The following is a 72089-nucleotide window of genomic DNA, read 5'->3' as shown; positions in this document are numbered from 1 at the left end:
TGTGACCCAATGATTGCAACACACCAGGCAACCCTGTCCTTCACTACCCGCTGGAATTTTCTTAAATTCATGTCTGTTGAGTCAGTCATGCTATATAACCATCTCATCCTCAGCCACTCCCTTTTCCTTTAGCCTGCAATCTTTCCCAGAATCAGGGTCTTTTCCAATGAGTGGATTCTTTGCATCAAAAGGCTAAAGATTTGGAGCTTCAGCTTTAGCATCAGTGCTTCCAAAGTGTATTCAGGGTTGATTTCCTTTAAGATTGACTGGTTTGACCACCATGCAGTCCAAAGGATTTTCAAGAGTCTTCTCCATCACCCCAGTTTGAAAGCATCAATTTTTCAACACTCTTCCTTCTTTATAGTCCAACTCTCATACAAACACTTTTTGTAATCTAGTCCTTTCTTCTTTCTATGATGACTAAAGCAGGGATGACCATCTTGATACAGCAGAAAAAAATCTGAGAAACTCTTCCACTGAATCCCAGTTTCTCTACTTTTGTTAAAAAAAAAAAAAAGTCCTTCTCCAAAACTCTACTCAAGTGTTGCTTATTTTGACAAGATTTTTCTGACTTACTCAGGAAATATAAACTATCTTCCCTTTGTTCCACCAATGTGTTTGTGTGTGTGTATGTGTGTGTGTGTGTGTGTGTGTGTGTGTGTTTGTGCTCACTTGTGTCAGATTCTTTGCAACCCCATGGACTGTAGCCCACCAGGCTCCCCTGCTCATGGAATTTCTATAAAGAATAGTAGAGTGGGGTGCTACTTCCTAATACAGGAGATCTTCCCAATCCAGGGTTCATACCCATGCTTCTTGCATCCCCTGCATTGGCAGGTTGATTCTTTACCATTGAGCCACCTGGGAAGCCCTTGACCCAGCCTATGAATACTTTATGATATGGGTCACTGTGGACTGTATGTTGTTATGTTGTATTACTTTTTAATCTGGTCCCTTTCTGCCTCTTACCATTTGAACTACCTCTATGAAACCAATGCTTAATTAAATGTCTGATACATGATTAATTTGCTCCCAAAAGTTAATAAATGTATAGACCAATAGAAAGATGAAAAGAAAGAATGAAGTGGAGATAAAAGGTGCAAACCCTATTTTAACAGTGAATTTTTTAAGTAGAGTAGCTCAACAAGCTTGTAAATGAAGTCAATGTCAGTACAACTACAGTTAAACTTTTATCTACCCCAAAATGATTCTGTTTATCACAAACTTCTTTATTTTGGGTGGGAAGTATTGTCAGAAATTTATAGACTCCATGATGGTTTTAATGCAATTCTGGACAACACAGCAGCATTTAATGAATATATATATATATATATATATATATATATATATATATATATATATATATTCATCTTGTGATCAAATATATTTTGCTAAGAAAAAAGAAAAATAAAAATTCAAAATAGGAACAACTGTGTGCTATTATTTATATAAAGATAAACAAAATATATATCTGTATGTGCACATGTGTTAATTTGTATATTAGTAGAATAGCTCTGCAGTAGAATGGCTACCAGAAGAATAGCTCTGAACAGTGGTTATCTTTGATAAGAATACTATGTGGCCTAGGTGACATGTGTAATTTATACAAATTTCACAGTTTACTTTTTTTCTAATTTGTTAGTTTTATTCCATGCAAATATTTCCAGAATTAAACATTGAGGTTAATTCCAGAAAGACATCTATCTCTATTTCACTGACTATGCTAAAGCCTTTGACTATGTGGATCATAACAAACTGTGAAAACTCTCAAAGAGATGGGAATAGAAGATCAGCTTACCTGTCTCCTGAGAAACCTGTATGCAGGTCAAGAAGCAACAGTTAGAACCTTGTATGGAACAACTGACTGGTTCAGAATTGACAAAGGAATACAGCACGGCTGAATGTTGTCATCCTGCTTATTTAACTTGTACACAGAGCACATCATGTGAAATGCCAGGCTAGATGAGTTATAAGATGGAATTAAGATTACCAGGAGAAATATCAACAGCCTCATATATGAGGGTAATACCCCTCTAATGACAGAAAACAAAGAGGAACTAAAGAGCCTCTTGATGAGGGTGATAGAGGAGAGTGAAAAATATAGGCTGGAAACTCAATATTAAAAAAAAAAAAAAAGAACTAAGATTATGGCATCCTGTCCTATCACTTCATGTCAATTAGAAGGGGCAAATGTGGCAGTAGTGACAGGTTTCCTCTTCTTCAGTTCCAAAATTACTGCAGCCATGAAATTAGAAGACAATTTCTTCTTGGCATGAAAGTTGTGACAAACATAGACATTGTGTTAAAAATCAAAGATACCACTTTGTTGACAAAATTCTATATAGTCAAGGCTGTGGTCCTTCCAGTATTCATATACTGGTGTGAGAGCTAGACAATAAAGAAGGCAGAGTGCTGAAGAGTTGATGCTTTCGAACTGCAGTGCTGGAGAAGACTCAAATATTCCTTGGACAGCAAGGAGATCAAATCAATCAATCTTTTTATTTTATTTTATTTTTTAACTTTACAATATTGTATTGGTTTTGCCATATATCAACATGAATCCACCACAGGTATACACGTGGTCCCCATCCTGAACCCTCCTCCCTCCTCCCTCCCCATACCATCCCTCTGAGTCGTCCCAGTGCACCAGCCCCAAGGGAATCAACCCTGAACACTCTTTGGGAAGGACTGATGCTGAAGCTTAGGCTCCATACTTCGGCTACCTGATGTAAACAGCTGACTCATTGGAAAAGACCCTGATGCTGAGAATGATTGAAGGCAGAAGATGAAGAGGGAAACAGAGGATTAGATGTTGGATGGCATTACTGATTCACTGGGCATGAACCTGGACAAACTCCAGGAGATGGTAAGGGACAGAGAAGCATGGTGTGCTGTGGTTCATGTGATCACAAAGGGTTGGAAAAAACTTGGTGACTGTACAACAAACATTGAGTAAGGAAATATGATCAGCCAAATTATGTTGAACATAGAAAATTAAAAAAAAAGCATCAAATGATGGATAAATTTTTGCATGTTTTTGAGCTGAATCACCCAAAATTTGCATCCACCATGAAGAATTTTAGATACATTCATATTTCATTTTTAACAGGACCACTAGGCTGTCTAAACAAAACAAATAGGCCTGTTTTGCTGATTTTTCCTTTGTGAACCAACTAAATTTACTCATTTGAGAAAATGTTCTATCATCACATATGCAGAGTTCATGGTTTCATCTTTACCAATGATAAAGCAAAATCATTGGTTCATAATTTGTACAGACACACAAACATAAATGATCTTTTTTCTTCATAACGTTCATTACTCAAGCCATTGCTTTTCTCAAGTTCTTCATCCACTTGGTGAAATTAAACCAAAGCAAGATAGTGGGAAATGTCAAAAAGAAGCAAGATTACCCTGACAAAAGAAATAAAATGTTTTTTGCTAACTCTTCTATCAGTGGCAGATTGTTCCCAGCAGAGGCATATTTCAGAAATCAAAAGTTAACTTTTGAGATGATTTATAAAGCAGAGATAGGTCATAGCTATCCAAAGTAAATCCATTGAGAAATATTGACAAAGCAACCATTCCCTACCCTTTCATCACATCCTACTGCTTAAATGGGAACCTATTCTTCTCAAGAGGACACTATCAGACTGAACTGCTGGTCTTTTGAATGGAGTTATAGCTTTGCTGGTGTGAACTCATTCTCTACAATGGTTTGCTATCAGCTATGAATCTCCATTCACTTCGGGGAAGCTGTAGTTCTCGAAGCACTTAGACGCTGCACCCGAATGGCTTCTATTGACAACAAATCTTTAGCAATAGGAGTCAAAGAAAGAAAGAAAACTCTCCTAGTCATAATACCTGCAGCTTAAACCAAATATAACATTGCAGTCAGTATAGTAGGTTGAATGGTTGGGTTCCTTAACACTCCTTTCCAGATAGAAAAAACTTAATGACACTTCTTGAGTGAAACTTTCTTTTGCTTCTCACATTTCTCCTTAGCCACAGGCTTCCCCTACAAATCTAGCTCTAAACTGATCTGTTATGTCTCAGAGCGGCTCCAAATACCAGATACAGCATGATTTCTTTTTCTTTTTTTAAGTAGGGTATAATTGCTTTACAATGTTGTATTAGTTTTTATTTTATGACAAAGTGAATCAGCTATATACAGTCATATATCCCTTCCTTCTTAAACCTCCCTCCCATTTCCCCCCACCCTATCCCATCCCTCTAGGTCATCACAGACCACTGAGACAAGCTCCTTATGCTATAATGCTGCTTTCCAATAGTTATCTATTTTATAAATGGTAGTGTATGTATGTCATTGTTACACTCAGTTTGGTGCACCTTCCGCACCCACCCCACATGCCCATAAGTCTGATCTTTACATCTGTGTCTCTATTCTTGCCCTGCAAGAAGGTGCATCAGTACCATTTTTCTAGATTCCTAACTGTTAGCTAAGCCTGAACTCTAATTACACAGATGAAACCTTAAACATGGCCACCTTAATAATGCCCTCTTGAAACTAAGCAGAACCCTGTGTCTCCCTTCTCCCCAAATAAAAAACTTCCTCCATGTCCCTTGCCTTTTTTGTAGAAAAGCTGACATCGCCCAAGCCTCCCTGAGTCACAAAAGAGAGAATTCAAGCAGTCAATGATTAGGACAATTGAGTCGCAGATTCAATGTCTGATGTACATTCTAGAGTTATTTTACAGATACTATAATTGCCACCAGAAGAAAAAAACTAACTGCATGATGACCAGACTACAGCCATGGCATAAACTGCTCCATCCTGATCAATACTGAATGTATGGCTACGGCAATTTGAAGAACTGGCCATAAGAGAATGGAATTAGCACTATTGCTCATAGTAATCTATATCTTTGTGGGCATGAAAATAAATGTAGTTTGCGTTCTCTGTATAGATAAGCAGGCATCTAAAATTGTCAGTGAAGAGATGCTACAGACCCAGGTTGGCATCTTCCACTCCCAAAATAAAATGCCCTAATGTTAGCATTGGGGAAACAGTGGAAACAGTGTCAGTCTTTATTTTTGGGGGGCTCCAAAATCACTGCAGATGGTGACTACAGCCATGAAATTAAAAGACTCTTACTCCTTGGAAGGCAAGATATGACCAACCTAGATAGCATATTGAAAAGCAGAGACATTACTTTGCCAACAAAGTTCCATCTAGTCAAGGCTATGGTTTTTCCTGTGGTCATGTATGGATGTGAGAGTTGGACTGTGAAGAAGGCCGAGGGCCGAAGAATTGGTGCTTTTGAACTGTGGTGTTGGAGAAGACTCTTGAGAGTCCCTTGGACTGCAAGGAGATCCAACCAGTCCATTCTAAGGGAGATCAGTCCTGGGTGTTGTTTGGAAATACTGATGCTAATGCTGAAACTCTGATACTTTGGCCACCTCGTGCAAAGAGTTGACTCATTAGAAAAGACTCTGATGCTGGGAAGGATTGGAGGCAGGAGGAGAAGGGGAAAACAGAGGATGAGATGGCTGGATGGCATCACCGACTCGATGGACGTGAGTTTGGGTGAACTCTGGGAGTTGGTGATGGGCAGGGAGGCCTGGTGTGCTGCAATTCATGGAGTCACAAAGAGTCAGACACGACTGAACAACTGAAATGAACTGAATGTTAGCAAGAAGAATTTACAGAAGATGGGTCTTTCACTCATTATCTCATAGAAATAGAATGATGTTCTTGTAAGTGGGGGCTTGTAAGCAGCTTTTTGCAGGAGAGAGCTCTTATGGAATGAGTTTTCTGCAAGATGCCTTGTTTGTCCTGTCACTTTAACAAAAGAATATTGTAACTAACCTTAAACCAGACACCCTCCCACCCCACGTTCTACTCATCACTGGCCCAAGCACACTTTTTAGATTTTTTGGTCACACAATATCTTGCTGTTGTTTCTTTACAACAATACCAGTTGTTTCTTTCTGTAGATCTAAGATGTAAAAATAAATAATAGGCAATTAACAGATCCCTGGCTTCTTCAATAGTCTTACAAACAAATCATGTGAATGAGATAGCATTTAAAGAAAGATCACAAGGAGTAGACAAGCCTGCACAGGATGGGAGATGGCAGTGACTCTACCCCTTCTCTCAATGATTAACTTGAAATTACATTCCCTTTCCTTTTAAAACCTTCCATGGCCAAGTAGATTCTTCAGAGTTGGTTTTGAGACATCAGTCCACCTTCTCCCCAGATTGCTGGTTTTCTGATTAAAAGCAATTTTTTTTCCCCACTTCTACCAACACTTCCTTCTCAAATATTGATTTTCAAGTGATGAGCAGGCAGATCTGAATTTGGTAACATTTTCATGAAAACTGGTAACACAGTGAATGTATAGGAATCCCTCCAAAACTACTCCCAGAAAAGACCCTGAAAACCCAGGAGTGTGTTGCAAAGTAGACACTGCAAAATAACTTCAAAAAATATTTAGTTAAGATGAGTTATTTTAGAATATTCAGAAGACTATCCTGTTTCTTTATGAAATAAAAGCTGTATGTAAAATGCTATCTTATAGTATCTAGGAACACCTACCCAGTTTGAAATATTTTTACATTCACTTCCTCCTTTAGTCTTCACAGCAACATCAGTGATAAGTTAGATTTTTTCAAATGCAACTCTGAGGCAGAGTTTAATAGAGAGGAGTTAATAGGATAAACATGAATACATCTCAGCACGACAAAAGAGAAGTCTGGTTGCATAGCAGACTCAAACAACCACTGAGACCAGCCCCAAGACAGGACTGAGGCTATGCTATCCCTTGAGAATTGTCTTATATGGCCTGAAATGGCCAAACCTTTATATCACTGTTTGCATCAGTTGCTCATATTAGCTGTCCGCAGAAGATTCTGGCCTTAGGGGAGGTGGCACCTGAGGCAATCCTTGAAGAGACTGATGGCTGAAGGCTGCCTGTACTTAACACTACCATCAACCAGGGTAACAAGTCTTTCTTTGAAGGAGAATCTGGGCACCATTTCTCTGTGTTCATTATAACATCTTTTTTAAAATAGGGGAGACATTAAAAGAAATTAATGTGTATGCGATCTCTTTCCAAATGATAGACCCAGAAACCACAAGAGAACTTGTGGATTCCAAGTCTACAGCTCTTACCAATACTCCAAGCTTCCTCTTCAGAACTTAAAAAAAAAAAATAAAAAGGAAACCTCTTTAATAGTTTCCTATTTAGACAATGCTTGTAACCTCCTCCTTAAAAACCACCTTACCTTCTTTCTATCTCAGTGTTTTTCAGAATGTTTATCATATTGACTTATTTTCCTTTGTCTCAGAATAATCATCTGTGCTTCTTTTTGAAAAATCCATTACCTGAACATTTTTTACATCTTACCTATTTCTTAATAACCTGAAAACTTGCCACATCAATTATTCTTTATAACTGATATTCAATTTTCCCCTCACTTCTTATATTTCTCATCACATCTAACATGCATTCAAGGTTTCCTTTTTCTGAAAGAGAACTTTCTCTATGATATTCCTTAATCCACTGCCTCTGCTTGAACCCACTTGATGGTAGTTTCTAGAGTGTTTGAAATCTAGCTTTATCCCCATTGTCTATACTCAAACTGTTTCTCACAGTGCACTGCTGACACAGAAATTTGCCAGTGAAATTCTTTTTTACCTTTTGTCTTCTTTCTGAAAAAATCAGTCATTCCTCCTCCCCCACTTTTTTTTTTCTCACATCTTTGCATCTTTCATTGCCCTTTTAACCTTTTCTTAAAACCTCTGGCCTCCTCTCTAAACACTGAAATTTCCCACATTTCTATCTCCTACTTCTTAGTGGTTTTGGTCCAGTGGTAAGTTCATTTTCAATATATGATTACATATTATAGTTTATGACAGGAATTTACAACCTTATTGTTGCACAAATGGACATAATTTTCAAACAATGGTCAAGTAATCTCCCTATGTTTGAAATGGCAATATACTATAATTGTTTAATGTTTTACATTTATTGAGTTCTTTCCTAACATCTTATTTTCCCTTTATCATCCTAATTATTCTTAAACACTGCAGAATCTCAAATTATTTACTTTATTCACATATTTTAATTTAGTGTATATGTAATGATCTTATTAGGTCCTTGAAAATTCATCTGTAACCACCTATGTATAGAATATTGAAGGCATTAAAAATGTTTTTTTGATGATTTAGATAAACTAAACAACATTGATTAAAGGGCCCAAGGAAATGTTCCTTGACAGACATGAAACTAAGCCTTCAACAATTATTTCTGGAGTGTGTATTATGTGGCAGGTGATGAGCTAGTTGTAGAAGACACAGAAAAACAAGGAGATTTCTATACCGCAGGAATATATGAATAGTGCTAAGATATACATAGGTGTTGTATTATAGTCAAGTTCTATGATACAGCACTAAATAAACATATATGTGGAATTGTGTAGCCACCAAAACTTTGAATTAGTCTAAGGTTCACAGCATATTATATCACTTTTTATTTTCCCATTGTTTAATTTTGATTTTATGCCCTCAGTTTTATGTAAGATGCTTCTCTATATATATAAAACATATAACACATCTAAACACATACACACTCAACATATATATACACATGCCCATTTAAGATATATGCTATTCAGAAAAATAATAGGATGGTGTTCCCACATTATTGTGCAGTACAAATCAGCCAGGTTGAATAAATGATTGATTATAAGCACAGAGAATTATTGTAGTAAATTGTTCTGGCAGCATTCTATGTATGCTACTGAATATTTAAAAATAGTATCAAAACTGGTTTATTAAAGGAGTAAAATGAATGAATGAATGCTGTTGAATACTTTTATAAATGAAAGGACTCATCAAACAAATTCTCAGAACTGTGTTGAGAAGCATAAAATTAACAGTTATAGCAATATTTTATACATATTGTTGCTCTAAAACAAATAGAATGTCAATTATTTCTCCAGTAAAAATGGAATTATTCAGGATCAGCAAAGAATTGCATTTGTGGTCTGCAACCATTGCATTGAGCCACTTGCAAGGCCCCAGTAGGAAGAGGAGAACTATTTTATAGGGCATAGGGAGATGGGAATTCCATAGTAAACAGAGCCTGTGGCTTTCCACTGACTGAGTCTTGAGAGCCTCTCTTTGGCAGAGTTCTTGCTAGGAAGAAAAAAAAAAGACTTCCCATTGGGATCTGCTATCATCTTAAGGCATGAAAGCTCCTCTTTTGGGACTCTAAAATTTAATTGATATTTATGTCTGTTAATATTTAACCCCCACCACACACAACACACAACAATAGTTATTTTCATGATTATTTCTGGCTCAGTTTGTTACATGTGTAAGGGTGAAATGTGTGTTTATTTTGTCAGTGAAAAATGTTGCCTGCCATATCAGTAAATGGAAAGTGAAGTCAAGTGGGCCTTAGAAAGCATCATTATGAACAAAGCTAGTGGAGGTGATGGAATCTCAGTTGAGCTATTTCCAATCTTAAAAGATGATGCTGTGAAAGTGCTGCACTCAATATGCCAGCAAATTTGGAAAACTCAGCAGTGGCCACAGGACTGGAAAAGGTCAGTTTTCATTCCAATCCCAAAGAAAGGCAATGCCAAAGAATGCTCAAACTACCACACAATTGCATCCATCTAACGGCACCCCACTCCAGTACTCTTGCCTGGAAAATCCCATGGACGGAGGAGCCTGGTAGGCTGCAGTCCATGGGGTCGCTAGGAGTCAGACACGACTGAGCGACTTCACTTTCACTTTCATGCCTTGGAGAAGGAAATGGCAACCCACTCCAGTGTTCTTGCCTGGAGAATCCCAGGGACGGGGGAGCCTGGTGGGCTGCCGTCTCTGGGGTCACACAGAGTCAGACATGACTGAAGCGACTTAGCAGCAGCAGCAACATGCTAGTGTGGAGAAGGAAATGACAACCCACTCCAGTGTTCTTGCCTGGAGAATCCCAGGGATGGCAGAGCCTGGTGGGCTGCTGTCTATGGGGTCACAGAGAGTCGGACACGACTGAAGCAACTTAGCAGCAGCAGCAGCAACATACTAGTAAAGTTATGCTCAAAATTCTCCAAGCCAGGCTTCAACAGTACATGAACGATGAAATTCCAGATATTCAAGTTGGATTTAGAAAAGGCAGAGGAAGCAGACATCAAATTGCCAACATCTGTTGGATCATTGAAAACAAGAAAGTTCCAGAGAAACATATATTTCTGCTTTACTGACTATGCCAAAACCTTTGACTATGTGGATCACAACAAACTGTGGAAAATTCTTATAGAGATGGGAATACCAGACCACCTGATCTGCCTCCTGAGAAATCTATATGCAGGTCAAGAAGGAACAGTTAGAACTGGACATGGAAAAACAGACTGGTTCCAAATCTGGAAAGGAGTATGTCAAGGCTGTATAATGTCACCATGCTTATTTAACATATATAGAGAGTACATCATGAGAAACACTGGGCTGGATGAAGCACAAGCTGGAATCAAGATTGCCAGGAGAAATACCAATAACCTCCAATATGCAGATGACACCACCCTTATGACAGAAAGTGAAGAACTAAAGAGCCTCTTGATGAAATTGAAAGAGGAGAGTGAAGAAGTTGGCCTAAAGCTCAACATTCAGAAAACAAAGATCATGGCATCCGGTCCCATCACTTCATGACAAACAGATGGGGAAACAGTGGAAACAATGACAGACTTCATTTCTGGGGCTCCAAAATCACTGCAGATGGTGACTGAAGCCATGAAATTAAAAGACACTTGCTCCTTGGAAGAAAAATTATGACCAGCCTAGACAGCATATTAAAAAGCATAAACATTACTTTACAAATAAAGGTCTGTGTAGTCAAAGCTATGGTGTTTGCAGTAATCATGTATGAATGTGAGAGTTGGACTATAAAGAAAGCTGAGTGCCAAGGAATTGATGCTTTTGAACTGTGGTGTTGGAGAAGACTCTTGAGAGTCCCCTGGACAGCAAGGAGGTCCAACCAGTCCATCCTAAAGGAGATCAGTCTGAGTGTCCATTGGATGGACTGATGTTGAAGCTGAAACTGCAAATCTTTGGCCACCTGATGTGAAGAACTGACTCATTTGAAAAGACCCTGATGCTCTGAAAGATTGAAGGTGGGAGGAGAAGGGGATAATAGAGGATGAGATGGTTGGATGACATCACGGACTCAGTGGACATGAGTCTGAGTAAACTTCCGGAGTTGGTGATGGACAGGCAGCCCTGGCATACTGCTATCCATGGGCTCACAAAGAGTCGGACATGACTGACTGACTGAACTGAACTTATATCAATAAATAAAGAATATTTCAGCCATCAAACCATCACATGATAGCTGCCCCCTACAGTAAGCCTCAGGGAAACTTAGGATGGAAATATAATGTGTACTATCAAGCAGTCAACTACTGCAACCACTTCCCAGCAGTGCACCCTCAGGAGCTCAAGATGAGAAAGCACAGGATACTGGCCCCACATAACTGAAATCACATAAAAGTAGTAATTTCAATGAGCCCAGATTCTTGCATTTTCCCATACATAAAAAAGCACTAACATCTTTAACTTGAGATATCTGACCTTCTTTAATTAATAGTAATCTTTTGAAGTTCCAACCACTGGGCCTTTGTAGCAAAAGTTTCTCCTCTACCTCTCTGAGCAGTCTGTCTCTTAGATCTATCTAAGATGCTGTACCTCAGATTCAGTTCTGTCCATGAAATCATGCTTCGTTCTCATTTATTATTTTTTTTCAGTCAACAATTCCCTCTGATGGTAAAAAGAAAATAATAATAACCTGTTCCAAACACAATATCTCAACTAGAGATGGAGTTATACTGTAGAGAACTAGCTCCACCAGAAGCTCAGATGGCCATAAACAAATGATGGAAGCCTCTCTAGCACAAAGGTATTCAGAAACACGGGGAAGACAGAAGAAGACAGCAAACATGGGGAAGACAGAAGAAGAAGAGTAAGACGGGGAGATTGCCAGCCTCCCCCCAAATACATTAAAAATGCATCAAAATATGGACCAGTTCCTACAAAGCAACCTCTAGGTGATAGGAGAAGATTCCAGGCCTCCAGGGGGATAGGCTAAGCTCCCTGAAATGGGAACACAGGCACAAGTCACCCTCAACAAGAAATCAACACAAACCACCAAACCAACATTTCCCTCCAAGGGCAAAAATCAAAAGGAAGAAGTAATGCAACCCTAAAGCCTGGGGAAAGGAGACCTCAAGTGGAGCAAGTTAGGAGGAAAAAGAAAATGAAAAGACAGAGAAATACATTACAAATGAAAGATCAAGGTAGAAACTCACAAGATCAAATAAACAAAGAGAAAATAAGTAATCTCCCTGAAAGTGAATTCAGAATAAGGATAGCAAAGATGCTCCAAAGACTTGAAAATAGAATGGAGAAAATGCAAGAAGCTTTTAACACAGTTAATACAATCAGCAAGACATAGAAGAAATGAAGAATAAGCAAACAGAGATGAATAACACAATTACTGAAATTAAAAATACACTAGAAGGAACCAGCAGCAAAATAACTGAGGCAGAGGAATGGATAAGTGAGCTAGAGGACAGAATGGTGGAAATAACTGCTGAAGAGCAGAATAAAAAGAAAGGAATGAAAAGAATTGAGGAAAGCCTCAAAGACATTTGGGAAAGCCTCAAAGACCTTTGGGACAATATTAAAAGCACCAACATTTGAGTTATAGGGGTCCCAGAGGAAGAAGAATAAAGGAAAGACACTGAGAAAATTTTTGAATAAATTATTGTTGAAAACTTCCCCAACATGGGAAAGGAGATAGTCGATCAAGTCCAAGAAGCACAGAGAGTCCCATACAGGTTAAACCCAAGGAGAAACACATCGAGACACGTATTAGTCAAGGTAATAGAGATTAAGCAAAAAGAAATAATATTAAAAGAAGCAAGGGAAAAGCAACAAGTAACCCACAAGGGAAAACCCACACCACTAACAGCAGATGTTTCAGCAGAAACTCTACAGGCCAGAAGGAGATGGCAGGATATATTTAAAGTATTGAAAGAGAAAAACCTACAGCCACAACTGCTATAGCTGGCAAAGATCTCATTAAAAATTGATGGAGAAATCAAAACCTTTGAGAGAGTCATTTCCTAGGCAAGTTGATAAGAAGTTTAGGGGTCTCCAAGGAGAGAGGGGTCTGGAATTCTCAAGAAGGAAGAAAGGACAAAAGTTTTTTCCTCTACATTCCTCAGGATTATATAACAATAATGTATCCTGCCTGAGGACAGTCTCTGGATTAAACCTTCTGACTAACCCTGTTATCTTAAAATATAAATTATGGGAAAAAGTCTGGTGAGGTCTTTACAACCTCCAGAAATTCTTTTGATTCATTGGAGAGTATATAACTCCACTGCTAACACTAGCAAGGGGGTACTATTTCTGCCCCCTTTTGATGCCTATGTCAGAAGATTTCTCTATCTCCTTTATACTTTAATAAAATTTTATTACACTAAAGCTCTGAGCGATCAAGCCTCTTCTCTGGCCCTGGATTGAATTCTTCCTCCAGAGGCCAAGAATCCCAGTGTCTTTTTGTGGTTCAGCAACAAACTTTCACCTTTACAGACAAGCAGAAGTTAAGAGAATTCTGCACCACCAAACCAGCCTTGCAACAAATATTAAAGACTTACATAGCCAGTAAACATAAGAGAAAGGAAATACAAAAACAAACCCAAAACAAACAAGAAAATGCCAATGGAAATATAAGTATCAATAATCACCTTAAATGTAAGTGGATTAAATGCACCAACCAAAAGATACAGACTAACTGAATGGATACAAAAAAAAAAAAAAAAACAACCATATATATGCTGCCTACAGGAGGCCCATCTCAGACCTAGACACATACAGACTGAAAGTAAAAGGATGGAAAAAGATATTCCATGTGAATGGAAACCAAAATAAAGCCTGAGTGGCAATACTTATTTCAGAGAAAATAGACTTTAAAATAAAGAATATCATAAGACACAAAGAAGGACACTATATAATGATCAAGGGATCAATCCAAGAAGAAGACATAATAATTGCAAGTGTCTATGTACCCAATATCACCCCACTCCAGTACTCTTGCCTGGAAAATCCCATGGATGGAGGAGCCTGGTGGGCTGCAGTCCATGGGGTCGCTAAGAATCGGACACGACTGAGCAACGTCACATTCACTTTTCACTTGCATGCATTGGAGACGGAAATGGCAACCCACTCCAGTGTTCTTGCCTGGAGAATCCCAGGGACGGGGGAGCCTGGTGGGTTGCCGTCTATGGGGTCACACAGAGTCAGACACAACTGAAGCGACTTAGCAGCAGCAGCAGCATGTACCCAATATAGGAGCACCTCAATACATAAGGCAAACATTAACAGGCATAAGAGGAGAAATTGACAGCAACACAAAAATAGTAGGGAACTTTAAAAACCCGCTTTCGCCAATGGTGAAGTGAAGTGAAGTGAGTCACTCAGTCATGTCCGACTCTTTGCGACCTCATTGGCTATTCAGTCCATGGAATTCTCCAGGCCAAAATACTGGAGCAGGTAGCCTTTCCCTTCTCCAGGAGATCTTCTCAACCCAGGGATCGAACCCAGGTGTCTTACATTGTAGGCAGATTCTTTACCAGCTGAACCACAAGGGAAGCCCAAGAGTACTGGAGTGGGTAGCCAATGGACATATCATCAAAACAGAATTAATAAGGAAACAAACCTTAAATGAAACATCAGACCAAATGGACCTAATTGATATCTTCAGCACTTTTATTTCAAGTGGAGAAGAATACACTTTCTTCTCAAGTGCACATGGAACATTCTCAAGGATAGATCATAACTTGGGCCACAAAATAAGCCTCAGTAAAGTTAAGAAAATTGAAATTGTATCAAGTATCTTCTCTGACCTCAATGCTATGAGACTAGATATCAACTACAGGAGAAAAAAAAAAAAAAAACAGAAAACACAAGCTCATGGAGATTAAACAATACATTACTAATAACAAAGAGGTTTTTGAAGAAATAAGAAAAGAAATAAAAAGATTTCTAGAAACAAATGGCAATGAAAACATGACAACTCAAAAACTATGGGGCTCAGCAAAAGCAGTTCTAAGAGGGAGATTTATAGTGATATAGTCATATCTCAAGAAGCAAGAAAAGCATCAAATAGATAGCCTAACTCTACATGTAAAGCAGCTGGAAAAAGAGGAATAAAAACCCCCAAAGTCAGTAGAAGGAAGGAGATCATAGAAATCAGAGCAGAAACAATTGAAAAAGAAATGAAGGGAACAATAGCAAAGATTAGCAAAGCTAAAACCTGGTTCTTTGAGAAGATAAACAAAATTGACAAACCACTAGCCAGACTCATCAAAAAAAGGGAGAACAATCAGATCAATAAAATTAGAAATGAAAACAGAGAGCTTACAGCAGACAACACAGAAATTCAAAGGATCATAAGAGAATATTATGAGCAACTATATGCTAATAAAAAGGGCAACCTAGAAGAAATGGACAGATACTTAGAAAAGATCAGCCTCCCAGGACTGAACCAGGAAGAAATAGAAACTGTGAATGACCCAATTACAAACACTGAAATTGAATCCATGGTCAAAAGTCTCCCCAAAAACAAAAGTCCAGGGCCAGAGGGATTCAAAGGGGAATTCTATAAAACATTTAGAGAAGAGCTAATGCCTACTTTTCTGAAGCTCTTCCAAAAAATTGCAGAGGAAGGTATACTTCCAAACTCATTCTACAAGGCCACCATCACCGTGATACCAAAACCAGCAAAATACAGCATGAAAAAAGAAAACTACAGGCCAATCTCAGTGATGAACATAGAAGCAAAAATCCTCAACAAAATTCTAGCAAACAGAATCCAACAACACATTAAAAAGCTCAAACACCATAATCAAGTCAGGTTTATTTCAGGGATGCAAGGGAAGATGCAGGGATCTTCAATATATGCAAAACAATCAACGTGATATACCTTATCAACAAATTGAAAGATAGAAATCATATGATCATCTCAAAAGATGCAGAAAAAGCCTTCAACAAAATCCAACATCCATTTATGATAAAAACGCTTCAAAAATTGGGCATAGAGGGAACCTATATCAACATAGTAAAGGCCATATATGAAAAGCCCACAGTAAATTTTATTCTCAATGGTGAAAAGCTAAAAAATTTCCCTCTAAGGACAGTAACAAGAAAAGAGTGTCCACTCTCACCACTATTATTCAACATAGTTTCGGAAGTCCTAGCTACAGCAATCAGAGAAGAAAATGAAATAAAAAGAATCCATATCAGAAAAGAAGAAGTAAAGCTCTCACTGTTTGCAGATGACATGATACTGTACATAGAAAACCCAAAAGAAACTATCAGAAAATTACTAGTGCTAATCAGCTAATTCAGCAAAGTTGCAGGATATAAGGTCAATGCACAGAAATCACTAGCACTCCTATACACTAACTATGAAAAATCAGAAAGAGAAATTAAGGAGTCAATATCATTCACCACTGCAAAATAAATAAATAAATAAAATATTTAGGAATAAACCTACCTAAGGAAACAAAAGACCTGTATATGGAAAAATATAAGACACTGATGAAAGAGATAAAAGACGACATAAACAGATGGAGAGATATTCCATGTTCCTGGGTCAGAAGAATCAACACTGTGAATACGACTATACTACCAAATGCAATCTACAGATTCAATGTGATCCCTATCAAATTACCAATGGATTTTTTCACAGAACTAGAACAACAAATGTCACAATTTATATGAAAACACAAAAGACCCCGAGTAGCCAAAGCAGTCTTGAGAAAAAAGAATGGAGCTGAAGGAATCAACCTTCCTGACTTCAGACTACACTACAAAGCTAGAGTCATCAAAACAGTATGGTACTGGCCCAAAAACAGACATATAGACCAATGGAACAAGATAAGAGACCCAGAGATAAACCCATGCACCTATGGTTACCTTATTTTTGACAAAGGAGGCAAAAATACACAATGGGGCAAATAGAGCCTCTTCAATAAGTGGTGCTGGGAAAACTGGACAGTTATGTACAAACTAATGAAATCAGATCACTACCTAATGCCATACAGAAAGATAAACTCAAAATGGATTAAAGACTAAATGTAAGACCAGAAACTATTAAACTCTTAGAAGAGAACATAGAACATTCAATGATGTAAATCAAAACAAAATCTTCTATGATCCATCTCCTAGAGTTGTGGAAATAAAAACAAAAATAAACAAGTGGGACCTAATTAAACTTAAAAGCTTTTGCACAGCAAAGGAAACTACAAACAACAGGAAAAGACAACCCTCAGAATGGGAGAAAAGTATAGCAAGGGAAACAACTGATAAAGAATTAATTTCCTAAATATACAAGCAGCTTATACAACTTAACACCAGAAAAGAAAACAACCCAACCAAAAAGTGGGAAAGGGACCTGAAGAGACATTTCTCCAGAGAAGACATACAGATGGCTAACAAGCATATGAAAAGATGCTCAACATCACTCATTATCAGAGAAATGCAAATCAAAACTACAATGAGATACCACCTCACACCAATCAGAATGGCCATCATCAAAGGTGTACAAACAATAAATGTTGGAGAGGGTGTGGAGAAAAGGGAATACTCTTGCATTGCTGGTGGGAATGTAAACTGATACATCCACTATGGAAGATAGTATGGAGACTCCTTAAAAATCTAGGAATAAAATCATCATATGACCCAGCAATCCCACTCTTAGGCATATGCCTTGAGGAAATCAAAACTAAAAAAGGCACATGTACCCCAGTGTTCACTGCAGCACTATTTACAATAGCTAGAACATGGAAGCAACCTAGATGTCCATCAACAGATGAATATATAAAGAAGCTGTGATATATATATACAATGAAACGCTGCTGCTGCTGCTGCTGCTGCTAAGTCGCTTCAGTTGTGTCCGACTCTTAGCGACCCCATGGACTGCAGCCCACCAGGCTCCTCCATCCATGGGATTGTCCAGGCAAGAGTACTGGAGTGGGGTGCCATTGCCTTCTCTGAATGAAATACTGCTGCTGCTAAGTCGCTTCAGTCGCATCCAACTCTGAGCGACCCCAGAGACGGCAGCCCACCAGGCTCCCCCGTCCCTGGGATTCTCCAGACAAGAACACTGGAGTGGGTTGACATTTCTTTCTCCAATGCATGAAAGAGAAAAGTGAAAGTGAAGTCGCTCTGTCGTGCCCGACTCTTAGCAACCCCAAGGACTGCAGCCTTCCAGGCTCCTCCATCCATGGGATTTTCCAGGCAAGAGTACTGGAATGGGGTGCCATTGTCTTCTCCGGAATGAAATACTACTCAGCCATAAAAATAAATGCATTTGAATCTGTTCTAATGAGGTGGATGAAACTAGAGCCCATTATACAGAATGAAATAAGTCAGAAAGAGAAATATAAGTATCATCAGTTCAGTCGCTCAGTCGTGTCCAACTCTATACTGACACATATATAGGGAATCTGAGAGAGAGCACTGATGAATATATTTTCAGGGTAGCAATGGAGAAACAGACATAGAGAATAGACCTATGGACAAGATGGAAAGAGAAGAGGGAGATGGGCAAATGCATGGAGAGAGTAACGTAGAAATTTACAATATCATGTGTAAAACAGATAGTCATTGGTAATTTGCTGTATGAGTCAGGGAACTCAAACAGGGGCTCTGTGGCAGGCTGAAGGGTGGGGTGGGGAGGGAGATGGGAGGGAGGTCTGGGAGGGAAGAGACATGGGTGTACCTATGGCTGATTCTTGCTGATGTATGACAGAAAACCACAAAATTCTGTAAAACAACTATCCTTCAAAAAAAAAAATTAAAAAGACCAGAAACATGTATTTATGAACTGTTCTTAGGTGGTAGCACTGTGCTAGAACTGACATGCATGATAATAAATTGTATAAGTAACAAAAGCAATAGTATAGAAGAGGTGAACACTGCTTTTAATAAACTTACAATCCATTTGGAAATAGAAGACTAACAACAAACAAGCAAGTAGCCTTAATTTGCCTTTAGTTTTCTGAGTGTTCACTGCAGCACTTCTCATTTTTTTTAACCAGATTACCAGTGATAGCACAGAATGATTGCACATAATCTTCCGCATGGTACATAGCTGTGTGTCTTAGGGGTAGACAGAGAGAAAGAAAGAAAAAGAATATGAGAGAGAAAGGGAACAGAAAAATTAAAAATACTTTCCTTATTTTTTGAGCACCATGGTTAAAAGAGTACATGGAAACTCAGGTTGAAAAGAATGGATGTTAGCTTTTATATCCTGTTCACATTTCTAATTTTGTAACTCCTCCACCAACCACCAGAAGTTATGAAACCACTAGGTGGCGATTTGGGGAGCTTCAGGGATCTCTGATTCTTCATGTCTAAGTGCAGAAAAAAATTCAACTAGAGGCAAAACGATATATAAAGAGATTTATTAGAATAGGACACTTGTGTAGCTTAGAAGCAGATGGATGAGAGGGTGCCATGCCTAGAGAACCTAATGGGCTGCTGCTGCTGCTGCTGCTGCTGCTAAGTCGCTTCAGTCGTGTCCGACTCTCTGCGACCCATAGACGGCAGCCCAGCAGGCTCCCCCGTCCCTGGGATTCTCCAGGCAAGAATACTGGAGTGGGATGCTATTTCCTTCTCCAATGCATGAAAGTGAAAAGTGAAAGTGAAGTCGCTCAGTCGTGTCCAACTCTTAGCGACCCCATGGACTGCAGCCTACCAGGCTCCTCCGTCCATGGGATTTTCCAGGCAAGAGTACTGGGCTACAGTTTTGCAATCAAAGGAAAAGTAGGAAGAGAGAAAAAGACCACTTTCTTCCTCATTCTTGAGTAGACATCAGGCTTCCCTCCTCAGTTCTTCCTCCACCTGGGGGAGTGGAGTTTTTTTGTCTCTACACCATAAAGCTGGGTTTGTCATGGCATATGCACATGAGCATAAAAGACAGCAATATATACCAAAAAATCATAAATCATCTCAGGTCACCTTTTCCTTAAATTTTTGTCTTTAGTGCATGCAGAGAAGTGTGTCCTAGGAAGTATTAATTTACTGAGCTCACTGGGCAGAATGTGAATCTCATGCCATGACTGTTTTAGTATTTTGGGGCTTGTCTCATGCTTCTACTGCATGTTTCATAGCTAAGCAAACCTGCTTGGGTGTCCCTGGTGAATCAGACAGTAAAGAATTTGCCTGCAATGCAGGGGACCCAGGTTTGATCCTGGGTCAGGAAAATCCCCTAGGGAAGAGAATGACTACCCATTCCAGTATTTTTGCCTGGAGAATTCCATGGAAAGAAGAGTCTGGCAGGCTACAGTCCATGGGGTCTCAAAGAGTCAGACACAACTGAGTGACTAATTATCATGTTATAAGCCTGCTTGGTTTTGTGGTTAAAGAAACCTGCTTTATTTAGTGATCATTAACTTACAGAGGCCTCCTATATGTTTTTCTTTGCTTACAACCCTATTGGAATTACCTATTTACTTACCTACTTTGTTCCTTTATTCTGTCCATATGTTATATATGAATCTATTAAATAATTCCCTGCTTACTGACTTTCAGGTTTAGTGAAGAAATAAGAATAAACACTGAGAAAAAGTAGGGTGTGAAGGTAAGTTTTACATTTTGCAGCCATGTTGGGATGGGAGGAAATACCTCAAAGATGAGTTTGAAAGTAGATGTTAGAAATAAAATAAAATAAATTAAATTAAAATTTTATCTTTATACCTGGAAATGCAGGTTGAGAAGTACACCAAAGGCAGCTTGTTGGAGAATATTAATCACAAAAGCCACCTCAACTTAAGTGCTAGCATCTGTAATTTGAGAGAGAATCAATAAAGAAAAGAGAAACAAAAAGGAAAAATAGAGATTAGTGGAGTCTTTGTTCTGATTATACTAAATTTTGGGTCTTCAGTAATGATTCTTTATAACACCTTAAGCACAGTCACCTCCACAAAACTCTCATTAAGTTTTCCTGGATCAAATGCAGATCTTGAAGTGAATTTTTCAAAATACAAGTCTGTAGTTGTCAAGTTGGCTTAGAATTACTTGAGAGCTTTTAAAAATACAAATATTTGGGCCCTTTCCAGAGGCTTAATTCACTAGCTGTGGAAAAGGACCAGAGAATTTGTATTTCTAGCATATTTTCATGTGATGCTAATGTTACTGATCAGAGGACAACTGCTACAAAGTAAGTGTTGTTGCTATGAAATCAGCATAAAACCACTCCCAGGTCCAACTGAAAGATGCATTTCCAAAGAAGATTCCATGTATCCAGCTGCACAGACTTTTCTGCATTTTAGAAAATTAATTCACAGTATGTAAATCTCTGAGGTAGAATATTTTAGAAGTTAAACATTATTCAATCATTTAATCCTGGACAATTGTCTCCACAAGAAAAAAATTGATTCCATGCCACTGAGAACAGGCATGTGTGTGCAGGGCAGGTGTGTGTGCCTGGATGGAGGGAATTTGTAACATTTTCTGTTTTCACTCAATTTGATGCTTCAAGCAGGTAAGATATCTAGCATTTTCTTAATTCCTACACATGAGCAGAGTCTTCCATACCTTCTAGTGGCTGTTGCAGATCATTTTTTTTTAATCTTTCAGATTTTATGTCATACATTTGACTGTAGAGTCTACTACAGATAAGATATTAAAGGAGTCTCCCTGCTGATAATACCTGTCAATAATATCAGGCAATATGCAACTACCTGTCTTTGCTCATGCCCCAGGCCAAAATTAGAAAGTAATGAGGCCAAGATGGAGATCTCCCTTGAAGAAATCAACCTCCAACTTCCAACAGTATAAGACTGAATTCCATTTATGTAACAGAAACATTCCCAAAATAGAGGGGCAAAGGTCATAAAGAATATGGATGCTTGCTTTGAGCTGCATTTTTCTCTACAGCAAAAAAAAAAAAAAAAAAAAAGAAGTGCTATATTGTCTGTTAACATTTTACCATTATTTCTCCTTGCTTTTGTCTATCATTTTCTGAATTTCTACACATGAGCAGAGTCTTCCATACATTCTCATGGTTGTTTCAGGTCATTTTTTAATCTTTCAGATTTTATGTCATACATCTGATGGTAGAGTCTATTGCAGATAAGATATTAAGGGATTCTCCTTATTGATATCACATGTCAATGAAAGACAGCTATACACCCATAAAATAGTATATATATTTGATTTTAGTAATGTTTAAAGCTCATTGTAGTCCTGGTGACATGAATAATAAAATATTTCATACTTTTTGAAATAAATAATCAATAATAAAGTATTCATTTGTTTTTAAGATTTTCAGTGACAAATAAATCATATATAACTTGGACTCTTTCTACTTTGCAACTGTGTTTCCAATTTAAAAAGTTTCTGTCTATCAACTCAGCTTAATGACTGATATGTACTTGTGGATAAATAAACTAGAGATAAAACTTGGGAATGTATCCACTCAGCTTTCTTCACAGTCCAACTCTCACATCCATACATGACCACTGGAAAAACCATAGCCTTGACTAGATGGACCTTTATTGGCAAAGTAGAAGCTCTATACAGTCAGCAAAAACAAGACCAGGAGCTGACTGTGGCTCAGATCATGAAATCCTTATTGCCAAATTCAGACTTAAACTGAAGAAAGTGGGGAAAACCACTAGACCATTCAGGTATGACCTAAATCAAATCCCTTATGATTATACAGTGGAAGTGAGAAATAGATTTAAGGGACTAGACCTGATAGATAGAGTGCCTGATGAACTATGGACAGAGGTTTGTGACATTGTACAGGAGACAGGGATCAAGACCATTCCCATGGAAAAGAAAATGCAAAAAAGCAAAATGGCTGTCTGAGGAGGCCTTACAAATAGCTGTGAAAAGAAGAGAAGTGAAAAGCAAAGGAGAAAAGGAAAGATATAAGCAACTGAATGCAGAGTTCCAAAGAATAGCAAGGAGAGATAAGAAAGCCTTCCTCAGCGACCAATGCAAAATAGAGGAAAACAGAATGGGAAAGACTAGAGATCTCTTCAAGAAAATTAGAGATACCAAGGGAACATTTCATGCAAAAATGGGCTCGATAAAGGACATCTATTTTAGATACTATTAAATCTAGGATCCTGGATCTTTCCTGGTGGTCCAGTGGTTAAGACTCCAGTTTTCAATGCAGAGAGGACAGATTCAATCCCTGGTCAGGGAACTAGATCCCACATGTTACATGGTGTGGCCAAAAAAAAAAAAAGGGGTGGGGAACAAATCTAGCCTAGTGGATAGAGTACAATAGTACATATTTTGATATTTCAAATTATAGACTATTTAAGTCTCAAAATTAAGAACTAGATCATAAACTTTCTTATCTTAGGGTCTCAATTTCTTAGGTTGTATTATTCTTGTATGATCATAATGCCTGGAATAAAAATTTGGCTTGACAGTGACATTACCTGAAGCCAGTCAATCATTAAAATTTATACAAATTACAAAGTCCCAAGTCTGGTTTATTCTAGCCAGCACAAATTTCATGGGCACTGACTGCCCTGGAGAAGAATAACTGAGACAAGATTCTAGCCTCAAGTTTGTCACTAATGAGCTGTAGTTCCTGGGCAATGTGATTAACTGCAGCTTCATTTGGTCTCAGTGTCTGCAACACAAAACTGCTTTTCAACAATAGATGGGAAGTTCCAACACAACTATAGCATTTTATAGCACCTATAATAATTTTGTAATATTCACTTGGTGTGGCTTCGTTTACTTTTAGGATCAGCTTGCTTTTAAGAAAAGTCTTGAATGTGATTCTATTTTATTGGAATAAATCAGAGCTGTTACATACTGATTCTATTTTAAAATTGAAAGTACCACTGATATTCAATCAAGGATACTTGGTTGTAAACAAAAACGATATTCCTACATGGCAATTAGTTCATAGAGCTCCTTCCATAATGATAACTTAGAGTAGTGATGAATCATTTTCAAATAAATACTGCCTCTATTTAGAGTATATATAACCGGCTTTCACAAAAGCTGTACACTTGAAAATACTGACTTACATTTACTGTGACAGTTGGATTTGGATTAATTGTCACATTTTACCAGATTTGCATTGGAAATAGCTACAGAAATTCCTAAAACATCATTGTACATCTAGGACCAATACAAAAAGTAAGCTATCATTCAGGCACTCCGCAATTAGTGCTTGACACTCTGGATTAGACACCAGAGAAACACTGTCACTCAACCAAGGATTAACTTTCTTCTTTGGGGTGACCTTTTCCTTTAAGACAAGTTCCTTGATGGTTCCTGACATTTGGACAAATATTTTTTAAAAAATAAGATAAAATATAAAAAGGTCAAAAGTTTTCTAAAATCATGTTGTGTAAAATGTTTAAATCTTGCTAAATGACAGCTGAAGGAGCTCTAGGTTCTGTGAAATTAAACAGTCCTTTGCATTAATGCAACATTAAGCTGGTTCCAGTTTAAAAGTCAGGAATGCAAAGAGATATTGTTCCCATAGCAGCAACCATTCTTTTCCCTCTCTGTAGATGATTTGTGATATTAGTAACCTGCCAGCTAAAAATAAGTTTAAGTATCCAAAGGATTGTGAAAGGAAAACTGATACTGTTGTGAAAATCTAAGCTCTAAGCATCACCTATGTGAAGCAGGGAATCATTTTAGTTCAATTAAACTAAAGAAGATGAATAAATTCTAGAGATCTACCATACCACGTGTACCTATAGTTAGTGATATTCTATTGTAGCCCTGAAAACTTTGTTAAGAGGGTAGATCTCATGCTGTGTTCTTACTACAGCTGTTTTCCTTAAAGAAATACAAAAAGATCCATTTGTGTCTGTCCCTCAATATTTACCAATCACATGTACAATGGGAGGAAATATTTTTTTCTCCTGTGTTTATACTGTGGAACATTCTCTATAAAACTAGTGTAATTCTTAGTTTGAAATTAAAAGAATTCTTAGCCATGAAATTAAAAGATGCTTACGCCTTGGAAGAAAAGTTATGACCAATCTAGACAGCATATTAAAAAGCAGAGACATTACTTTGCCAGCAAAGGTCCATCTAGTCAAAGCTATGGTTTTTCCAGTAGTCCTGAATGGATGTGAGAGTTGGACTATAAAGAAAGCTGAGTGCTGAAGAATTGCTTTTGAACTGTGGTGTTAGAGAAAACTCTTGAGGGTCCCTTGGACTGCAAGGCAATCCAACCAGTCCATCCTAAAGGAAATCAGTCCTGAATATTCACTGGAAGGACTGATGCTGAAGCTGAAACTTCAATACTTTGGCCATCTGATGCGAAGAACTGACTCATTTGAAAAGACCCTGATACTGGGAAAGATTGAGAGTGGGAGGAGAGGGGGATGAGAGAGGATGAGATGGTTGGATGGCATCACTGACTCAATGGATGTGAATTTGAGTAAACTCCAGGAGTTGGTGATAGACAGAGAGGCCTGGGATGCTGCAGTCCATGGGATCACAAAGAGTCAGACATGACTGAAGGACTGAACCAAACTCATCTTCAGTACAAAATCACAGGAAAAAAAAAAAAAAGGATTTATTTATCAATTAGTCTATAAAGTAGACAATATATCTGATTTATATTATTTTTCATCTGGAAAGCCAATTCATTCAGTAAAATCAAATGGATTTTCTAACAAACATTGTATTCGTTTGTCTGCTCATTTCCTGGATGCTTAAAGATTGGATGCTTAAAGGATGAAATGATAAATGAAAGGATGAACGGTCCAAAGGAAAAGATAGGAAAACCATAAACTATGCACCATATAACTTGCATAGGCCAGTGGTTCCTGCTTTGGTCCACCAACGCAAAGCATCATGGATATAAGGGAGGCATCTGAACCTGAAGTATGGGATTCTGGAAAAGAATCAGTAATGGCATGAAACTTAGGGATTACAGATGAGGAAACTGAGGCTCAGAGATGAGATCCAGCTGATACAAAGGCAAGATTGGCAGTAGGAAACTGATCTGTTGAATTTCAGGCCATAGATGAGAGAGAAAATTATTTGGGTTTGGGGAGAATGGAATTAAAAGAAGTAATGTTTGGATGATACAACAAAACACTGAGTTGGGTTGGAGGGAAAATATGATTGGCCTATTTATTTTTAAGGTCTTTTTTTTTCCTTTTTTCATGAAAGTGATTGATATGCAGTGTATTAAGAGACAGAATGTATAAAGGGTGGATTAAAATGGGGTAAGTGAAGTATTAATTGCTCAATTATATCCAGATCTTTGTGACCCATGGCCTGTTTCCCACTGGGCTCTTCTGTCTATGGAATTCTCCAGGTAGGAATACTGGAGTGAGTTGCTCTTCCCTTCTCCAGGGGGTCTTGCCCACTTCGGGATCGAACCCAGGTCTCCCACACTGTAGGCAGTTTCTTTACCTTCTGAGCCACAGGGGAAGTCCCAAATGCAATAAAGCTCAACAGTAAAGAATCCACCTGCAGTACAGGAGACACTAGTGTGATCTCTGGTTTAGGAAGATCCCCTGGAGAATTGAATGGCAACCCACTCCAGTATTCTTGACCTTTGAATTTCACTTACAGAGGAACCTGGTGGACTACAGTTCATGGGGTCTCAAAAGAGAAGGAAAGGACTTGGCAACTAAACAGCAAAACAGTTCATTAGGCATAAAGGAAAGCAAGAAATAAGAAGAGCAATTCTACTATCATAAGCAGGATAGATCTAAAAGACATAATGGCTCTGGATATGAAATATTTTATTCACAGTTATGTGAATTAATTAATTTATTAATGAATGAATTAATTCATTTTTAGTGTATCATTCCATTTCTTATTTGCTTCTGAGTTAAAGGAAATGGAAGGTAGACAAAATCATCAGGAAGAGATGAGAAAAAAGATTTTTTATTATGACTCTTGATTCCATTTCTGAGGCTAATTTAATTCTTCATTCATCAGAGCTCAGTAATATGGCTTTTTATTAGCCATTCCTTATATGCATCCATTCATGTATTTTTAAACAATCAGGAGGGGCTTCCAAGCTTTCTCAGACAAGTTTAGAAAGGTTCAAAATAAATGACTCTCTATGGGAGTAATTTTGGTATTGGAGGAACAGTTTCTTAGAATTACCTGCTGAGATTATTTTTTTTAATTTATTTAGCATTTCTTCCACAGCAAATCCTGAAAGCCTCCTCCTGATTAACCCCTCCCTTTGTCAGTGGCTCTCACTTCCTTCCCAGATGATCTACTGTTGCCTGTGGAAGTAGATAAGGCCTTTATATCAGAGAAGAAAAAAAATGTACTTGAAACCTAGCTTAATTACACAAAATTGAAGCTTTTTTTCCTGAATTCAACATTAAAACAAAGAAGCAAAACCCAACAAAATTATAAAACTTCTAAATAATTGGTTTGATTTCATTTTTTCATTGAATACTTTTCCATATCAATGAATTTGTAAGACTAGCTTTAAAAGTTTTAAAATGAATGAAAAAGAGATAGTTTTTATTAACTGATGCACAAACCATCTCATTCTGGTTTGTATGAAAACAAAGAACAGCACAATAATGATTTGTTATTCTTCACAATTTGTTCTCAGGATAACACAAGTGAGTCAAGCAGGACAAATTTAGGAAATGATAGAAAATGGAGAAAAAATGAGCCCAACGGTGAATGCATAACTAATTTGGATGGAGTTTCTAAGTTCCAGCTGCTTTTTCCATGACATAATGTGGGTCTGAGTGACTGAACTGAACTGAACTGAATGTGGGTCTACCATTATTAAAAATGAGCCAGCAATACTCATCTAAAATCTTACATTTAAAAGTATTGGGAATTAGATACAGCTTTAAAATCACTAATGCTATTGTACAAAGTATACCTGGGGCCCATGTAAGGACTGTAAGCTACCAGTTCTTATTTGTTAAGAAAATATTGGCCTGGCCAAAGAGTCCTATTTTCTAGAACATTTTATGGAAAACCCTGAAAAAACTTTTTGCTTTATTTTTGCTTCATCTTGGCTCTTGCAAGTTTCTACCTAATTTGAATTAGGTACATGACAATAGGTAGATATTCCTGCTATTGCTGGTAAGTCGGTTCAGTCATGTCTGAGTCTGTGCGACCCCAGAGATGGCAGCCTACCAGGCTCCTCCATCCATGGGATTTACCAGGCAAGAGTACTGGAGTGGGTTGCCATTGCCTTCTCCAGGTATGTACAGATCCCTGAATTATACCATTCCAAACTGACTGAAAGAGAAAAAGGTAGAGTTACTCTGGTCTAAAGCAATAAGTCCTGAGTTTTAGGTTTTCTTTGTTATCAAACCAACCATTTTCAAAATAAATTTTGAGGACTTGATAATGTCAAGAACATTAAAACAAAACAAAAACTAATTAAAATGTCAAATACAATTACCATGATGAAATAAAAGGTTTTAAATACCTTTCATTAAAAAAAGAGCAGTTCTTTGAATTTAAAAGTGGGGATTCTTAACAGTGATCACAACAAAAATTTCCTATCATTTCCTCATTTCTTTTTCTTATATTTTTGCCATAGGCTAATGACAATTTAGACACCATAGCTATTTAGAAATATCCACTTTTAAGTGTCCAAAGATCTTGCTCCAGATTGACAATTTTTCTCAATGAAAGACAGTTTTGCCTTTCCCCCTTTCAGTGAAATTTGAGAAGTGTGGAGGAAAAAGGATACTAGGGCCATCTACTTCTAACATGGTAGATGTCAGAGCTTGTGCTAATTTCCCTGCATTGCAGAGAACAATACTCCCGCTTAACCAAAGAATCATCAGACCCAAAAGGACAACAGGCTGAGGTTGAAAATTTGCTTATGCAGAATTGGTCCTTCACTGACAGCCAAGGTTAAAGTCAGTACAGATTTCAGGAGCAGTTAGCTGCTGGCATTTGTTCCCTTCCCTGTTTCCCCCCAGGTCACTAATCTCCAGTCACTCCACTACATCACCTTTCTTATCTGCTACAGCATTCTCATACTTTCACTGGGCTTATGATAAAATTATCCACTGATATTTAAAAACACACCAAAACCAAGAAAACATTGCAACTGTAAGTTTAGGAATAAAATGATGAAGGTATCTTTTAAATATCATATGTGCACACAAATTATCTTAAAATTATAAATCTAAAATATAGAATAATTGAAACAATTATTGAATAAATGGAATAATAATGAAAAATAATTGAATATTTTTACAGTATTGAAGTGAAATTCACATAACAAAAGCTAACCATCTTAAAAAGTGAACAATTCAGTAGTGTATAGTAAATTAACAATATAAGGCCATCACTACCTTTATCTAGTTCCAAAACATCTATGACCTCCAAAGCAGAACCTGTATCCAAATAAGTAGTCATTCACCATGCCCTCTTCTCCCTCCACCAGCCTCAAGTAAACAACCTGCATTCTTCCTCTATTGTGGATATGTCATTCAAATGGAATCATAATATATGACCTTCTGCCTATGGCTTATTTCAATTACCATGTCTTTTAGGTTTATTCACATTGTCACGTATATCAGTATATCATTATTTTGTATAGCTGAATAATATTATATTTTATGGTTATAAGCAGGGCTCCCCTAGTGGCTCTGATGGTAAAGAGTCTGCCTACAATGCAGGAGACCTGGGTTCAGTCCCTGGGTTGGGAAGATCCTGTGGAGAAGATAATGGCTACCCATTCCAATATCCTTGCCTGGAGAATTCCATGGACAGAGGAGCCTGGCAGGATACAGTCCATGGGGTCACAAAGAGTTGGCAACTAACACTTTATGATTATAACACATAATATCCATTCATCCATTGATAAAAAATTGGGCTACTCACACTTTTTGGCAATTGTGAATCATGTTTTGATAAACATGCATATACATGTATTTTTTTGAGAATTTGTTTTTGATTCTTTTTCTTATGTGGAATTATTCAGCCATATGAAACATTTATATTTAACTTTCTGAGAAACAGATTGTTTTCTACTGGGACAAAACCATTCATTCCCACTAGTAATTTTTGAGGGTTTCAATTTTCCACATTATTGCTAACACTTTTAATTCTCTGTTATTTTGACTGTACCCATCCTGGTGGGTATTCCACATTATGTTTTGATTTGTATTTTTCAAATGACTAATGACGTTGAACAGCTTTTCATGTGTTTGCTGACAATTTGTACATCTTCTTTGGAAAAACATATATTCAAGTTCTTTGTTCATAGTTTTATTTTTATCCTTGATTTGTAAGTTTTCTTTATACAGTCTGGATATTATACACTTATCAGATACATAAATTGCAAATATTGTGTGCCTTTATGTAGGTTGTCTATTCACTTTCTTTTTAACATTCTTTTATAAATATATGTATTTTTAATATGAAGAAGCCCAGTTCATCTATTTTTCCTTTTGTTGCTTATGCTTTTGGTATCATATCTAAGATCCGTCACCAAACCCAAAGCCATAATCATTTATGCCATGTGTCTTTATGAGATTTTCATGGTTTCAGATCTTATGTTTTGGTCTTTATCTATCTTTGTTAAATTTTGTATACAGGACTAGTAGGGATCCAACTGTATCCTTTTGTGTATGGATATGTTTCCAGCAGTTGAAAATACTATTCTTTTCTCATTAGATAGATGACATCTTTGTCAACATTAAATTGTCCAGAGATATATAGGTCTGTTTCTGGGCTTTTGATTCTATTCCATAGGTCTATACATCTATTTTATGCCAGTACCACACCATTTTGGTTTTTACAGATTTCTAGTAAATTTTGAAATCAGGAAGTGTGAGGTGATTTTATATGCACTTTTATATGCACAGTATTTGTTTAAAAATTAAAGTTGTGTAAAAAGAAAAAGAAATGAAAACCTAATCTCTGTCTTTTTGGGAAAACTATAAAAAATAAATTAAAATATAAACACAAGATAATATATAGCTGAATACCAAAGTTTGCTGTTCATATTTTAAAAATTATAGTCAGATAATAGAAAGGTATAGTAAGCCAAAATTATGGGTAAGGTGGGAACTGAAATCCACCTTCAAGGAAAGCTTAGAATTTATATGAAAAAGAGGATATGGATTAAAATGCTTGTAAATGCTTACATTTCACTTTCTCCATACCTTTTCTAGCTTATTATGATCTGCTATTACTTTGGCTTTTATGTACTAGGAGTCTGACAAATATGAAACTAAGATCAGGAAAACAAGTTTCCTTTTGAACTATGCAGATGATCAAGCAGTGCTAAATTTTAGATGCTAAAGATCAATGAATATTGTCAATATCAGGGGTATAATTAAGAATGCTTTCCCATCATGCCCTGATTCTTTCTTCAAGATCCCCCATTCTTCTCTGGCTTTGCTGACCAACTCAGTGTCTCCCAGTTTTTTGTTTGCATTTTTTTTTCTGTAATTCTTCCTTTTCTTGCTTTGTAGGACTTTGTTTTGTGCAAACTCTCTGACTCTAAACTTGGTGAGAGAGCAGGCATTGACACATGAAAGATAAAATAGTCAGTGAATTTTTTTTTTTAATCATTAAGAGTAATGATTTGTTTTTCTTATTTTTTTAGTTTTTTTAATATAAATTTATTTATTTTAATTGGAGGTTAATTGCAATATTGTATTGGTTTTGCCATACATCAACATGAATCCACCGCAGGTATGAAATGAATTGCCAGTCCAGGTTCGATGCAGTGAATTTGTTTTTAAAAAAGGTGAGCAGCAGTGGGAGTATGAATTGATATAGTCACTATGGAAGACAATATCTAGATTCCTTAAAAAACTAGGAATAAAACCACCATATGACCCAGTAATACTATTTCTAAGCATAGACTCTGAAGAAACCAAAACTGAAAAAGACACATGTACCCTAGTATTGATTGCAGCACTATTTACAATAGCTAGGAAATGGAAGCAATCTAGATGTCCACCTACACATGAATGGATAAAAGAAGTAGTGGTACATATACACAATGGGATACTACTGAGCCATAAAAAGGAATGCATTCGAGTCATTTTTAATGAGGTGGATGAACCTAGAGCTTTTTATACAGAGTGAAGTAAGTCAGAAAGAGAAAAACAAGTATTACATATTAACATATATATATGGAATCTAGAAGGATGGTATTTGCAAGGCAGCATTGGAGATGCAGATATAGAGAACAGATTTATGGACAAGAGTTGGGGAGAGGAAGGAGAGGATGAGATAAATGGAGAGAGTATCATGGAAGCATATACACTACCATATGTAAAATAGAGAGCCAATGGAAATTTTCTGTATAACTCAGGGACCTCATACTGGGGCTCTGTAACAGCTTAGAGGAGTGGAAAAGGGTGGGAGGTAGGGTCAAGAGGGAGGGGACATATGTACACTTATGGCTAATCTATGATGATGTATGGCAGAAACCAAACCAATATTGTAAAGCAATTATCTTTCAATTAAAAATGAATAAAATTTAAAAAAGTTGAACAGCAAACTGTCTCCCTCAATTTTTTTCTTTTACCTCTCAATACATCATTAAATCGTGACCAGTTTCTTCTGTTATCTTTGACTACAACTAACTTCTTTACTTCCTTCCTACCTCCCTCTGTTTCTTCTTTCTTTTTACCTTCTTCTTCTCTGTCACCATCTCTTTCTCACTCTTCTCCCCAACTCCTTCCTCCCTTCTCTCCTTCCTTCCACCCTCCCTGCCTTCCTTCTGCTGTTCTGCCTTTCTTCTTCACTTTCTCATTATTTTTGGAATGCACTTGCCTTCCTAAGCATCTCTCTACTTCTACCACAACTCTGGAACTTTTTATTTTCTCACATAAGGGTAGCTAAAACATATATTTCAAATAATTCTTTTTCCCTGTGTTTTATAAGAAAGTTATTAGAAAAAGTGGGATAGTGTAACAATTGTGGCATGTTATCTTCAACCAGTCATTTTGTACCAACTTTTGAAGACTCAGTAGAAACATTTTACTCTAGTCTATATCAAAATCCTCATCTTTTCTTCTAAAAAATGACGTAGTAGCCGTTGATGTCAGCCATTGTCTTAACTCTGCAGGATCCCTGAGAAAAGATATGTTTCTTAAAATGATTCTGGGGCTCATAGAATGAAAGAAAGTTTTGAGCTAGATAAGACAGGATCTTTCACACTCAAAGCCAAATCAAAACGAAAAATAACAAAAAAATACAGACATTATCAATCAATGGATTTACAGCTGCCCATGCTTTGGCACGAAGTTTGGAAAATCAGTACCAAACTTGTTAAGCTTTTTTTTTTTTAAGTTCAAATAGTTTGCTACTGATGGATACTACTAGTCTATTTTTCTATCATGAGGGAGAAATATATATGCATCAGTGTGTATAGGGTTAATTATGTGCTATACCTATTAAATTAAAAGTCTCTGATGTGAGCTTTTTCAAAAAAAATCACTAAAGTGACTAGGTTAATAAAAATGTGAGTTCCAAAAGAAATGCTTTTGCCTAAGACTCAGATAATTGAAGGGAGTGTTTGCAGAAGGAATGTATTTAAAAAAAACACACCAAAAACTCCATTCTGGCATTTACTTGAATTCATATGAAATTAATTACCAAGCATAATTTGTCTTCTCTTATTTGACAAATAGCCTTGTGAATATCCAAAGGCATTCTCATAACCATGAGCTGTGTAAAAGCATGTATATTTGGAATGCATTATAAACATCTTGGGCAGCTTCAGTCCTTGGAGGCTAGGGAGGGCTGATGGAACTGAAAGGGAGCACTGATTTATTATAATGCTAAGTAGTTTACCAGAGGTGTCTGTGATCTGGCTCTGGAAATACAGAGCTAATCTAAGGGAGAGACTTCTGAGGATTGTACTCTAGCTGCAAGCATAGACAGAATGTTTGATACTACCTTGTTTTCTATAATTCCTGCATCCGCATATAATTGAATACCATGCTGGGGTTTTGGAGGCACAAATGCAGCCCCTCCAAGTCTGTAGTAACAGGTGAAGTTAGGTGCTTTGCAAGTGCCTTGGCACAACTTAGTAAATTTATCTGTGCCTTAGATGAGTCCCTCTCTGGGTTAGTTTCTCTCCATTGCAGTTTACCCTGTTTTATTTGAACTGTGTGGATTTGAGAAAGCTGCTAAACTATAAATCTTAGGTTGTTTAGTTGTAAACTGAGAAACTTCACAATGACGCTCTTTCTATTTAAAGCTGAAATGCAGGTAAAACCTTGTGTAACTGATCTATGACCTGAGAAATGTGCTAACACTTGTGTTTCAAATAATTTAATCATAATTTAATTTGAAACTTACTGGTGAGAATGGATAGCAAGGTCCTTTGGCATAATTTTCACAGTATAGTGGAGCTGATAGCCTCGAAAAGGTATTCTCTCTCACTGCATGCCATAGAACTTCCTATATTGTTGAGTAGATATTCTATACTGATTTTGTGCAATACAGTGGATACTAGCACCTGTGGCTAATAAGTCCTTGAAAGGTGGTTACTGTGAATGAAAAACTGATTTTTAGTGTTAAATAATGAAAATTGAAATAGCCACATGTGGTCAGTGTTGAATACCACAGATTCTAGGCTTTACCTCTTAAAAATCTTTTATTTTTTTTAATTGGGGTATAATTGCTTTACAATGTTGTATTAGTTTCTGCTGTACAACTAAGTGAATCAGCTATATGTATACATATATCCCCTCCCTCTCAAACCTAAAAATATTGACACTATATGTTATTATACTATACCTGTTGTATAGTATTTACTCAGCCATAGTTTAAAAAAAAAAAAAAAAAGCAACTCTTAATATTTTACTCTATCTTCTTATTGTTGTTTAGCATCTCTATATGCCAGGGATTATGGTAATGACTTTATATAGTATGTTATTTGGACAGCAAGGAGATCAAATCAGTCAATCTTAAGGGAAGTCAACCTTAAATACTTGTTGGAAGGATTGATACTGAAGCTGAATTGGTCATCTGATGTGAACAGTAGGATCATTGAAAAAGTCCCTGATGCTGGGGAAGATTGAGGGCAGAAGGAGAAGAGGGCATCAGAGGATGAGACAGCTGGATGGCACCACCGATGCAATGGATGCAAATTTGGGCAAATTTCGGGAGATGGTAGAGGAAAAAGAGGCCTGGTGTGCTGCTGTCTATTGGGTTGCAGAGTCAGATGCGACTGGGGGACTGAACAACAACAACAATATGTTATTTAAGACATGGCCCATGGTCCTCGGGTAACACACTGACTACTAAAAATGACAGGGATATTTACGAAAGATCCTATGATACTCATGTGTTGCTTGATACAGGAGAGCACAGAGTACTCCTGGAATACAGAAAAAAGAATTTACATCTGACTAAAAGGAAATGCTTCCTCAAAGACATGACATTTGAACTGAGTCCAAGAAATAAGAAAAAAAAAAAAGAAAGAATGGGATACAATCAACAGAAAAATTGTCATCAATGAACATTTAGAATTTCTGGATAAAATAAAACAAGATAGTTTTATGCCTATAAGAGAAAAAGAAATAAGAAAAAGAACTTTCCAGCTTTTAAAAAGGAAAGAGAACTGACAACTAGATTAGTAAATACGTGTACTAATACTGCAGCTGAACTATATTGACTCTGGAGGTTATTGCTCTTTATGGTCTAGAAACTTGGGGTTTGAAATCTCCTCAGGATATCAGACAAGGTCATAGGAGTAGAAACAGAGGTGTCCATAAAACCAGCATCCTAAAGAAAAGGGCTTAACCCTCTATGAAAGGTGTCTGACTTTGCAGAGAGAGTCAATCAAGCACTGTCTCTAAGGCAGTGATTCTCAGATTTGGCTGCATACTAGCATCACCTGCTGGGGAGGAAAAACAAACAAATGCACAACAAAAGAGCAAAAAGCAAGGATGCCAAGGTTATATCATGGGGACTAATTAAATCAGAATAACTGAACATTCATATTTATTTAGAGCTCCATGGGTAACTCCAAAGTGCAGCCAAGTTTGATGCTGCTGTTGGAGGTGATCTTCTCTGAAAATTTAGAACCCCACATGTCACAGAAGTGGAGATTTAAATTTATTCTGTTACCTTGAGCAGAAAATCATAATCAGATATGTTAGCAAGAATAGCCTTCCTAAATTGTTGATATTCCTGGGTGTCCCGGCAAAAGCACACTGAAGGGATTCAACTTGGGATACAAAGAATCCTGTAGACAAAAGCATTTTCTTCCAAAGTTAAACAGAAAACAACAAGCAACAACAAAAACAAACAAACAAACAAAAAAAACCAGGACCCACAAACACATTGCACTTGCATTCTGGTTTTTCCTCACACGACTTGACACAAAATTGTGCTTAACAGATTGGTATAACACATGTTTTCCATTTCACAAGTCTATGGTTGGAATGTATCACCAATCCCAGGGTATAGGAGATGGTGACCAAAATCACCCCCAAGAAAAAGAAATGCAAGAAGGCAAAGTGGTTGTCTGAGGAGGCCTTACAAATAGCTGAGAAAAGAAAGAGACATGAAAGGCAAAAGAAAAAGGGAAAGATATACCCAACTGAAAGAAGATTTCCAGAGAATAACAAGGAGAGATAAGAAAGCCTTCTTAAGTGAACAATGCAAAGAAATAGAGGAAAACAATAGAATGGGAAAGACTAGAGATCTCTTCAAGAAAATTGGAGATACCAAGGGAATATTTCATGCAAAGATGGGCTCAACAAAGGACAGAAGCAGCAAGAACCTAATGAAGTAGATGAGATTAAGAAAAGCTGGCAAGAATACACAGAAGTACTGTACAAGAAAGGTTTAACAACCTGAATAACCACGATGGTTTGGTCACTCACCTAAAACCAGACATCCTGAAATATGAAGTAAAGTGGGCCTTAGGAAGCATTACTATTAACAAAGATAGTATAGGTGATGCAATTCCAGCTGAGCTATTTCAAATCCTAAAAGATGATGCTGCTCAAGTACTGCACTCAATATGGCAGCAAATTTGGAAAAGTCAGCAGTGGACACATGAGTGGAAAATGTCTTTTTTTTCGATTCCAATCTCAAAGAAAGGCAATACCAAGGAAAGTGAAAGTGAAAAAGTGAAAGTGAAAGCGACTCAGTCGAGTCCGACTCTTTGCAACCCCATGGACTATACAGTCCATAGAATTCTCCAGGCCAGAATAGTAGAGTGGGTAGCCTTTCCCTACTCCAGGGAATCTTCCCAAACCAAAGATCGAATGCAGGTCTCCTGCATTGCAGGCAGATTCTTTACCAGCTGAGCCACAAGAATGTTCAAATCACAGTACAATTGTACTCAATTTACATGCTAGTAGACTATGCTCAATGTCCTTCAAGTTAGGCTTCATCAGTACATGAACTGAGAATTTCCAGATGTTCAAACTGGATTTAGAAAAAGCAAAGAAACCAGAGATCAAATTGCCATCATCTTCTGGATCACAGAAAAATCAAAGGAATACTGAAAAAACATCTACTTCTTCATTGACTGTGCTAAAGCCTTTGAATGTGTGGATTACAACAAACTGTGGAAAATTCTTAAAGAGATGGGAATAACAGACTACCTTATTTGTCTCTTGAGAAGCCTGTATGCAGGACAAGAAGCAACAGTTAGAAATGGACATGGAACAACAGACTGTTTCAAAATTGGGAAAGAAGTATGTCAGAGCTGTATATTGTCACCTTGTTTATTTAACTTCTATGCAGAGTACATCATGTGAAATGCCAGGCTGGATGACTCACAAACTGGGATCAAGATTGCTAGGAGAAATATTAGCAACCTCAGATATGCAGATGTTACCACTCTAATGGTAGAAAGTGAAGAAAAACTAAACAGACTCTTGATATAGGTGAAAGGGTAGAATTAAAAGCTAGCTTAATACTCATTCAAAAAACTAAGATCATGGTATCTGGTCCCATTATTTCATGCTGAATAGATAGAGAAAAAGTGGAAACAGTGACAGATCTTGTTTTATTGGGCTCCAAAATCATTGTAGAGGATGACTGCAGTCACGAAATTAAAAGACGCTTGCTCCTATGAAGAAAAGCTTTGACAAACATAGACAGCATATTGAAAAGCAGAGGTATCACTTTGTCAGCAAAGGTCCATATAATAAAAGCTTTGGTTTTTCCAGTAGTCATACATGGATGTGAGAGTTGGGCCCTAAATAAAGCTGAGCACCGAAGAATTGACACTTTCAAATTGTGGTGCTGAAGAAGACTCTTGAGAATCCCTTGAACTGCAAGGACATCACACAAGTCACTCTTAAAGGAAATCAACTCTGAATATTCATTGAAAGGACTGATGCTGAAGCTGAAGCTCCAGTACTTTGACCACATGATGCAAAGAGTCAACTCTGATGCTAGGAAAGTTTGAGGGCAACAGGAGAAGAGGGTGACATAGGATGAGATTGTTGGATGGCATCTGTGACTCAATGGACATGAGTTTGAGCAAACTCTTAGAGACAGTTAAGGACAGGGGAACCTGGTATGCTGCAGTTCATGGGGTGGCAAAGAGTGGGACACAACTTAGCAATTGAACAACAGCAACCAGTGCCCTAAGAGTTGCCCTTTGTTTCTCTGAGTCTCCTTATACCAGGATTTCTGTTATGTTTATTTCTTTAGTACAGTCAAAATTCTGAAGTTGAACTTATCTTAGGATCACATTTAAAATATTCCTTATATTGATGGTAACTTCCCAGTCCACTTTACTTCCTGGGGATAACCAAAGCTGTCTTTATATTCTCTTTTAAAGGTGCTGGTTATACATCCCTAACTCCACCTGATTTCAATGTCACTCTATAACCATACCCACTAATCATGGTTATCCTGACAAAGACAATCAAGAGACAGTTGAGAGATAGTCTAAAGGAAAAAAAAAGAATCACAGCAGAGGGCTTATATGTCTTGCTATCCTGGCTTGTTTGTGGATAACAAACAAGAGAAAACAATGATAATCCTGCTTTCATGGTTTCCAATTTTTTCCTCATATCAACCTTTTACTTCAGTGTTTTCTGCTATTGTCCCTTCAGCATCAGCATCCTTGTCTGCAATTTTCATTTGCTGTCTTCTGTACAAAGTTGATCTTCTCAGGAATGTAGATTTTTCCTCTTTCCTGCAGATGACAGCTACTATTAAGGAGTTTTGCATTCAATTATGAGCAAGGGAAATTAGACTTAGACTTTCCTTATGATCGGAGTAAGTCTAAGGTTCTGGAAGTTTATTTCTATCTCTGTGCATGACTTTTGTAATGAATGCAACTTCCTTGCCGTGACAATTAGGTAAGGAACTGAGTAAATTTCCTTTTTTTTTTTTGCCTAAGTTGATAGAATAAATCCTTGCCATCTTCACATTCCTTTAAGACAGAAGACTGCAATGCATTTGTTTATGTTGTAATTCAAAAATATTTGACCCACCAAGGAAAAAAAGGCAAACTATTTGCTTTTTCCTTATAAAATGGATCTATATCAAGGAATCAAATGCAGAGTATTTTATAGCTTCTTCTTCTGTCTATCTTAGAAATTTTGTTGTCAGTCAATCAAGGAAAAAATATCAATAGATGCTTTTGATTTATAAGCCATGGAGAGGAACACAGAGACTCATATTCAATGAACGTATAGTAATGTTTCAAAGATCAGACCTGTCTTGGATACTTCCCCAGAAATATATATATATATATATTGCTATTGCTAAGTCACTTCAGTTGTGTCCGACTCTGTGCAACCCCATAGACAGCAGCCCACCAGGCTCTCCCATCCCTGGGATTCTCCAGGCAAGAACACTGGAGTGGTTTGCCATTTCCTTCTCCTTCACATATATATATATATGTGTGTGTGTGTGTGTGTGTGTATGCATGCACGTAATTTATCACTTACAAAAACACTGAAAATTATAAATATTTTTATTCAATTAATTCAAATCATAGGAGGCCTCTAATAGGCATCTTTAATACCAGTATATGAAAATTTAACTTTTTTTGACTAAACTACAGTTCAGTTACATGTCAGTCCAAGTCAATTTGCTCTACCCTTGGGTCCAATAATTTGATAGAAATTTATCTTGTTAGGAATAAAAGTCCATTCTAAGATTAGTTGATGGATAACTTTCTATTATTTAGGTAAGCATAGACATGATTAATAGTCATAAAATTATAAAAAGAAAAAACATACCTACATTGATTTATGAAGTATTTCAAACCAATAATGATGTGGAAAATTAAATATATACAAGATGAAAAATAAGATGGCAGAGTTTTTAAATCATGATCTCTCTGAGGAAGTGCCCCTGCAGCAACCGCACACACACTATGCTTCCTTTAGATACAATGACATTTGAAGAGCCACTGGCAATATATGTAGAAGTAAATGACTGAGATACTTCCTCATAAGAAAATCTGAAAGTCTACAACTCATTCTTTAGAACTGTCTTCACCGTTAGCAAATAATTTTTTCTTCCAAGTCTCAATGTCTTCACCTATAAAGTAAAAATGATAATATTTTCTGCTGTGCAGAACTTGTGAAGTTCAACTGTTATGATTCTGTGTGATAATGCATATATATCCAAGTGTAAGATCTGGCATTGAAAGTTGATATATGTATATGTGTATGTGTGTGTGTATATAAACATATGTAAGAGTTGGACATGACTGAGCGACTGAACTGAACTGAACTGATGTAATTATTAAATGATATAGATTACAGTAATATTTAAGTGATTTAAGGTTCTCTAGAGTAGGCTTGCTATGAAATATTGTTTCAAAGTTATATTTCTGATCGATCCATGTTATTGCTTTTTTTGTTGTAGTTTTTGGCTTCTACATTATAATCACTCAACTACTGAAGGATCTTCTAAATATTCTGGAGGCATATTGTGATGGTGCAGTCAAGTTTTTACATAGGAGTTAGAAAATATTAGTAGTACACCTTAAATTCCTTCCTCAAATCCAAGGTCTGGTGTTCCTTGAATGAGCTGTTAAATGATTAAGGACATATGTGGGCCACTTATGGGGCTTTTAGTAGATGGAGACATTGATTTTTTAGTTCATTATCTCCTTTTATTTGAGAATTCTTGTTTCTGGAGCCTTTTGTATTTCATTTATTTTTGAATCTCTGGAATGTGCAACTTGTTAACTTAGCAATGAAAGGCCAGAAACAACATTTGTATATTTGATGTTGTCTGGCCCCCTAAAATATGAAGGATTTTTAAAGTATATCCTATTTATTCTAAAGAAGAGATGATTTATAATTCACATTTTATTCTGCTTACTTCACCTGATTTGTAACAAAGTCATGCTCTATCACCTTTAACATCACCTTTAATATTAGATTAAAAGTGCTTATACTCCCTGTAATGTATCACCTTTAAATGCCTACAAGTATTGGCATAAACTCCAGTAAATATGAGGTCAAAATGTAATAAAGAGGATCATTTAAAACATTCTGTTTAGTGATATGACTAATAGTAGAGAAGAAATATATAGCAGATATTTATTGTTGAGAGAAATCAGGATAATGAATAAAAACAATAAGTGAATGAGATGAATAGAAAGACAGTTTCTCTCAAGGATGAGAAAAGTTCTAGGGAGGAAACTTTCAGTGTCTTAGTTACAATAGTACATGTCATGCCTCAGTCTTGGAGAACCAGTAAGTTAACACTGTAAGCCTCTACTTGCTCAATGGGCTGTACTCTCAATAGTTATCATCTACAAATCTTGTTAAAGCAATTTAAGAGTGAAAACAAAATAGTTGAATCCTAGGAGAGCTGCTATTCAGAAAGAGAAGGAGCTAAAATATTGCAGAAGTCTGCACAGCTAATGAGTACTCTGAGGAGTGGATCTCCACAGGGGAGTTTGTCAGGTCAAGTCATTTACTGTGCATCATTTTAACATTTACACCAGAATAAGAGTAATTATATGCTCTTTCTATGTAAGATCCAGCATAGGGAGATGTCATTGCACCTGAGAACTGCATGTTTCCACAACTATTCTTGTAAAAGCATTATATTAGTGAGCATGACAGAGAAAAACAACTTATAGATGTATAGAATAACTTGCAAAGTGAACACTAGACCCTAAATTAAAAATAAAAGCTGCTTAGAGAGTATGCAGGTTTTAATTTCAGAAAAACAACACAAATAAACCACTTCCCATGTCTATCTCTGTCCTTGACCGTTTCACTCATGTGCTCTCTTTGTGGTAGTGTCACCCATGCCTCTAATAATCTGATGTGCTAAATGGTGTTGGGGGAGGTTTAAACTATTTATTACCAGTACATTCATTGTATTAAATTGAAGCAGGGTAGGTTTACATTGCACACTTGCATTGAGATACCCTATTAGAATTAGAAAAAAAAAAAATTGGAAGTTTGTGAGCTCATCAGAAATTGTCCCAAACTTTGAATAAGATCCTGGAAAAAAAATGCATTGGATCAGCAACATAAATCTTTGCAGTGACATAAATGTTTGCAACATAAATGGTTGCTATGAGCTTGAATACTTCTCTCTCAGCCAGGAAGAGTTCTTTAGCATTCTTTGAAGTACTTCCATTCTTCAAACTTCTCCTTTGGACTGAGTGCCCTTCTTTGTCATAATTCCTCTATTACCTTTCTATCATTTTCACCAAAATGTATCATTATCTTTTGCTACACTTACATGATTATAAGACCTATCTATACCACTGCCTATGCAGAATATGAGTGCCCTATCCCTGGACTTATTACACTGGTATTGTTTTTTATTCTATTTATCTCTTACAAGACTACAAGCACCTTAAATTTTAAATCTTGCTTAATTTATATCCAAATGCACTAAGTTTAGTATAAGCCTTTGTATACCACCAATAAGTAGAAAAGTATTACATATATATGTATATATACATAAATATGTGTGCCCAGTCACTCAGTCATGTTCAACTCTTGGTGACCCTATGGACCATAGCCACCAGGCTCCTCCATGGGATTCTCCAAGCAAACATACTTGAGTAGGTTGCCATTTCCTCCTCCAGGAGATTTTCCTAACCCAGGGATTGAATCTGAGTCTTCTGCATTGCAGGCAGATTCTTTACCATCTGAGCTACCAGGGAATATAATATATATATATATATATATATATATATATATATATATATATATATATAAATATATATATATAATATATATATACATACAAAAGTATAATTTATACATTTCCCTGGTGACTCAGACTGTAAAGAATCTGCTTGCAAGGCAGGAGATTTGGGTTTGATACCTGGGTAAGGAAGATCCCCTGGAGAAGGGAATGGCCACCTACTCCAGGATTCTTGCCTGAAGAATCCCATGGACCAAGAAGCCTGGCAGGCTATAGTCCAATGAGTCACAAAAACTCTGATGAAACTGAATGTCTAACACTTTCACTTTCATGTGTATATATAACAAATTGTGCTTTACCTGTATATATGCATGTATATATAGGTAAAGCAAAAATTGTTTTCTTGATTTCATGTAATAAGAACCCCAAAAATAATTCTTAAAATAATTTTCTATTGAGTCTCATTAGTTGATTAACTTTGCCCATCACAAGGGCAGATAGTACCAGATTACATCTTTTATTTTTCAATCTTTTTTTTTTTAAAGGAGTTTGTGAAGTGATAGTGTATTTAGCATGTGCAAAACTTGAGACTTGGCAATATGAAAAGGCCAGTTTCTATCTCTGAGAAATACTACAGGTGAGATTCCAGTCAATCAATAATAATTGACCAGCTAATCCTAAAACCTGATCTTGGTCCACTATGGTCACTCTTGATTTCTGTACATCAAAGCAACAAATCTCAGCATGTTCTGAAAACAATAGTTGTGCTTTACATAACTAAGCATAATCTCTCACCAAATTCTATCATTTGCAAGTAGGTTTCCTTCCACTTTGGCTCTTCACAAAGTGATTAGAAACCATCATAAAACATGTAGTAGACTGTTACCTAACTACTGTCAGCATTAGTTTTGTGGCAGTTAAATTGGCCAGAAATGAACACTAAATGTAAGTTTAGCATGGTAAATAGAAATGTATACATCTCCAATTAGTTAGTTCAGTCACTCAGTTGTGTCCAACTCTTTGTGACCCCATAGGCTGCAACATCCCAGGGCTCCCTGTCCATCACCAACTCCCAGAGCCAGCTCAAATTCGTGTCCATTGAGTCAGTGATGTCATCCAATCATCTCATCCTGTCATCTCCTTCTCCTCCTGCCTTCAATCTTTCCCAGAATCAGGGTCTTTTCCAAAGAGTTAGTTCTTCGCATCAGGTGGCCAAAGTATTGGAGCTTCAGCATCAGTCCTTCCAATGAATATTCAGGACTGATTTCCTTTAGGATTGATCTTGCAGTCCAAGGGACTCTCAAGAGTTTTCTCCAACACCACAGTTCAAAAGCATCAATTCTCATATATGTCTCTGAAGTGAAGTGAAGTGAAGTGATGTCACTCAGTCATGTCCAACTCTTTGATACACTATGGCCTATAGCCTGTCAGGTTCCTCCATCCATGGGATTTTCCAGGCAAGAAACTGGAGTGGGTTGCCATTTCCTTCTCTGATATATGTCTCTGAAGTGAAGTGTGAAGTGAAGTCACTCATTGTGTTCCACTCTTTGCGACCCCATGGACTGTAGCCAACTGCGCTCCTCCATCCATGGGATTTTCTAGGCAAGAATACTGGAGTGTGTTGCCATTTCCTTCTCCAGGGCAACTTCCCAACCCAGGGATCGAACCCAGGTCTCCCACATTGTAGGCAGACGCTTTACTGTCTGAGCCATATATCTCTAAATGGGTACTAATAAAAACTAGGAATTGATGGATGTGCTATTTTATTGCCCATGTATGAAAGATAAACTGAGCAGAGGAGTTAAGAATAAGCTTTGAAGCCCAAGTTTAGTGACCAGCCTTGGCAAGTATTATCCACAGGGCTTCTATAGGTTATTTTGACTCCTTAATAGTAAATCCTTTATAGTGTGGTTGTGGAAGGTTAAAGAGATAATAATTAAAAGATTTTTACATGTTAAGTACTTTTATTAAGGTTGATTCTATGTGATTTTTTTAAGTACTTAATCTTTATTGAGTTATTTAGGTGATGGGTATAGTTTTTTACATTCATCTTCTCATTTTATCCTCAAAGTATATTATTATATTTCCCGTTTGGATACCTCACTGCAGGTTACATATATTTAGTAGCTTCCTAAAATCCCTGAATTAAGGAGTGATTGACATTTTGCTTTGGAAACAAGTTATCTGACTCCAAACCTAAGTCCTTAACAACTGTATTATATGCATATGAGTAAATATTATACCTTAGAATCAATTTATTAAAGAAAATCCATTAACTACATTGTTCTTACTTGAGTAGCTAGGAAACTTATAAGTAGAGTTTCTTTTATCTATTAGCAATTTATAAACTACTCTTTTATTCCTGTCTTCTAAAGCTATTGTCTGTTTCTTTAAGCCATCTCAAATTATGTATAGAGATCAGATCAGTCGCTCAGTCATGTCCAACTCTTTGCGACCCCATGAATCACAGCACACCAGGCCTCCCTGTCCATCATCAACTCCCGGAGTTCACTCAGACTCACATCCATTGAGTCAGTGATGCCATCCAGCCATCTCATCCTCTGTCGTCCCCTTCTCCTCCTGCCTCCAATCCCTCCCAGCATCAGAGTCTTTTCCAATGAGTCCACTCTTTGCATGAGGTGGCCAAAGTACTGGAGTTTCAGCTTTAGCATCATTCCTTCCAAAGAAATCCCAGGGCTGATCTCCTTCAGAATGGACTGGTTGGATCTCCTTGCAGTCCAAGGGACTCTCAAGAGTCTTCTCCAACACCACAGTTCAAAAGCATCAATTCTTCAGCGTTCAGCCTTCTTCACAGTCCAACTCTCACATCCATACATGACCACAGGAAAAACCTTATTTGTATTATTTCTTTCAGAATTTAAATAGTCACCCCATGAATATTTACTGATACAGTTGTTCAATGCACTGAGAAAATTCTATAAGAAATTGATAACAGCTTCTTTAGTCAATACTCCTATAGCAAAGCTAGATATGCACATCAATGGATAATTAGTATAAGAAATAAAAAGATGGAACTATGTCTTTATGAAAAATAAAAGACCCCCACCCTCAAAAAAAGGTAGTGATTTGCAAAGCAAAAATTAGTGAGACCAGAGTTAGAGGCTTTGATCTATTTATTAAAAAAAAGAAAAAGAAAGGCAATGGCAAAGAATGCTCAAACTACCATTCAATTGCACTCATCTCACATGCTAATAAAGTAATGCTCAAAATTCTCCAAGCCAGACTTCAACAGTACATGAACTGTGAAATTTCAGATGTTCAAACTGGTTTTAGAAAAGGCAGAGGAACCAGAGGTCAAATTGTCAGCATCCGTTGGACTATTGAAAAAGCAACAGACTTCCAGAAAAACAACTATTTCTGCTTTACTGACTACACCAAAGCATTTGATTGGGTAGATCACCACAAACTGGAAAATTCTTCAAGAGATGGGAATATCAGTTCACCTGACCTGCCTCTTGAGAAATCTGTATGCAGGTCAGGAAGCAACAGTTATAACTGGACATGGAACAACAGACTGGTTCCAAATAGGGAAAGGAGTACGTCCAGGCTGTATATTGTCACCCTGCTTGTTTAACTTATATTCAGAGTACATCACGAGAAATGCTAGGCTGGATGAAGCCCAGATTGAATTGAAATATCCCAATATTTCAACATCGGATTGAAATATCAATAACTTCAGATATGCAGATGATACTACCCTTACGGGAGAAAGTGAAGGACTAAAGAGCCTCTTGATGAAAGTGAAAGAGGAGGGTGGAAAAGTTGGCTTAAAGCTCAACATTCAGAAAACTAAGATCATGGCATCCCGTCCCATCACTTCATGGCAAATAGATAGGGAAACAATGGAAACAGTGGCTGACTTTATTTTTGGGGAGCTCCAAAATCACTGCAGATGGTGACAGCAGCCATGAAAAAGACACATACCCCTTGGAAGAAAAGGTATGACCAACATAGACAACATATTAAAAAGCAAAGACATTACTTTGCCAACAAACATCTGTCTACTGAAAGCTATGGTTTTTCCAGTAGTCATGTATGGATGTGAGAGTTGGACTATAAAGAAAGCTGAGCACTGAGGAATTGATGCTTTTGAACTGTGGTGTTGGAGAAGACTCTGGAGCATTCCTTGGACTGCAAGGAGATCCAACCAGTCAATCCCAAAGGAAATCAGTCCTGAATATTCATTGGAGGAATTATTTTGAAGCTGAAACTTCAGTACTTTGGCCACCTGATGCAAAGAATTGACTCACTGGAAAAGACCCTGATGCTTGGAAAGATTGAAAGCAGGAGGAGAAGGGGATGTCTGAGGGTGAGATGGTTAGATGGCATCACCGACTCGATGGGCATGAGTTTAAGCAAGCTCTGGGTGTTGGTGATGGACAGGGAAGCCTGACATGCTGCAGTCCGTGGGGTCACAAAGTGTCAGACCTGACTGAATGACTGAACTGAACTTAAAAGGGATAGTAAAATCTTCTGACATATGACATCAGAAGGGGACAGAGAGTGCCCTACCTGTTAGCCTTATCAAGGCCTTATACACTTTTTCAGTTGGTTATTCACAATAGAAAGGTCTTACCAGACCAACTTCCACAATATACATCTCAAGATAACAAGATTAGTCAGAAGGTTCCTGTTAAAAAGGATAAACCAGTCCTTCAGCAAGATACATGGTTGTTATATAATCATTAGTACAGAATTTAAGAAGAAACATACCCTTGAGCAAGATGAGTTGTTTTGTTGTGTAATCATTAGCCCTGGGCTTAAAGAAAGTTAGTCTTAGAATAAATACATTGCTGCCTTAACAACTCAGAGCTTAAGAAAAAACATCTAATGTGACTAAGATGAAGGAATATAGGGAAAAAAAATTGTCTTTTTTCCCTTTATCAGTCAGTCACTAAGTCGTGTCTGACTGTTTTGCAACCTCATGGGCTGTAGCCCACCAGGCTCCTCTGTCCATGGGATTTCCCAGGCAAAAATATTAGAGTGGGTTTTCATTTCTTTCTTCAGGGAACCTTCCCCACCCAGGGATTGAAACTGCATCTCCTGCATTGGCAGGTGAATTCTTTACCACTGAGTCATTAGGGAAGTCCCTCTTGACTATATTGCTGTTTTGGATATTGTATTTAAACAACTTTGAGGTTCTCTATAGTATTCACATATTAGGAGTGTGGGTCCTAATCTGAATTTTAAATTTATCCTACTTCAACCGGCTCTACGTGTTCCACAGAAAATTAAACTCCACAGAAAGCTTGCCAAATATCAAAGTCTTGCCAATGTTATAATTCCTGGAATATGTAAAATATAACAAATTTTGGGGAGCAAATGAGGCATATGATGCAACAGCTATATTGACTCTATTTAAATGGACATCAAAGAAGAATTGTTTAACCAGATTATATTTGTGTGTGTGTGTGTTTAGCAGAATTTGAATTGGGGAATCATACATATTTAATAATTTTGATCTTATACAAAAGTAAGATGTTATTAAATATAAGGACAAAACTATAAACACAAACAGTAAAACAATACAAAGGGTACTTTGTTTCAAGTATGCAATAAAAAACAATCACAAAAAAATGTTTTTAATTGCTTTAGTAAATACACATGGAGCAAGACATGTACTATTTCTAAGAGGGTCATTGGTGGGAGCCTTTTCCAGCCTGTTGCTAAATGTGATGTGGGAGAAAATTGAGAGGAGATACCCCACAGTGAATAAGATGTCTTAAAAGATACCTGTGCTTCTTTAAAAGACTTTTACTTTATTCCCCAAATTGGCAAATTTATGAGAGCTCACTGTAAATTACATTGCCCAGAAGTGTCTGAATTTTCTGGCATTTCTTAGAATAATTTCAAATATCATATCTATCAAGAGCTGGTAATTGCATGGGTGTAGGTGAAAGGATGTTGATTGTTTGGAAAAAATATACATGTAAGTATATAATACTTACTTAAGATAAAGAAGTTTAAGAAAGGTTGTTCTTATTTTTAAAGAATTCTACAATTGTAAGGAGTTAAATATTTATGTGTTCATTAAGTGCCTCTAAATTCCATAAAAAGCAGAAAAGATATCTGTCTTTTCATTTATATACTTACAATGTATAGCACATAGGTGTTACCTAATAAATGGACTTTCATTAGGAGACTAGTTGAGTGTGTAATTGAGTAAATTAATTAATGTAGTCTGGGAATGGAAAAGTGGACAGACCAAGCTTATGTGCTCAGTAACTTCTTTTTTTCTTTGGTTATTTATTTTATTTATTTTCCTTTTTTTTTTAATTTTTTAACTTTACAATATTGTATTGGTTTTTCCATATATCAACATGAATCCGACACAGGTATACACGTGTTCCCCATCTTGAACCCTCCTCCCTCCTCCCTCCCCGTACCATCCCTCTGGGTTGTCCCAGTGCACCAGCCCCAAGCATCCAGTACCGTGCATCGAACCTGGACTGGCGACTCGTTTCCTATATGATATTATACATGTTTCAATGCCATTCTCCCAAATCATCCCACCCTCTCCCTCTCCCACAGAGTCCAAAAGACTGTTCTATACATCTGAGTCTCTTTTGCTGTCTCGTATACAGGGTTATTCGGAGAAGGCAATGGCACCCCACTCCAGTACTCTTGCCTGGAATATTCCATGGATTGAGGAGCCTGAAAGGCTGCAGTCCATGGAGTTGCTGAGGGTCGGACACGACTGAGCGACTTCACCTTCACTTTTCACTTTCATGCATTGGAGAAGGAAATGGCAACCCACTCCAGTGTTTTTGCCTGGAGAATCCCAGGGACGGGGGAGCCTGGTGGGCTGCTGTCTATGGGGTCTCACAGAGTCGGACACGACTAAAGTGACTTAGCAGCAGTAGCAGCATACAGGGTTATTGTTACCATCTTTCTAAATTCCATATATATGCATTAGTATACTGTATTGGTGTTTTTCATTCTGGCTTACTTCACTCTGTATAATAGGCTCCTGTAACTTCTCACTCTTTGTGACTCCATGGACTGTAGCCCACCAGGATCCTCTGTCTATGGAATTTTCCAGGCAAGAACATAGGAGTGAGTTACCATTTCCTTTACCAGGGGATATTCCTGACTCAGGGATCAAACCTGTATCTTTTGTGTCTCCTGCATTGGCAGGCAGATTCTTTATCTCTGAGCCACCTGGGAAATCTGGCTTATGGAAGCCACCTGTGAAATCAAGCTTACTCAGGGGAAAAATTCCTAATTGAAAAATAGTTCTAGAAAAGGCAATTGGGATGATAGCAAACTAGATTTTTGTTATCTTGAGAGCTAGGCAAAAAGGTTTCAATTTGATTTGATGGAAATAAAGAGTCAGTAGAGAGGATGGCAAGGATGAACTGAGGGACAAAAGTTGAGATTATTAAAAAGACAGTAAAGAATCTGTCTGCAATGCAGGAAACCCTGGTTTGATCCCTGTGTTGGGAATATTCCCTGGAGAAGGAAATGGCTATCCACTCTAGTATGCCTACCTGGAGAATCCCATGGACAGAAGAGCCTGGTGGGCTATAGTCCATGGGGTCACAAAGAGTTGACACGACTGAGTGACTAAGCATGCAACAATGTGGGGTATTTCATTGATTTCAGTCTATTTCCTCTCAAAATTCTCTTCTGTAGCCTTAACTGATTTCTCTCCATCTAGAAGAGAAGAGAATAATGAAAAGTAAGAGGCTAAGAAGAAGCATTTTTGATTCAAGATAAGAAAATGAGAAAGGGAATAGGTGACACAAAAGAAGATTAGCAACCAGAAACTGAGGGTCTGTGATGCTCATATTGTATTCTCACTGCCATAGTTAACTGGGGAGTAGCCTACTATGTTGGGGTCCCCAAAAAACCCTTCAAGTTATATGGTTTTCTAGAAAGACTCAGAAGTTGTTTTATTCATGTTCACTGTTTATTAGAGCAAAAGAACATTCATTAAAATCAGAAAAGGGGAAAGATGCATGAGGCCAATTCTGGAGGAAACCAGTTGCAAACATCCAAGTCCCCCCTCCAAGTGAAGCATATGGGTTGCATTTAATCCCCACAAGTATGTTGTATGACAACATACAAAAAATGTTGCCAACCAGGGACTTCAGCCTTTTCTACACAATCAGATGTTTTACTCAAGAACGTAGGGTCAGTTAGATACGTATGCAGCACTGTGTGACTGGCTTCAGTGATTCAAATTCCAGACCCTCAGAGAAAAATCAGATGTTCATGATAAATCATATTGTTATTAAATAGTATACACTATCTGGAATAACAAGTGAATTGTGGCCACAGGCCTCAGGCATGCAAAATTTGTCTTATGAAATGGAATATTGCCAGAGCTTAATTCCCAGGAAACAGTCAACTGCTAACCCTAAAAACAGACTTCCAGAGAGTTAACTCATTGGAAAATACCCTAATCCTGGGAAAGACTGAAGGCAAAAGAAGAAGAGGGTGGCAGAGAATGAGATGATTAGATAGCATCACCAACTCAGTGGACCTGAACTTGAGCAAATTCTGGGAGATAGTGGACAGCAGAGCCTGGCATTATGCAGTCCATGGGATTGGAAAGAGTAAGACAAGGCTTAGTGACTGAACAACAACAAAGGAATGCACAGGGTTTGAGCAACCAGGCCTGTACAGTTAACACTTTCCTGGGTACTCTGGTTGGGAAAATCCCCTAGAGAAGGGAAAAGCTACCCACTCCAGAATTCTGTCCTGGAAAAGACAGAAGAGAGTCAGACACAAAGAGTCAGACACAACTGATAGACTTTCACTTTTTCACTTTCTTAGGTACTCATATTTAAATTCTACCTGTGCAATTGTCTGTGCAAATCAAAAGGTAGAAGAAGATGTAACAGAAGACAGAAAAAAGGTCCAGTCTACTCACAAATTACTTTAGAAGCAAAGTGAGCAATAGGGAATAAGAACTCTATACTACTAAAAAAGTAAGTGCAAAGAAGTCCAAGTAACTGCCTCCATTTGCAAATTAAACAGAAAATGATATAGTAAAATTAATTTATTAAAACAATATAAGACACATTGTAAATACGTGGTAGATCTTGTCCTTTTATGTCCATCCTTGAATAATGAGAAAACTATAAGAGTTATAAGGTATTATTTTGACTTCTATGGATGCTGTATTTATGACACTTAAGTCAATGGCTGAATATGTAGTGAAAAAATAAGCTAGCAAATATGTCATTAATTTTAAACAATTTCTTTTCCATCCAACCCACTAATGGCCCCGTGCATTTTCATGCCAGCTCAGGTTTCCTTCTCCTACTTCAGTTAATATTAAAATGCATCACCCAGTAGAAAGCACTCAACTTTACTTTTTAAATATATAATTATGGAAATATAGATAAATATAAAGTTCTGCCTAGTGAATGTGTCTAAAGGGAACTGTTAGGAAGTAATGGGTAAACTGATATGATACTTCCTTAGGAACTCTAATGCATGTTGAAATTTAAGGATATCTTGGGAAATGAAATGTAAACATGACTCCCACATAGTCATATAAATATGTCAAAGGCCGCAAATAATATTGTACCACCTAAAATACAATGTTTATTCCACACTGAAAGCTCATATTGATTTTCTTCTCCTTTGGAGATGAACATACCTAAAAATGATATAGAAGCTTAGCTAGAAACTGGAGATAATACGTATGGACAAGGCTATAATTATCCTAAACCAACACCCATTTAAATTAAGATTATTCAGATGAGAAAGGCATGATAGGTTTTTTACATTTTTGTTCATGATTACAGTTTATGTAGAAATGATAATTACCTATGTAGCACCTAGCTAAGGATTTTGAAAAACAAATTTCATATCAATTTACCTCCTCAAATAGGTTGATTTATTTTTTTTCCACTCAGTCCTGCCCAACTCTTTGTGACCCCCATGGACTGCAGCACTCAGGCTTCCCTCTCCTTCACTATCTCCTGGAGTTTGCTCAAACTTATGTCAGTTGAGTCAATGATGCCATCCAACCATCTCATCCTCTGTTGCCCCTCCTCCCCTTCAATGTTTCCCAGGAACAGGATCTTTTCCAATGAGTCAGTTTTTCACATCAGGTGGCCAAAGTATTGGAGTTTCAGCTTTAGCATCAGTCATTGTATTGAATATTCAGGACTGATTCCCTTTGGGATTGACTGGTTTGATCACCTTGCAGTCCAAGGGACTCTCAAATATCTTCTCCAACACACAGTTCAAAAGCATCAATTCTTTGGGGCTCAGCCTTCTTTATGGTCCAATTATCACATCTGTACATGACTACTAGAAAAAACATAGCTTTGACTAGACAAACCTTTGTTGGCAAAGTGATGTCTCTGCTTTTCAGTATGCTATCTAGGTTGGTCACAACTTTCCTTCTAAGGAGCTAGTGTCTTCTGATTTTATGGCTGTAGTCACCATCCACTGTAGTGACATTTTGGAGCCCAAGAAAATTATTGACTTTATGCCTTAAATTTCCCTGTATCAATTCACTGGCCTCTCACCTGTTCATTATCTGAATAGGAATCCCTAAGCTTAGTACATAAGGTATGGAGTCTTTACTTTTAGTTTTGCTTTACCAGCCTAGTTTTGAACATTGGTAACAGTTATAATATACCATGGGTATCAATATCAGTTCCGAGTTCATCCCAATAAACAAAATAATAAGGTAAGAGTTTTTATACATTCATGGCTCTAAATTATAAAGTGATCTACTTTCTATAAAGAATTTCACCAACCTGATATTTCCCTCACATGTAATATTTTCTTCACATTGGATAAAGAAAAAAACAGAGTTTATGAGTCCTATGTAAAAGCAAATTGAAATAAAATACATCCTATTCAATTTTTGATGTTAGTGAAAAATACAGGATGATTAAGAGTAAATAACAGGTAGCCCCATCAAACAAACAGGAAATATGATTTTATACCATTCTGTTTCTCTGATTTGAGATCAATCTCTGATAGTGGAGAGACATCATTTGTGAAGAACACTTCAGAAATGGAACCTCAGTGTTTATATGAAGAGAAATAATGTGTGGAAAGCCAGTAGTTTCACTCTGAATCAAAAACGGTTAAGAAAATTTGATCATGTTTCAAGTTTTGTGAAAATGCACCTAATTATTCTTTTAAACTTTGTTAAGATATACTTTATGACTGTTATTTTTAGTATGCATGCATTTAATAAAATTCTATCAATTAAAATAAAATCAATTAGAACAACAGAATAATGAAAAAATAAGGGTCTGGAAAGGATGATAATGGGTATAGGTGGAAGGATGTCGAGTGGTAGGAAAAAAGACACGGTTTTTATTTATTAAATTTTATTAAATTTATTTTAAAATTAATTAAAATGAAATTAAAGCAAAAGAAAGTTTTTTTCATAAACATCATTATTAATAAAATGTGGATATTTTTTACATGATACTGTGTAAATAGGGTGCTGCTGACACTAATAAGTGTTCCTATATTTTCTATTTGAAGCCAAATATCATCTGAAACATCATCTCCTTAGTACCACCCCCTACAATCACCATTATCATTTATTGAGCACTTACTATGTTCTTGCTAGTACATACAGAAGTGCTTTTTGTGTCTTGCATGCATTGTTTCATTTAATTCTTAGAACAATATGAAAACAATATAAAAATGAAGAGCATATTATTTGTACTTTGAAGAAATTAGAATTTAGTAAGATTAATAAAAATTACCCAGGGTTATTTCCCTAGGCAGGTCACAGAGAATGGATATAAACTCAGGTGAGTCTCTGAAGCCTGTGCTCTGAGCCACTGTGCTAGTTTCTTCTCATAAACTTTACTTGTGAGTATAATTTCATAATTGTTACTCTGAGTCATGAGTCCATGAAGCAGGAAGATAAGATTAGGGTCCCTGTTTATGATAAACAGATAAAGAGAATGAAGGTCAAAGAACTCAGGCACAAACCCCAGCATTATGCAACATGAGGACATTGGAAAAACCACTCTAACTGATTTCTATGAATCTCAGGTACAGAGCAGGGACTTCCCTGGTAGCTCAGACGGTAAAACATCTGCCTGCAATGCAAGAGACCTGGGTTTGATCCCTGGGTCAGGAAGATCCCCTGGAGAAGGAAATGGCAACCCACTCCAGTACTCTTGCCTGGAAAATCCCATGGACAGAGGAGCCTGGTAGGCTACAGTCCATGGGGTTGCAAAGAGTAGGACACGACTTCACTTTCATTTTCAGGTACAGAGCTTTTCCCACGTGCTCCACCACTCCAGACTCTTCTTGTACAGCATGCATCTCTTGAGATAAAAGCATCATTTCAACAGAGTTTCCCACTTCCATCTACTATCCATCTCTCATTTAAAGACAAAACTCAATTTGCCAACAGTTTTCACTAAATACTATGAGAAATGTGATGATGAAATAACACATTCCTTGTGCTGAAGCCAGACACATGAAGAAATGAAGATAATAAAAATAATACAATAAAAACTAGTAACTGCCAAGTTGAGGGAGCACAAGACATGGCTGTAGAAACACAGAGAAAGGGACAATTAGTCTCCAGATTGTAAGAGATGACATCTATTATTCTCATAAACTACTTAACTTTTCTTTAGGGAGAAAGGAAGAGGAAGGAAATTTAAGCAAAACAGATGAGTATGGTGTGATACTCTCTTGGGCATGGTACATGTATAAAATAATAATTCATATAATTTGCCAGGGAAGGGTATAGGCATTTGGAGGAACTGAGAAAAAATATGAAACTCAGATACCATTATACGATGACATTGTATCAGGGAACCTGAATGATCTGCTTCTTGTTGTTTCATTGAACAGATGCCATAAAAGAAAAAAGAAAAAAAATCTCTCAGATGAGAAAATATTCCAGTGTTCCAGAATTACAGTGTAATTAATTTTTATCTAAATTCAGCAATTTTGTGGAAATGAAAGGCAGCTATTGAATAGTAAATTTTTCACTTTTTAGAATTTCAAAGAACTTGTGCCTGGTGCACTTGGTGAGCATAACCCATGAAGTATATGAAATATTTGTGTTAACAAAAATACTTATACACAATAAATAATTTTACCACAGTGATACAAGTGTGTTGTATATTTTCACCTGACATTCAATCTATTAAACCAAATGAACAAATAGGAGAAGTATTGTGAAAAAGAGAATGAAGGGACAGAAGTGAGAGAAAAATGTGGACTCAACAGAAGAGAAAGTATAAGATACAAAATAACAAAAACAATTTGTAATTATCCGTGACCTGGCCCACTAAGACAGAACTGAAAAAATTGCCATGAAACATAATGTTTGCTTACCAAATGTGGTTGAAAATATGAGTGTCTTAAAAGAAAATGAAAATAGGCATTAATTTTCATTGAACACGCAAGAAATGTCAATAAAATTACAAATGGTGACGTGCCATTTAAGAGAAATTTCATATTTTAAAAAAGTGTTTCTCTTGATACAATTAGACATTTTAAAAGTCTTATCATCTACTACTATTACATTGTTTTCTACTGCAGAGACTACCTGTTATCATGGAAGTGTATGTGTGAGTGTACACAACGCACATGGGTGTGCATGAATGCAGAGTTTATTGCAGCTAGTTAGCAGTACTATTTAAATTCAGAAGCATCACACACCACTTAATAATTTACAGACAATGTGGAAGATGTTATCATATATTATTTATGATAGCAAATGCTCAGGGACATAACAGTACAGAATATATTTCTCAAGCTACCTTTACTGCCTTTTGGGTCACTTCAGAGAGAAAAGTTTCTGAGCTGCTACTTAGGAAAGTCAGTATTCAAACGTTGCTGAAAAAACATCGCAGATTAATTGCACTCTCTGGAATGCAGTAAACAACAAAATTAATGCAGGAGGGTGAGAGGGCAGCCCGTGGCCTTCCTAGCACTATCCCAGAGTCGTTCATGCCTGGAAATTGTCTTTAAAGATTGAGCCCGAAGTATTAAAAAAGACATATTTCTAGATACCAAGAAACTATCCATACCACGTCAGAAATACCTCTTCTATCTAGTTAACTAAAGCCTGTTAACCATTTTTTGTTTGTTTGTTTGTTTAATGAGCATACTGGATGCAGTGGTTACCATAGAGATGTCACTGCCCACCTCAGGACTGAGACACTCATTCTTCCAGTTTCAGGAAATGTTGGCTTGGTAAAATTTCAACTGAGTCTCTCTCTAGAAATTGCATTGTTCAGAAGACTACTGACTTGCTTAAGGTTATACCTCTTTGATAAGCAACAGCTTACATCCAATGATGAGTCAATGCAGGGATGTAAAGACTTGGCTTCTTGGCTTTAAGTAAGCGACATTGTAAGTTTACCCCAACTCCAGAATTCTTCACAGGACCAGGCAAAGGCTTTGCGGTGACTGCATGTCCCTCTGCCTAGTCTTGATTCTTTTACTCTTCTGCTGTTGATCCCAGAGGTACTCCTGAGGTAGCTTTTGTCCACAAATCTCAACTTCAGAATATTTCTAGGGAAACCTGACCTCAGATGGTGCCAATAATTCCTGAGGAAGATTGATGTTAAGTTGGAAATTTGGAGCAGAATTGGCTACCAGCCGGCTGACAATGAGAATTTCATCATTGGTAGATTGTGGAACATTGTTAGTGCCTTGCATGTACTAGCATCTCAGTTGTTGAGATCTTAGCCTTGGAAAACCAAGATGGGCTATCTCTCATGTATTTAAGGAATTATTTGTAAGAATTAATCATTAGGATAGTGGGACTGAATGGTTCTTACTAGGGGCTATGATGTATTAAATAAAGAAAATAAATTCAAGGTAGAGGTTGATTAATCACCAGTTGAAGGCTAAGAGTGAAAGTTAGAAGGTCTCTTTGGTAGTATATATACTAAAGTTTTTTTTCTTTTTTTTTTTCCAACAGCTGAGAAACAGGAAAAAAAAAAGAAAAGCTTGGAATCTTCAGTTCAGTTCAGTTCACTTCAGTCACTCAGTCATGTCCGACTGTTTGCGACCCCATGAATCGTAGCATGCCAGGCCTCCCTGTCCATCAACAACTCCCGGAGTTCACTCAGACTCATGTCCATCAAGTCAGTGATGCCATCCAGCCATCTCATCCTCTGTCATTCCCTTCTCCTCCTGCCCCCAATCCCTCCCAGCCTCAGAGTCTTTTCCAATGAGTCAACTCTTCGCATCAGGTGGCCAAAGTACTGGAGTTTCAGCTTTAGCATCAGTCCTTCCAAAGAAATCCCAGGGCTAATCTCCTTCAGAATGGACTGCTTGGATCTCCTTGCAGTCCAAGGGACTCTCAAGAGTCTTCTCCAACACCACAGTTCAAAAGCATCAATTCTTCAGCGTTCAGCCTTCTTCACAGTCCAACTCTCACATCCATACATGACCACAGGAAAAACCATAGCCTTGACTAGACAGACCTTTGTTGGCAAAGTAATGTCTCTGCTTTTGAATATGTTATCTAGGTTGGTCATAAATTTCCTTCTAAGGATCCAGCTTAGGATTTAAATATAATAGAAGTAAAACTTAGACGAGATTGAATTCTTAAACTTGGAATATCTTTCTTACTAAGATCAGGTTCCTAATTAGGAAGGAGTGAGACTCAGGAGTATATGATAGGGTTACCTGGATAAATTCTCCCCAACATGTTAAATACTCAAATACTTCTGAAGACTTAGGGCTCATATAAGAGATTCACTACCCCCTGTTAAATGCAGGACCATTCAATATCTCCATAATCGTGAGGTTGAGAAACCTTTCCATAGGTAGAAGGAAAATAGAATAAAAATAAATCAAAGATGACTCATGAAGAGATTGAGGGCAGTCATTACCAAACAAGCCATAAATCCTGGATTAATTTCCAGATTAAGTCCAGTTTTCCATATCCAGAACACTTTGACCATAGGAAACTTTGGGTGTTCTGGGGGAAAGCCATTGCAATGCAATAGGTAGGTAATATATATTTTGTAATGATTCTCCCAGTCATTTCCCAAATGTGTCTATGGCTGTTTACTTAGCTAACTGCATACTGGAAAAGAGGAATACACATCATTATGAAGATTTCTGGACAAAGAAATCAAGCTGAACATTTTTATCCAGGGACCAAAAGAGTCATGCCACTAATAGAAGCATATGAGAAGCCAGATAATAAATGAATTTTGGGCACAGTTGGGGTCTTACTGTGTCTGGTATTTCTACAAAATCAGTGAGTAATTATGCACCATGTTCCCAAAGGTCAATGTGAAAAGAGAATTTGAAGATGTTAGCAGAACTCAAAAATTGGCTACGTGGCCTGAGTGAGAGGTATGTATAAAGTGGAAGCATCTATAGCTACATCTCTTCAAAGCCATTCAAATAGTAAATCAGAAACAACATCCTATCACAGAGAGAATGGTAGAAATTATTTTCAAATTTAAAAGATAGATGGAGATTTTATCTAAGATGAAAGGCAATGGCACCCCACTCCAGTACTCTTGCCTGGAAAATCCCATGGATGGAGGAGCCTGGTTGGCTGCAGTCTACGGGGTCGCTAAGAGTCAGACACGACTGAAGAGCGATTTCACTTTCACTTTTCACTCTCATGCACTGGAGAAGGCAATAGCAACCCACTCCAGTTTTCTTGCCTGGAGAATCCCAGGGACGGGGGAGCCTGGTAGGAGGCTATGGGGTCGCACAGAGTTGGACACCACTGAAGCGACGCAGCAGCAGCAGCATGATACAAAGACAAAATGAGAAAATATATATATGAAACAATAATTTTCAAGTCAAGAGATATCAGGAAACTAAAGGGCCATGTTCCCTGTGGTACAGTAAACAAAGAAGGAGATCCCTAAGCTTGTCTAGATTCTATGCTTTTAGAGTTTTCAGGTACAGGAAAAGAAAATGGAACCCAATAACAATGAAAATGGAAATGCAAATCCAGATAGAATCAGGAGAATATACTTGGATGAACAGTGCAAGAGAAAATAAATAGCAGCATAGAAAGAGAAGTCTGGAGATCTGCAGAGATATAATTCCAGAGATACACAGAAGATTCCTCAATATTCAACAGAGTAGTGGTTACAAGTATGTGAGAAAAGTATCTGAAACCCAAGTAAAGAGCCTCCTGGAAGGATAAAGGACAGTGTCAAATGCTAACATAGAGTGGAGAAAATTGCCTACTCCCATTATCCAGAACTGTAAGCCTCATAATCCATGGTGCACCGAATAGACTATTCAGAAGACTTAGCCTCAGTGGTCACACACCTCTGGCATCACCTGACGTAAATTAAAAGTTAGACTTTTAATACAAAAGACTTAATCGTTTTTTAAATATCTTAGTAACACTCTAAAACAAACCTCAAGAATATTCATAGAAGCTAATCAAGAAGATATAGCAGTTATTAATACATATACATCTAACATAGGAGCACCAAAACATACAAAGATATAAAATACATAATAAACCTGAAGGAAGAAATGGACCACAACACAACTGTAGGGGACTTTAACTCTCCAGTTATGTCAATGGATAGATCATGCAGACAGAAAGTCAAGAAGGATACAAGCTTTAAATTAAACATTAGACCAGATGGATTTTATAGATTTGTACAAAGCATTCCATCCAAATGCAGCAGAATACATATTCTTCTATAGGACACATGGAACTTTTTCAAGTATGTACCATATATTAGGACTCAAAACAAGTCTCAATAAATTTAAAAAGATTAAAATTAAATCAAGCTTCTTTTTCTATCACAATGATATGAAACTAGAAATCAACTACAAGAAGAAAGCTGGAAAAAGATATGTGGAGATTGAATGGCACACTACTGAACAACTATTGGGCCGATGAAGAAATAAAAAGAATTAAAAAAGTACACAAAGCCAAATGAAAATAAAAAATTATATGCCAAAGATATCAGATCTAGAAAAAGCAGTGCTAAGAAGTTGATAGCAATACAAGAAACAAACAAACCAAAAATCCTAAATAAATAACCTAATCTTTCACCTAAAGGAATTAGAAAAAGAAGAGCAAACAGAATCAAAAGTCAGCAGAAAAGAATAATAATAATAATACAGATTAGAGTAGAAATAAATGAAATTAAGAATAAAAAGAAAATAGACCAATGAAACTAAGAGCTGATTCTTTGAAAAGATAAACAAAATTGAAAACCATTTAGGGAGACTCACTAAGAAAAAAGAAGACTCTGATAAAAACAAAAGAGAAGAAACAAAAATAGATACCACAGAAATACAAAGGATTAGAAGAGAAGATTATGCTGTATACTAACGAATTTGGCAGCCTAGAAGAAATGTATAAATTCTAATGCAACTTTCCAAGACTAAATCATTATGAAACAGAAATTCTGAGTAGATTGGTCACTAGTAAAGCAATTGACTCATTGGAAAAGACATTGATGCTGGGAAAGACTAAGGGCAGGAGAAGGGACAACAGAGGATGAGATGATTGGATGGCATTAGCAACTTAATGGACATGAGTTTGAACAAACTCTGGGAGATAGTGAAGGATAGGGAAGCCTGGTGTGCTGCAGTTCATGGGGTTACAAAGAGTCGGACAAGACTGAAAGACCAAACAGCAACAAAGAGATTGAAGAACCTCCAAAATAAATAAATAAATAAAATTCTAGGACCACCTGGCTTCATTGATGAATTCTACCAAACATTCAAAGAAGAGATAATACCTATCCTCAAATCCTTCCAAACATTTGAAGAGAAGGGAATACTTTCCAACTCATTTTACAAAGCTAGTGTTACCCAAATCTGCAAATATTAAAGTCAAGAATGTTAAACAGACAAGAATGTTACAGGCTAATATTTCTGATGACCACACACAAAAGTCTTCAACAAAATATTAGCAAAATTTTTTTTTGTTATTGAATATAATGATACATCAAAAGCATCATATACCATGAGTAGATGGGATTTATCCCAGAGATACAAGGATAATTCAACAACTGCCAATCAACGTAATACACCAAAAACAAAATGAAGGGTAAAATCCACATGATTTTCTCAATATACACACAAAACAAATTTGACAAGACTCATCAATCATTTGTGATAAAAACTCTTTATAAAATAGATATGGAAGGAAGATATCTTAAAAAAACAAAAGCCATATATGACAAATCTACTGATAACATACTCAGTAATGAAAAACTGAAAGTTAGCCCTCTAAAAATCAGGAAAAAGACACTCTGCCCACTCTTGCCGCTCTTATTCAATCTAGTATTGGAGTACCTAGCCAGAACAGTTAGGCTAGAAAAAGAAATGAAAATCATCCAGATTGGAAAAAAAGAAGAAAAACTGAAAATATTTGCAGATTACATAATTATTTTTTTATTTAGAAAACTCTAAAGATGCCATCAAAAACTATTAGAAATAATAAATGAAAGTAAAGCCAAAGATTACAAAAACAACATAGAAAAATCTGTCGTGTTTCTATCATATGTGCTAACAATGAGACAGCGGAAAGAGAGAAAAAAAATCACATTTATAATTTCAACAAAAGGAATAAAATGCTTAGGATTGAATTTAACCAAGGAGGTGAAAGTCCTGTACATTGAAAACTATAAGACATTGTTGAAACAAATTGGAGAGGAGGCAGAGGGAAAGATTTAATTTTGTGCTCATGTATTGAAAGAATTAACTATGTTAAAATGTCCATGCTACCTAAAGCAGTTTACAAATTCAATGCCATCTCTGTCAAAATCCTGAGGACATTTGTGAAAGAAATAGACAAAAAAATTATAAAATGTATAAGGACAAGTAAAAGACCATGATAGCCAAATTAATCCTGAGGAAAAAAAAAAAAAAAGAACAAAGCTGAAGATTATTATAATCCCTGAAATTCACCTCTTTGTCTACCCTAGAACTAACAATGTTTAACCAGACTAAGTCTTGGAGGTGATTCTCATCAAAGAACATGAAATTTTGCCTGAAATTATCCATATCTGTTGTTTTATCCAGGTTTGGACACATCTATATGAGTAAACAATTCACAAAATTGGGAAAATAGAGGTAGAAATAAATATCAATGATCTGTGTTTGGAGTCAGTTAAGTAACCAGTTTTATATCAGTGTATTTGGACTTTTCTCAATGCCAGAAGACTATAGCAGTCTAGATATGAGAAGCAACTTGATAAGAAGAACTATGAGATCTTGGGGATATAATATACAAATTCTATTGTTGAGTTTTAAAAAGTAAGAATTTAACAATTTGATTTTCATATTAGATAAAAAGAAATCAAGGGACTAATTGAAAGTGGTACTCTTAGCAAAGGCTGGACAAACTGAGAAACCATTTTTTTAATCCAGTTTACTCTCATGCTTACTTAGGAGAAGCATATTACAACAAGGCTCCCAAACTTCATTCATGCTGTGCATACCTGCATGTTGTCGCTTCAGTCATGTTCAACTGTTTATTGTACCACCCCTTTAATACATTTTCTGTTTTTGATTGTTTTAAAATTTGGCTTATATATATTTCTTTAATTATTCCCTCTCCTAGCAAGTCATTCACCATCATCCCCTTCCAATCCCATACGATTGCTTGTTTCTCAGAGTTTCTTTTAGTGGAATTAAGCAATTTATTTTTCTCCAAATGTGACCTTTAACTACATGTATCTCCATTTCTCTGGAGAGCTCTCTGATTTCAGGAAAAATTATATTGTGCTACTATTACCTATTTAGTCTTCCCTATCTTAATCTGCTTTCTTACACTGGCTCACTTCTGTGTCCCTGAGTATATGAGATTTCTCTGTTTATTTTGAATTTTCTATTTATTCCATTCATGTCATTGACAGCTAAATTTTTGAAAGGTGATCAATTTTTGAAAGGTGATCAAATCTGACTATTTTTATTTTCCTTATTCCTTTTCCCAAATCCTCTTGGTAAAAATTCCCCCAAACTGAAATTTTAAATGCAAACAAATAAGTTTTAAGTTTTTGGTCCAACAATATTTTTTCCTGGCTTTCTATGATTTCACCAAATTTTGATTGTTTATTTTGCAGTTTACTTTCTTCAGCCCATAACCATTTGAGATTCTTCTTCCTCCTACTCTTCCTAAAATGAGCAAATTCCTAAATATAAATTATGAACAAGAATTTTGAATGTTTTATTACTGCATCATAACCCAGCTTTCCTGACTGATACAGTAGCTATGAATATTTAATTATTATAAAGATTATAGGAGTTAACATCTATTACAGAAATCATGAAGGTATATCTAAAAATTTAGTGAAATAAAAATCATAAATTTTTAGACAAACTTCACATTAAAAAGGGCATTGGCATGTACAGAATGTAAAATTGATTTAAGCAACTATTGCTCAATTATTGGAAAAAGTTACTGTCATTTATATGTTATTGAGATATTTTAATATCAATGGGCTTGTGTGAATTTGAGACCCATAAATAATAATAAAATGATAATACCTTCATCTGCTATTTGATGGCTGAGAAAATATTCAATGTCAATGTCCAATATCCAGTGATATCCTCTCCATTTTGCTGACAATTCTTGATGAGGTGGAATGAGGATGAAATTGCCTCCATGCAAAAATAAGAGGAATTTTACCCTGAAAACAAAAATCTTAAAGAAACTAAGAAAGATATTATTATACTTTGAAATCTTCAGGCACAGGGTAAATCATTTTCATCTTCAGGATTTTATATAATCTAAGGGAATAGTCAGTGTGATCACTCACCTAGACCCAGACATCCTGGAATGTGAAGTCAAGTGGGTCTTAGGAAGCATCACTACAAACAAAGCTAGTGGAGGTGATGGAATTCCACTTGAGCTATTTCAAATCATAAAAGATGATGCTGTGAAAGTGGTGCACTCAATGCGCCAACAAATTAGGAAAACTCAGCAGTGGCCACAGGACTGGACAAGGTCAGTTTTCATTACAATCTGAAAGAAAGGCAAGGCCAAAGAATGCTCAAACTAGTGCACAATTGCACTCATCTCATGTGCTAGTAGAGTAATGCTCAAAATTCTCCAAGCCAGGCTTCACCAATACAAGAACCGTGAACTTCCTGATGTTCAAGCTGGTTTTAGAAAAGGCAGAGGAGCCAGAGATCAAATTGACAACATCTTCTGGATCATCAAAAAAGCAAGAGAATTCCAGAAAAACATCTATTTCTGCTTTATTGATTATGCCAAAGCCTTTAACTGTGTGAATCACAATAAACTGTGGAAAATTCTTCAAGAGATGGGAATACCAGACCACTTGACCTACCTCTTGAGAAATCTGTATGCAGGTCAGGAAGTAACAGTTAGAACTGGACATGGAGCAACAGACTGGTTCCTAATCAGGAAAGGAGTACGTCAAGGCTGGATATTGTCACCCTGCTTATTTAACTCATATGCAGAGTACATCATGAGAAACACTGGGCTGGAAGAAGCACAAGCTGGAATCAAGATTGCCAGGAGAAATATCAATAACCTCAGATATGCAGATGACACCACCCTTATGGCAGAAAGTGAAGAGGAACTAAAAAGCCTCTTGATGAAAGTGAAAGAGGAGAGTGAAAAGGTTGGCTTAAAGCTCAACATTCAGAAAACTAAGATCATGGCATCTGGTCCCATCACTTCATGGGAAATAGATGGGGAAACAGTGGCAGACTTTCTTTTTGGGCTCCAAAATCACTGCAGATGGTGACTGCAGCCATGAAATTAAAAGATGCTTACTCCTTGGAAGAAAGTTGTGACAAACCTAGACAGCATATTAAAAATCAGAGACATTACTTTTACCAACAAAGGTCCATTTAGACAAGACTATGGTTTTTTCAGAAGTCATGTATGGCTGTGAGAGTTGGACTGTAAAAACGATGAGTGCTGAAGAATTGATTCTTTTGAACTGTGGTGTTGGAAAAGACTCTTGAGAGTCCCTTGGACTGCAAGAAGATCCAAATAGTCCATCCTAAAAGAAATCAGTCCTTAATGTTCTTTCGATGGACCAATGTTGAAGCTGAAACTCCAATACTTTGGCCACCTGATGCGAAGAGCTGACTCATTTGAAAAGACCCTGATGCCTGGAAAGATTGAGGGCAGGAGGAAAAGGGGACGACAGAGAATGAGATGGTTGGATGGCATCACCGACTCAATGGACATGATTTTGAGTAAACTCCGGGAGCTGGTCATGGACAAGGAGGCCTGGTGTACTGTGGTCCATGGGGTCACAAGGAGTAGAACTCGACTGAGCGACTGAACTGAACTGAAGGGAATAATCAAAAGCATGGTAGTTTCATGGGATAGATTTATTGTTAACACCTTAGAGAAAGTTATAAAGCATATGTATAAGAACTAGCTAGGATTTTTTTTTAATTTAAATTATTTTTTGATGTGTTATGATCCTGAAGTTAAGATTTAAGACTCTGAAATCAGATATCCTAGTTTTTACTTTTAGTTCCTTTACTTCTCTGTAGCTTTGAGCAAGTATCTTGCCCAAAACTCAATTTTCTAACTTGCAAAATTAGACTTCATTTTAAATTTCATGGTTTTTATAAAATATTACATGTATACAGAACAGTATATATGCTGAAAGTATACAGTGTTTATGTCCATATCTGCTTCTCTATGAATATGATTTATTAATTGTAATGAAGTCCATATTGTGAATCTTTTCCTTTCAGCTTATGTTTTTTTGTGTCCTATGTCATGAAGATATCCTCTTACATGATCTTCTACAAGCTTTAGTCTTTGATATTTCACATTAAGGACTAATAGACATCTGGAATGTGTGTGTGTGTTGGGGGGGGGTTGTTTGTTTTTGTGTGTGTAGGTATGTGTGTGTGCAAATGTGTATGCTGAGAAATGGTCAAAATTCCTACTTTTCTATAAGATAGTTCAATCAGCTAGCACTATTAAGTGAAAGCTTCTCAGAAGGTTCAGTGGTAAAGAATCCTCCTGCCCATGCAGGAGATGTAGGAGACACAGGTTCGATCCCTGGATTGGTAAGATCCTCTGGAAGAGGAAATGACAACCCAGTCCAGTATTCTTGCCTGGAAAATCCCATAGACAGAGGATCCTGAAGGACTACAGTCTATGGGTTCACAAAGAATTAGACACGACTGAGCACGTAAGCACATTAAATGAAAACATTGTTCCTCTACTGTATTTCGGTGGCACTTCTTTCATAAATCAAGTGTGGACCATAAACATATCATAAATATGTGTGTGGGTCTGTAGACTGTATTGTTTCATTTGAATTTAGTCTTTCCTCACACTAAAACCATATGCTTAATTAATAGCTTTAAAATAAGCCTTAATAGTTAGCAGTTTAAATCCTTCGATTTTGTTCTCCTTTGAGATTGTTTCCATTATTCTTGGCCCTTTGAATTTCAATCAGTCTGTCAAGTCCTGTGAAAACACCTATCTGGATTTTGATTGGGGTTGAAATAAATCTATAGATCAATTTGGGGAGGATTTTACAATATTGAAGCTTCCAATCCATGAATATGGGGTCTCTCTTTCATCTATTTTAGGTAATTTTTGTTCTCTTTGACCTAGTTATTTGATTTCACTATGATATGTCCAAGTTTTTATTTGTATTTATTCTGCTTTTGATTTATTGCACAATAAGAATTTTAAAAGGTCCTGTCCCACAGGTGGTGGCAAAGTTTGCATGACCATGTGAAATGACTGGAACACAAAAAAGGGAATAATTGTCTCTTATTAACCATAATTGGTTTACTTTCTCTCTGTTGGCTTTCCCATAGAAACATAGATTTAAAGTTCTTAAAAGTAGAATCTGTCAATGTATTTGTCCTTGGGGATTAAGAAAAGTGGTAACTAAATCTACCTTTAACTCTGTGATTAATTTTTTTTTTTTTTCCCAGAGGCAGAAAAGAAACTGGAGATGAGAAGCTATTTACCAAAAGAGAAGAAACCAAGTTGATTACATGTACACTGGGATGAAACACAAAGAGATATTGGGAACCTATGTATAACTGAAAAATGGACTAGATGTGGCATCTTAACAACATCCAGGTGGTATTCTGTTGGACACTTGTCTGCTTCTAGTTCTAGAAATTCTTTACTATGGGGAGTCTATCAGACCTAAAAAAAGTACTTAAACTGATGCATTCCATGACAACTGAAGTAAATTGGTCAAATTATAGCTCTATTTTTTTCACGTTAACTTATCTATAATGGAGAAGGAAATGGTGAGGCATTCCAGTATTTTTGCCTGGAGAATTCCATGGACAGAGGAGCCTGGTAGGCTGCAACCCATGAGGTCACAAAGACTCAGACACAACTGAGTGACTAACACTATATAATCTAAATCTTAGCCTTAAATATTTTAGTTAGCAAATGCTAAATATTCAGGATTAAATTGGGGTGTTACATTTAAAATGCAAATAACTATCAGATCCTGTGAACTGTACATAATTCTAAAGCATTTTGTCATACTTTTATATTATCAAATCAAATTTCTGACTTTGGTATGCAATATTTGTGAAATAAAAAACTTGCCTTTTTATGTTAATACACAGCTGGAAGACAGTACATAGCAGTTATGTGATGACTAAAAGGCCCAAAAGCATAATAGTGATATTTTGAACAATTTAATCCATTAAAAACTCAGTTAAGTGAATAAAGAATACTTTAACATATGGTTGTAGTAAAAGCAGAACTGGTAAACATTTTAGTATACAGTGATATTTTTGAGCAATTTTACTTTTTAAATTGATATTTTCAGAAAATGGAATGAAAGACTTCTTCATCATCAGAATTATAATTTTTGACAGCATTTCATCAACCTCCATTGTATAGCCTTTCAAGTTTTCTCTAGCCTTGCTTCCTCTGGCCTTTAAGCACATATTATCTCTTACTCTCTGAGTAAATCAGGTTTGTGCCTATCCTTCAGATCCAGAGGTCTCTGTTTCCTTATCTTTCTCTGAAAATTGCTCCCTGGATGCTTCTTTCCTCCTCAAGACCTGTTTATCTCTTGAAAGTCACTCCTTTGTACTGGTGCATATTTATGAACTACTGTATTGCACATGCAACTTAGTCTACATCTGGCCTATAACTCATCAATCCTTTATCAGGACTTATGGTTTGTCAAGATATCCCAAAGTAATGTGCAACAGATTTTCTCCCTCCTTCCCTCTTCAAATCAATTATTTCTCTCTATTCTAATCAACTGCTTACATTCACTTTGTCTCTGCCTTATAAATTGCCCCATCTTTTGGATATCTTTAACTGACAACCATCATACTTGTCAGCTCATTTCACTTTTATGATTTGTACTCTGTTGGTCCTCTTCTTACATTTATAATTATTTCTTCTTTTCTTGATGATTCTTCTCTGGGGATTTTTTTTTTTTTTTTTAAGTTTTGATCTCCAACCTGTACATACGATTTCCATTTTTCCTTATATACAGCTAGCACCATTTTGATAAAATATAATTAATAATTATTTCTAAGTCTATATATAATGGAAGAATTATCTCTATTAGTATGTAATAACAATTTTACACATTTTCACAGAAATCACTTTCAAGTATCTTAAGCAAAATTCAGATGTGTCTGCATGCTAAGTCAGTTCAGTCCAGCTCTTTGTGACCCCATAGACTGTAGCCCACCAGGCTCCTCTGTCTATGGGATTCTCCAAGCAAGAATACTGGAGTGGCTGCCATGTCCTCCTCCAGGGGATTTTCCTGACCCAGGGATCTAACCCATGTCTCCTGCGGCTCATGCGTGACAGGTGGATTCTTTACCTGTTTTCCATGTTTTATATTTCTTTGTTTCTATGATTCTCATGGTACCAAGTGTAGAGGACTATTACTCATATTTACAAATGAAAAGAAGAATATTTAGTTGTAAACCATACCCGAGAGTTATATGGCTGACAGAGTTCTGCAAAAAGCAACAAGGGCTGTGCTTTTAAAAAGTGCTGGGGGGGGGGAAATAAAATATATATATATATATATATATATATATATATATATATGTATATTGGCCAATGTAAATTTACTTGATATTCTTTTGTAGGTTTTGTAGCTAATGAGAGAAGTTATTAATAATGGCCAGGTTATTATTTTTTCCCCAATATAGATGCCTACAAACCCAAATAAAAATGAAGATCTAGGCATTTTAAAAACCAACTTCTTTTTTTGCTCATTATTTTGGAGGAACTATAAAACGTTGTCAAAATAAATGTAATGTGGGCACTGAAATAAAACCAAAACTTTTACTTTTAAGCAGACTACTAAGTATGCTCTAAATATGAATTAAAATTGTGTTTCATGCTTTCTCCCTTCTTTATATAGCTGCTTTCCAGCTATGAAGACATCTTCACCATCTGAAGTGTCCCATTTTTCAATATGTCCTATAAATATATCCTATATTAATTTTCCTTAAGTAGTTATCTGATCACTTCTAAAGGCAAAAAGAAAATTTCACTTTGCCACATCTCCAATTGTACCTTACACCGTTGTTAAAATCCTTGCATTTATTTATTTTCTTCAAGATTCTCTATATTCATCAATAAAAATATTGTGTTCATGCTGCTGCTGCTGCTAAGTCGCTTCAGTCGTGTCCGACTCTGTGCGACCCCATAGACGGCAGCCCACCAGGCTCCCCTGTCCCTGGGATTCTCTAGGCAAGAACACTGGAGTGGGTTGCCGTTTCCTTCTCCAATGCATGAAAAGTGAAAGTGAAGTCACTCAGTCATGTCCGACTCTTAGTGACCCCATGGACTGCAGCCTACCAGACTCCTCCATCCATGGGAGTTTCCAGGCAAGAGTACTGGAGAGGGGTGCCATTGCCTTCTCCAATTGTGTTCATAGTATTTATTAATAAAGCGCATATTATTTGCTAGTTAACTTTTCTTAATTAGAAAGTATACATGTTTCAGTGCCATTCTCCCAGATCATCCTACCCTTGCCCTCTTCCACAGAGTCCAAAAGACTGTTCTACACATCTGTGTCTCTTTTACTGTCTCGCATATAGGGTTATCATTACCATCTTTCTAAATTCCATATATATGCATTAGTATACTGTATCGGTGTTTTTCTTCCTGGCTTACTTCACTCTTCACCAGTTTTGTAAAGTAATTAGCCTCCAATTTAAATAAATAAATTTATATTAAAAACAAAACAAAACAAATAACAATTGAGTCCAAAGCAAAGAAAAAAAAAGTTATAATACTTAAAATTATAAAGTAATAAAATTAGGATAAATGGATAGTTAAAAAAAAAAGAAAAATATCTGCCTCTGTCTACATAAAATAGTGGAGAAGGCAATGGCACCCCACTCCAGTACTCTTGCCTGGAAAATCCCATGGACGGAGGAGCCTGGGGGGCTGCAGTCCGTGGGGTCGCACAGAGTTGACATGACTGAGCGACTTCACTTTCACTTTTCACTTTCATGCATTGGAGAAGGAAATGGCAACCCACTCCAGTGTTCTTGCCTGGAGAATCCCAGGGACAAGGGAGACTGCTGGACTGCTGTCTATGGTGTTGCACAGAGTCTGACACGACTGAAGAAACTTATCAGCACATAAAATAATATTTTTTTATGAAAAGAAAACATATTATATACTCAGTTTATGTTAAGGAAAATTTATTTTCAATTTTGAATTGTACTAATAGACAATCAGATTCTGTTCTTGTATTGGCAAAATAGACATCACAGTAAATTAATGTACATTTGATTTCAATTTCCAATCTTTTTCAGATATTATATTAATATTCAATAAATGATATTTGTAAACATTCTTCATTTTGCAATTATTGTGATGCATTTTATGCTGGCATAATATAGGAAATTTCCCTCTTTTGGGGGTAAATAGGCTCGATAAAGGACAGAAATAGTATGGACCTAACAGAAGCAGAAGGTATTAAGAAGAGGTGGCAAGAATACACAGGAAAACTCTACAAAAAAAGATCTTCACGACCCAGATAATCACGATGGTGTGGTCACTGACCTAGAGCCAGATATCCTGGAATGTGAAGTCAAGTGGGCCTTAGAAATCATCAC

This window comes from Bos grunniens, chromosome 11, assembly GCF_055505025.1.
Source record: "Bos grunniens cultivar Pamir isolate PY7600 chromosome 11, Bosgru_T2T1.0, whole genome shotgun sequence".
NCBI lineage: Eukaryota > Metazoa > Chordata > Mammalia > Artiodactyla > Bovidae > Bos > Bos grunniens.
This window is presented reverse-complemented; position numbering follows the sequence as displayed.